The sequence below is a fragment of the Hibiscus syriacus genome, unplaced genomic scaffold (genome assembly GCF_006381635.1).
Source record: "Hibiscus syriacus cultivar Baekdansim isolate YM2019G1 unplaced genomic scaffold, ASM638163v2 tig00117048_pilon, whole genome shotgun sequence".
NCBI classification, from domain to species: domain Eukaryota; kingdom Viridiplantae; phylum Streptophyta; class Magnoliopsida; order Malvales; family Malvaceae; genus Hibiscus; species Hibiscus syriacus.
Genome location: NW_024063538.1, coordinates 1,733,220 through 1,805,308, shown reverse-complemented (window position 1 = coordinate 1,805,308; position 72,089 = coordinate 1,733,220). Strand labels below are relative to the sequence as shown.

Sequence of the window (72,089 nt, the reverse complement as noted above, 5' to 3'; positions counted from 1 at the left end):
ATATAAAAACCAACAGAATGTATGCAAGCGAACAAAAGACCAATCATTGGAAAAGTAAGCAATCATAAAATCCTGATGAACTATAGACCAAAAAATAGACCAATGGAGAAATTTGTACCGAGAGTTCAAAAGCACCGGTAGTCATGATATCCTTTATTAGAAAAGGAAAAAATAAAACAATATTTAAATACGTTAAAATATACTGAAAATTAATAAAATCAAACAACAATCAATTAAAGAAAAAAAATGACATGGAACGGGTCGGAGGAGACCACCATCGCTGCCCTTGATGAAAGCTTGTTATAACCGTCAAGTAATTTTGTAACTGAAACAAAGGTTTGAATATAGATAAAATTATTAAACTTGAATATGAATATATGAAATTGGATGCTTAAAAATTTTAAATATGAATAATTGTATTTAAAAAAATAGTTAATTATACCAAAAATAAAAGTTGGATGCTTAAATACACTAAAAGGGTTAATACCTAATGACATCACTAAAAGATTATCAATTTTTTTTAAAAAAAAGTTACACATAAATACTAAGATCTAAATACGAAAAAATTTACTTATCTTGTTGTGGGCACATGAAAAGAAATAAAGGGCATCAGCATTACTTGGTGTTGTAAGCAACAAATTAAGAAGAAACCAAGAAACCTGTGCTTATATTAATAATCAACTAGTAAACAAACAAGGGCCATTCGGCCTTTGATTCAATGAGACAATCCTTCCTAATTAACTAGTAAACAAACAAAGAGGCATCCATCCATTTTTAATTCCATTCCAGAACATGGAATCATCTTAAGATTCTCAGGATCAAAATAAAAAGTCTTGGTTTTCATGGTATACAAGGAATATGCTTTGGACAATAATGACATTTCAAATTGTATTGGAACATTATAAACGACAACGTATACATCAACAACCAGAATATTCCCCAATTCTACTCCCACCCTATACCCTTTGTTTGCCTCGACTCGACCGTGGGATAGAATATTAGCCAGGAAGCACCCCTTTCCAAACCAAGACTCGATCTAAACCGTCCAATTTCTAGGATAAAAGGTAATTGTTGCCTGAATATGTATATAATATATTAGCCAACATGGATTTTTGTTAGATAGATCCGTGAATGCAGCCGACAAAAGTATTAGCTGATAATTCCAATTTCCTTTTAACCATTCCTGTTTCCTGGAAACCAAATGCTGTACAAGTCCATGCTTTGCTTTTATTCACTAAGGGGCTGTTTGTTTACCTCTTAATGGAATCATTCAGTGCGTTTGTTTCGCAACTCTCAATGATTCAGTGCTGACTGATTCAGCAAAACAATGCTGAATGATTCAGCACATAAGTACATTCTGAATGATTCAGAGCCAGTAAACAAACAATATGTCACGTTCAGAGCTAATTCATTCAGAGCCTCTGAATCATTCAGCATTTGAATCATTCAGCACTTAATCATTCTGAAGTAAACAAACAACTCCTAAGACTGGTTTACATTCAGCAAAGTCAAAGCACGACAGGAAAAGTAAAAAGGGCCAAATAAGGGAAAATTTCATACACAACTTTATACTGATATTTTCTTACGGAAATGCAAAAGATGTAAACCAATACGAGAGCTAAACTAGAGGAGAATGATCTGTTGTGGTATGAGTAGAGGAAGATGTTGATGGTGAGCTTGAATGAACTCTCCCTTCACTATGCTCACCTCTTTCTTCAGATTGCGGTCTTTGAACTGACGGTTGAGCTAGTGTAGGCAACGAGACAGCCACCGGAGCGTAGACTCCATTGTTTGGACTTGGAGTCACACTTGCAGTTTCCCCCGATGCTGCAGTCACCGAGGCATAATCTTGTGGAGGCACCCATATGCCCCCAACCACCACAAATTGAGGGTTGCCATTGTTCACACTTGGGCTTGGTCTCCTTGTGTGCAATCTATATTTCTGAAACAGATAAAACAGCATTTAAGCTATGCTCTAATTATAATATTAAAAAAAATCATCTTTATCATCTCTCCGACTCTCCCTATATGAATCAGTTGGTACAGGGAAATATAATCATATTTTACTGTTAGACATGTTAAATTAATAATCTAACATAGCCTAATACCATACCACCAGAATCTTTAAGCAAAGACCAGTTAATGGTTTAAATCACTAGCACAAACCTGTAAATGACTTTTAACTTCATCGTTTGTAAGTCCATCAACCTTCATCAGCTCCCGAATTTGCTTTGGCGTTGCAACTGCAAACAGATTCAAATTCCAATTCCATGAACACCAAAGTTGACATAAATTGCACTATAATTACAAAACAATTTGACAGACATGCAACTCACCGTGTGAACCACCGAGTTGGTGAAGAGCATGCAAGAAGCGCCTATGCAACTCTGATGACCAACACCGCCTTTGCTTTCTCTGAGGCTGCCCTACTTCCTTTTCTTCTTTTTTATTACTATTTCCATTGTCGGCTCCTCCTCTGCTTCCACTTTCTGTTGTGGAAGTACTTGTAGCCGACGCATTGCCTTTTCCTACTGATTTCTTCTCTAAAGACTTTTCTCTATGGAACGGCTGAAATGCTCCACCATTTCTCTTCATTTCTACTGTACTAGCAGTTAATCTACCCACATCCTACAATTAAAGAAGAAACAAAATCCCAGAAATTGATAGTTTTTCCCCTCTTATTTTCTTTTCTTGTTCGGAGAATACAAGTAAAGCGCACAAGGTTACCTCTTTGGAGGAAGGATCTGGAGATTGATTATTATTCCACAACTGAACACATCTAAGCCAATCAGATTTCTTTTTATCATCAGCAGCATCAACAACAACATTCTCTTTTGAATTATGCGACTGTCGCATCATCTTCCTCAGAGATCCTTCTGATAGGAATAAATTCTTCCAGAACAGGACTATCATTCGATGTCTCCTCCGAACACTCTGATTGCCCTTGCATGTAATCCGTAGACGTGAAACCCCTGATATCTCTTTCTTGCATGCCTCGATAGCTATTTAACACACCAGCGTAAATTTTAGCATTATGAAAGATTACAGTGGAGAACACAAAAACCAGTAAAGGCAACCTTGGGTAACAAGCTCCAAACACAAAGGAAGTTCACGTTGAAAGACTTGAACTTTACGTCGTTCCTCTTCTAAAGCTTCCACATAATCATGGCATCTGTGCATTTTTTGAGCGTAGTCCATATTTATCATAGCCTTTTAAAAAAAATCAGGAATTTTTCTTCACTTAAATTCTTCTTCTTTTTCTTCCGCAACGAGATTACAGACACAGAGGAAGGTAATATATGGGGGAAAGGGTAGGTTTGAGACCAAAGAGCATAGTTAGATCCGAAGAAGATGAATGAAGCCAGGTCAAGGGAAGTTGTGCAGTTTCTTGTTTGATATAAACAGAATCAGGAGGAGAATAAACTTTTATGCCAAGTCAAAGACAATAATTTTTTTTTTGAGAGAGAAGATATACTAATATTCATGGATAAGGGAGAGAGGGTTGAAGAGGGAAATTGAGAGAGAAAATGGAAGAGGAAAAAAAAAATCAAAGCCGGACGTCGCATAGAAAACGAACATTCAATGGTTCTTTGGGATGTGCTTGGATTATTCTTGAGGTTGGTTTTGAAGTTAACTAACGGCTAACAAGGTTAATAATAACCCACTTTACTTTCTACTAATTACATGGATTAACTTGCATGACAAAATCGATTTAAGTAAACCACTGCTACAACTCAATTATTGTACTTTTTAGACTACTTTAACACTTAACATGTAACAGTAACAATAGTATTTTCTAGACATCTTTTTTCTCTATCAAAGATTGTCCTAGGCTTCTGGTACTCAAAAGATCAACGTACATAAATATATATGGTAAGCTTAAATTTTTTAAAATGAAAAAAAGTACAGGTTAGCTTAAGGTTCACAGGATATTATCTCCTCTACAATTTCAACCTTTTTGCACTCATTCATTATCATGGTAATGTATAGTTATATTATACAGGGATTTAGATATCATTTTTTCAAGTAGTAAATATGATTTTTTTTAAATGATTAAAGTTTCGGTGTCTAGCTTGGTTTATATTTGTGTTAATACATACGTACGACACATAATGTGTACGACATTTCTTTTACCCTAAAATAATTATATATTTTGAGACGATTTTCATCTATGGAGAGATTTATAGAAACAATCCTCATTTATTTATGATTCAACATGGCATAATAATTATTTTAAATTATTCTTATTATATTTATTTAATTATCACTTTGGGGTGTTCCAAAAGAGTCGGTCATATTCAGCGTGTTGTGATAGAACGGCCGAATTCTTTTAAGCTAAACGTTAATCTACTGCCTGAAATATGATAAAATCATATTTATTGAAGTATACTAGTATCATCATTACTTTCAACTATTAACTCGATGATATATATTTGGAGTACTAACTCGACATCATGTACAAACATAACAATATAATTATGCTGCTAAACAAATAAATCCATGTTCGAATTTGTCTCTAAATTCAATGATCGTTTAATAATAACATTTCAAACACTATGGTTAATATATATATTTTTAATATTTTAGTAATTTAAATTATATTTTTAGTATTTCTGTATAGTTTAAATTTAAAATTTTAAATATTTTTTCTGAAAAATTAAATAAGCCATTGAACTTTTTTAAAAAAATCAAATAAACTCTTGAACTTAAAAAAAAATTTGGCCTACGAATTCGATCAAAAAACCAATTTAGTCCATCAACATCATCACTAATCATTATGAACTGTCACATCAACACCGTAGACTGTCACATTGATATCGTAACGTAACGGTCAACGGCAAAAATTGTTGGTCAAAATATCACAATAAATTTGTTTTCTAAATTTAAGAGTCGCATTGAGTACAAAAATATTTCAAGAATCATTGAAATTATTTTTTAATATTACAAAAAGTCTCATATGCCTTTTTGCCTTTATATTTTGCTGATGGATGAAGTTACCGGCAATAGAAAACTGATATGATGGACCTACACAAGAGTTATGTGCTAACTGAATCCAAATTTGTATGGTTCACAATCATTAATGTCCAAGATCTGAAGTTTACGAGGTTCATGAATTTTATTAAAAGTTCCATTGAACAAGATGAGTTGACGAGGTTCTGAAGTTATGGGTGAGTGCAAGTTTAAAAAGACAGATTCAATAGGAGATAAGATGAGTCAATTGAACAAGTTTTCAAAGCCAAGATGTCTTTGAAAAACTCTTTGAAAAACATCGAGAAGAAAATAACCAAAAAGGTCGATGACATGGATGAGATCGAAGCTATAACCAATGAAGATGTGAAAGAAGTGATAGTAAAGATCATACAAACAATGATGTAAGCTCATCACCAAGAAATCGAGGAAGATCAAGCGGCAGAGGTAGATTGATTCACTTGAAAGTACAATGCTTTGCTTCATCATTACGATCCTTTATAGAGATTGTAAGTGACTACTGACTATTAAAATAGTCATAACCATTCATTATATCTTTTCAACTAAATGATTATATTTATTCATTATAAATAGGTTTGTCCATTAATCATAATGAATAGTCAAATACTTTCATCTTAGTACTAGATGAAAAGTTGCAATTCTTCATAAAAAATTAAGTTTAAATTAATTATTCAAAAATTGAGTCTTTACACTGCATAGAGTTTATGGCTGTTAACCTTTGTTTATTGTTTGTGTTAATATAATTTTCAGTTATGTATGTTTGTCTTGTCCATAGATTCTGGAAATCCTGTAGGTGTTTCTACAGGTAAAAAAGCCATCAACTGTTGCTATGCTGTTTTGGTTTCAGTTCAATCAGTATTGGTACCTGATATTCGATAATAAATTGAATATTGTTTTATACAATATCAATTTTGACCATAGCATTAACAGCTAACCGATTGTGGAAATGTTTACGCGGAATCCAGTGAAGGCTTACATGAGAGACTCAGTTTGCCTAGCGTTGGTCCTACATGTAAATATAATTCAGTCATCTCGTTCAAATACAGAAGCATTCTACATCTAATGTTGAATTTTCATTGGTGACATTCAACACTCGTGGATCATGTTTTTGCTCCTTTTATTTTCAACTCAAGTGGGTTAATAGTAGCGAAACTTAATTTTGGAAAATGTGTGCTATATGCAGCCTTCCTATAGCATAGTATTAAATTATGTCGCAACGCAGTGTAACGGCTGTATCGTAAGGTTTTCAAGGTCACCTTTTTCTGGTGGTGGCTCAATTGCCGAAAGGCTTTCTGAGCACTGATGGTATAGAGTCATGTGATTTTAAAAATTCTGAGTACATTTGCGCTTTGATCTCCTAAAATCAGATGCTTCTTCTAACAAGTTAAGCACTTTACTTCATTGGTTTTCTCAGGATTTAAATTGACCCGAAAGTCGTTTTGCATGAAGATATTATTTTATGATACGAAGCTCTATAACTCTGCATACTGTCAAGAATACCATCAAATATTTAGGAGATAAACGCCTCCATTTATTACTGTCTCCATTTCAACAGAAAAGAGGAAGAAAATGCATGGTCTGTCTCCAGTAGGAACTTCTATCGACCACAAATTCAAAACTCAGAGCTAATTGAAAATACTGAAGCGCAGACAGAATGATCTGTCTGATGCTGAAACAGTAGCTAGATCGTTGCTCAGGTAGGCCACCAGTATTTTGCTTCTTTGCCTCCTAATTCTGGCTACCTTTTTTATGATGTTAACTCATCTTGAGTTGTCATTGCAGTAACTCACCTTGAGTTGTCATTGCAGTGTTCTGTTTCTTTATCTGATATGTCCAAAGCTAATTAAAAGCAATCTACAGTGCTGCAAGAATTAGAATAACATCTACAGTATTACCATTGACAACTACAAATGGTAAAGAAAAAAAATTGTGTAAACGGTTGGGTCAGGAATCCCAACCTTGCAGCTCTCCCAACTGCAGCAAGAGAAGCAGCAACAACAACAAATGGTTGGATCAGGAATTGGTTCTGCTTACGTTCAAGGTCCAGGCAGGTCACAATAGTTTCTCAGGGCAGTTTCATCACAGACCCCACCTAGTAAGCCTGGATGGGATTTAAGTTCATCAGCAACATTAGAATCCGGCGGGCTTAGTCAGAAACCACCAGTTTTTATCAGTGACTTTAGTGGCTAAGCATGAGCAAAGTTATGTACTAATATCTAGGACCAAGTATTTGATGTACTGATGACAACAAATGACATGGTATCTCATGTTTCATTCAGAATGTGCCATCATTCATTTTCCAAAGTAGGTTATGTTACATGATTCAACTTCATGCAGTAACTAAGCCATAAATTGTTTTGGTGATTGATTTGGGATACTAGCTTTCATGGATGGTAGTAGAGTGCTTAGCGTTGGTACACCTCAAGTCTCAAAGACTGAGTGATTTTAGTGCTCAAGTAAAGCTTTAACCTCTTCGCACACCTTGAACATAAAAAGTGGTAAAAGAAAATCAAACAAAGCACCCAATAATATATGAAAAAGCAATTCTGAGTTATCAACACCCAGATTATTTTCCCTGTGGATTGAACCATTAGAAGAGAATTAGTCTAGATTCATTTGGATCACTATGATGTAAAAGTGACGATAACGTTAATGAAGATTAGTGAAGATCTGTGCTATCATTGTAATTTTGTTCGCAGCCTCCAATGGGGCCTCAAAATAAAGATCATGACCCCACCAACTTTTGCATAAGCAAGCAGCTTCCTCACTTTAATCATTATGACAGAAACTATGCACTTAATTTCAACTATAAAGAAACAGAGAAAGATGTATAATGATTTTGGGGGTGATGAAAAGCACCAACCAACTAAACTTCCCTTCATTGGCTTAGGGTCCAAATCTCGTAAAAAGCAGAGATGCCAGCAATGTCCTTTTGCTCAACTAAGGAAGTTTCTAGTAGAGCTTCGTGTTGCCTGCCATTAAAACCAGTTGATTCCTTAACTGCATCATGGAGGAGTAGAACATTTCAAAGTCTATGTCGTCATCTCTCCTTTATTTATTTATTTATTTATTTATTTATTTCCATGGTATGCTACTTTGTTAAGCTAACCAACTATCCTTTACCCCCTTAATCGTTGGAGGGGTTTGTGGAGCATGTAGGAGTGTCTTGGGAGATGGAAAAAGAATTATTTTCAAAAAAGGAAGGGTTAAACAAAGTAAACAAGTGCCTTTTTTTGTTGCCTGTTGAAATATTTTCCTAGTTGATTAAAATGATGTATGTACATTAGGGATAAAGGGTCATTGGGAGATGTGCAAAAGGCAGAAGAAATATCGAAAATGAGAAAACTAACCAAAGTAAATGGGATGTCATTTCTACCTTCATTCCACCAAACAAAGTAATCAACCACTAGGTGTGCCCTACTTAAACTCATGAGATGACCCAACTCCATATATTCAGGGATATCTCAATCTTCCCTTCATCCTTGTAAAAATGGTTTCAACTTCTCCAAAGGTGAGTTAGCTAGTTTCTCCTGCCCACTGGCTAATACTATCTTTTATTGACATTTGAATCTAACAGGAAGTTCAATCCACGGAAATGGGCCCAAGGATCCTATTCGGCAAGCCAAATGGTGGTACTCAACTTTCACACTGTTACGGCCATGATAGGTGCAGGTGTCCTCAGCTTGCCCTATGCCATGGCCTACTAGGATGGTATGCAAAGCCGAACTCAAACTCAGTCTACAATAAATCCCAGCTTATCTGTTTTAGAAAGTTGGAAAACTCTGTCTGATTTTGTGTTTTCTGATGTTAGGGGTCCAGGAACAATGGTTCTGGTGTTATCCTGGTGCATGACCTGAATACAATGTGGCATGATACAACTGCATGAGTGTCCCTGGAACTCGATTGATCGATACATTGACCTCGGGCGATATGCTTTGGACCAAAACTCGGAGGATGGTAGTATTGCCTCAGCAGCTGATTGTTCAAGTTGGATGTGACATTGTGTACATGGTTACCGGAGGGAAGTGCCTTAGGAAGTTCATGGAGATTGCTTGTACCAGCTGCACACAGCTCAGGCAGTCCTACTGGATCGTGATATTTGGTGCATCCATTTTTCCTCTCTCAGCTACCCAATTTCATTCAGTTGCTTCTGTTCATTAGCTGCGGCGGTCATGTCTCTGAGTTATTCAACCATAGCCTGGGCAGGTCCTTGAGTCATGGCCGATCAAAGATGTGAACTATGGATACAAGAACAGTCAACTGACTTGATGTTTCGAGTGTTCAACGCACTGGTCAATCTCGTTTGCATTTGCGGGCCATGCAGTTGCCCTTGAATTCAGGCCACAATGCCGTCAACTCTGGAAGGCCTTCGAAAATACCAATGTGGAAAGGTGCAGTTGGAGCGTATTTCATAAATGCTATATGCTACTTCCCCGTAGCCATGATAGGATACTGGGCATTCGGTCAAGATGTTGATGATAATGTACTTATGGCACTCAAGAGACCTGCATGCTCATCGCCTCGGCAAACTTGATGGTGGTTGTTCATGTCATTGGAAGCTACCAGGTGTTTGCTATGCCCGTGTTTGACTTGCTGGAGAATATGATGGTCAAAAGGCTCAACTTCCCACCAGGGATTGCTCTCAGGCTCATACTCGATGTTCGTAGGAGTCACTTTCCCTTTCTTTGGAGATCTTCTGGGTTTTTTTGGTGGATTTGGTTTCGCCCCCACTTCATATTTTGTAAGCAACAGACTGATTTCCCTTCAATTTGCTAAAACCGCCTTACTACTAATCTATCATCAATTACAGCTTCCCTGTATAATGTGGTTGGTGATCAAGAAACCAAAAAGATTCAGCTTCAATTGGTTCATCAATTGGGTAAGAGTGTTAAAACAGGAGCTTACGTATATTTCAGGGCTCATAATAATGTCTGTTTTCCCCTATATTTCAGAGCTGCATAGTCATAGGAGTGTTCATTATGTTGGCATCAACAATTGGTGGATTAAGGAATATCGTCGCAGATGCTTCAACATACAGTTTTTATACATGAAATTCACCGTGTTGTTTCACAGGTAATCCACGGCCAGATAATTACTTTTCCGTAGAGACTTACTCAGTTTCCTACCGATTAAAGTGGTTATAAATCTAAATGTCTATTCACCAATTTTTCATTTGAATGTGAACAAGGAAACTGGCTGAAGAAAATGTAACACCTAAGCCCGTCTAATAATTTTCTGATTTTCGATGATCGTAATTTACTTTTGGATACTCAAATTAGGTCTTTTAAGTTTAAAATAACTCTATAAATTAGATTTTTATCTTAATTTCTATGATTAAGTACTAAATTGTAAGAAATGTGAAATTTGTAGCTTGAAGTGTAAATAAAGGTTAAAAGTTCTTTTACGTGCATGTTAAACTCCAATGACCAAAGCCTTGATTTTTTTCAAAAATTCTTTTAGTTGATGAATCACCGGTTGGGTGTCATTATAGTAATTTCTAAGTTTTTTCTTAATTAAGGAAAATGTAAATTGATGCATTTTGGAGGGTGGGGTTCACGGCAAAACCAAATGTGAAGAAAGAGAAAAATTGGTGTCTCCACCTTGGTTGTATGCCATTGTTAAACTTTCTTCAACTATTCATGACCTTTCGAAGCACATATATGTTATGTTTGGATGACTTGATGTTATTCCGATTTAACGTTTATAACATTTATTATGGGTAAATACATTTGTTATACTTTGACTTCATAGAGCTTGATTGAAAAAGTAAGTGACATGGCAGACTTGGTAAGCACATGTATGTAGTGATGCTATGTTGTGATCAGTTGCATGTAGTTATGATATGTTATATTAAACAAGTATGAATAAAGATATCAAATTTAGTTCTAGTATAATTGGAATATCAATGGGTCCATTGAGCTCATGTCGGAGTTGGGTTACAATCCTCATTGACGACGACGAGAAAGTTGTCGGTCTTTGACGAACATGATGATGACCATTCTCAGTTATTCGACATATAGCAGAGATTCGTGTATCCATAGCTACTTATATTTCAATGGACTAAATTATGACTATGTATGTGTTTATGAGTCCTTATCATGAAAGTTACATGTTTTTACAAAGAGCATTTTGTGTTTATTGCCATCCAGAAATGATAAAAGACATGTTACTAAGTTATTTTGATAGCATTTTAGAAAAATAAGTTAGTAGCTTTTTGATATTATTTTGATCAAACTCCTAGATGATGGCATATGCATTTGATATGTATGTTCGTATATCATCCTATTATAATTATGCGTTTTTTTGTTTATACAAGCTTGGTGAGGTATAATATGTTGGTTAGTGATACGCATTATGTTTAGGTTGAAGTATGAGTAGAATGCATGATTTAGTTAATTTTGGAAAGGGTATATAATGTTAATAAGCATGATCCTTATAACCTGTACGCTTAGTTAAATGGCAAGATTCATAGGCCCTTTGGTGTATTTGTAATGTTTTAAGTATGGTTTAGGTTGATTAGATGTTAAGGTAAGTTATTATGTTATATTTTTAGGTGAAAATGATCATTTGGTGCATTTGGTATTGTATTGTGCAATCAATACAATATTGAATTAATTTTTAGGACTTCAATGTATTTTTTATTGATACTAAACATTAGTACCGATATTGCACATGATAATATCAAATGTAACCCCCTCAGACCGATGCGGTAGCCCGATCCGATCTGGAGTGTCACATTAGGGCCACCGGAGCGACCCACCGTAAAAATAGCGAAAAATTTAAAACTTTTCTTAAAACTTGTAAACTCATAAATAATTTATGAGTACAAAATAAAGTTATCAGTATTCGAAATAAAACAGATTTTCAGACTCGTATATAAACAAAATACAATTACATGCCCCCTAATCACATGTACCATACTCTACAAGCAACGCGGGAAAAACTCCCTTATGATGTTGATAGTTGCACTGGTACAATTCTTTTAACCTGCAATGGTGAGTAATAGAGTAAGCTTCGGAAAGCTCAGTAATACAGAACTACCATGATCTATAGGATATGCAGATAAAATGAAAGCCATATAATTTTTTCCTTATTGAATCATATACCAGTTTTCGGAATAATCTGAGTTACAATGGTAGTTCATCAAGTAGAAGCTAAATATCTCAGTTCATAAGAAGCATTCATGGTATCACGGTTTCATAAGATCGAATAGGATGTCTAGTGTGTTCCAACAATACGATAAAATCATAATAGGTACACTAATCAAATGATAGTTAAGTAATTTCAGAAATCATACTGTAGTGAGCTTTTTAAACTCGTATTTTAAAACCTAATATAAAGAGTTAACCTAAGGGAACATCTTAGGGCCTCAGAGCCCATCCAAGAAAGTTTGGGGCCACGAGGCCTATCTAAGAACACATCTTAGGGCCGCAGGGCCTACCCGAGAATGATCTCAAGGCCGCAGAGCCTACTTAAGAGTCACATTAGGTCCATAAAAAATTACAGCTTGATCAGAGCTGTACTTTACAAATTTGTATCTCCAAGATACAATTTATACAGTGATACAATTCCATAAGCCATCACCAATAGTCGGTGCATCCATAAACAGTAATCATAGATTTCAGTGTACCTCATTAAAACAATAAAACAATTTATTAAAATATAAGGAACACACTAGAGAATCCCAATATTTATCAGAGGCATTTTGCAGTTATCAGCATAGATAACATGAAACTAATGTCTTTTGATCAGATCCCAGGAACGAGGTCCTATTAAAAAGGAGTCATTACTATTCATTCAAATCAGACATTTAAATTGATACTTTAGAATCCCACTATGATTCAATTGTATTAGGAAGGTGTTTCATGAACATTTATAGAGGTGAATTAGATTCATATTTATGGAGAGTAATTTCATTACTCAACAAATCTGGGATGCAGAATCCTTTGCATCCGAGTTACTTGTGTGAATAAGACATGATCAGAGTGATTTGAGCTGATAAGGAGAAACGAAGATTCAGAGCATTTACCATTTATATTGATCGATCGGATTATCAAACAACTCTAGAACTAATGCGGTTGACTGGTCAAATCCTTGCCCTTCAGGAGTACTCACTCTTTAATACCAAAATTTATTATCCAAAGATTCTCTTCAGAATCATCACTGATAAAACTTAAGGGAACGAACAGATATTCCACGGTCGTTATTTCATTTCCACGTTTCAATGATATTAGGAATGTCAACGTACTTGTTTGTGATTCATAATCCATAGAAATAGTACACTATGTAAACTCATCAGAGTTTCCAGACTTATCCAAATCACTTACTAATCCTTAGTCATTGAGGTTACTTAGTTCATTTAGCATCAAGTTTTATCTCGGTTTATTCAAAGTTTTCCAGAGTAATTCAGACGTTTCTAAATTTCAGATACATATTGTATTTTCGATCAGTTCAATTTAATCCTATAAAAGTCATTCTGGTATTCGAGGTTGATTTACCTCATGAATAACCATTTCATACTATCGAATGCGCTCTAGCGTTGAGCTGAATTGAGTACTTCCATAATTATCATCATCCAAACTTGAGGAGACGAACTAACATTCAAGTGTTACCTATGCCATTCAAGTATTGATAGCACTAGCATTGGTTGACCGGATTAAGTTGCATTCCATAACTTTAAGAACAGTACAACAACTATGCTTATTTTTGAATTCCTTAATTAACCCAAGACATTTACTTAGTCTAGGCCATAAGGGCATTTTGGTCATTTTACAGATCCAATGTATTTCAATCATTTCCTTTCGTCTGATCTTATTATTAATTTAGACTTATCACTATTATATTCCCTTCAAACAATTCTGACAGAAGAGCACCCTCAATAAATTTTTCTTCATGTATTTTCTCATAACTCGGAGATTTCCAGGTTAAAAGTCTTTTCAAATGTTACCAACGAATTTTCATGAATTTTCCACACAAAGGTAGGATCTCAACAATCAAATCAGTAATTTATCGGTTTAGATACAAATTCTCAGGTTACTCTCTCATTCAGAGTCAACTTGGATTATTTTTACCTCTCAGGGCATTTTCGTAATTTCACACCCATATACTTTTAGTATTAACTCTTAACGAAAAATAAATATAATTTAGAGATCCTATGCTTAATTGCTTACCCGAACATTCTCGGATCTTGAAATAATTCCTTAACAAACTTCTAATATCTTGCATAAACACTCTTGGGGTTAAAAACCGATTATCCAAAATTTCCAAGCAAAACTAGTATTTCTTATGCACATCTGTAGTTTTATCAGATCAATGACTTTTCGGAATTATTAATCATCTTCCAGGGACAATCCTTGTCATTTTCCAACATAAGGGTAATTTTACCTAATCGAAGTATTTTCATACCTTATCAAATGAGACAAATTATAAATTACACAAATGTTGATTCCTAATCACTTAATCTCATAACATGTAATTGAATTCAAACTGCCCTTCAATTTCTTATATTAGTCATCTGATCCATTCAGTTATCACATTTTTACCGTTCGAATTGAGTGTAGAACTTCATTAATTACACATATGAGACCAATCATTTCCATTTATGCATTTATCAATATCAACATGTTCCATAAAGCATAAAAGGTAGTAATGTATTACCTTAATTTTCGTGCCATATTGATCGACCATAAAAATTCCATTTGAATGCCCCAATCTTTAATTCAATTTCCAATAATTCATCAAATACATAACAATAGAAATTTCATAAAAAAAACGGAGCTTAATCTCCTAAAAACGGATCGAATGATAAATTAGTGAAAACCAGCTTACTAGGTTCGAATTTGGCGAAACAGACCTCAAAAAAATTTGACTGTAAAAGTCAACGGTTTTACACAAATATCACCCTAACAGAAATTAATTACAAATTAGGCACCATTTTAAAAATATTTACAAAACTAGCACTCGAGTTGTTTTACCTGAGACCATGGCTTTCCCAACGTGTAGGGGGCGGCACGTGCGACGCCGTGGAGGGTCCGAAAATTCCTGGAAAATTTCTAAAAATTATTTTATGACATTTTGAGACACTTACCAAGCTCGATTCAAAATTTTGAACGGTGGAGAGCTCGATTCCGAAACGTTAGAAACTTTGACTTTTTCACCCCTCCACGCGCCGGCGACTACGGAGAACGGAGAATACCGATGAACTCGGAACGATGCAAAGGAACTCAATGGTGGGAAGTGTCGAAAACAATGGTCAGATCGACGTGAATCGACGAAAAACCAACGGAAATCGAGTTAAAAACCGACGATACTTCCAACTAAAATTAACGATGATTCATGACGAAATTTGAGGGTTTTTGTTCATCGGTCGACAACGAATACGATGATGGTTTCGGTTCGTCGATTGGAGGCCGGCGATGAGTAGATCGAAGTTGAAAATAGGTTGACCGAAGGGGGAAAATGAGAAACATTTCTGGAAATTGAACACGACAAGGGGTTTATAATTCATCCTATAAAAAATGGGTAAACCATGAGTTTAGTCACTGATTTCCTACACTTCTTAAAATGGTATGCCAACTTTGAAATTTTACAATTTAATCCTCAATTTCTTCCAAATATACCAATTAATCAAATACTTTATAATTTCTAAAATTTAGCCCCTAAATTAGGTGTTACAATCAAAACTTAAAATAGATTCAAACTTGACAGAAATCACCATGATCGGGATATCAGTACCATGTGATCAATATTGCTACTCATGATTAGGTATCACAACTAAAGGGTTGAATAAATAATGGATTCAATTTGACCCTAATTTGTTTGAATATTAAGTTATAATTAAATTAGGTGTGCTAAATTTGATAATGAGGTTAGTGTAATCGTATTATGGTATTTAATGTATTATGATAAGTGAAATCAATAAGATATGATAATTACAATTAAACCATTAAATTATTGAAATAATTCAATTTAGTCCTTAAATGCTATTTCAAGATGTGAATGCTTTAAATGGTTAATAAGAGTATTTGAACATGTATTTTTTCATTAATCAAACAACACCAACATCACACTTTTAGATTGTTTTTGCATGGGAAAAAAAAAAAACTTCTGTGCCTGTTGGTCACACAAAAATAAAATAAAAAGCAAGAAACAGTGGTTGAAAAATATTTTTGGTGACAAAACAGAGAGACTGTTTTGTGCTGATATGGAGACTGCCATACGTGGGAGATTAAAAACTATTCTGGGTGTTGTAATCTCGCTTAACTGACGATCATCGTATCTACTTAATCTGTCCAAATAATTCATCAAAGGTGCCTTAGTTATTCATTAACGACTCAAATTAGAAAGGATGGAAGATCATTTGCCGGATAGGTTTTCTTTTCAAGACAGTTTTTTAATCTCCATTTTTTGTTTGAAGTCCAGCAATGTTGATGTCGCTACCAATAGCTTGCTTGTTAGACGGATTAAGCCAATGGCTTGATGTGTGGTTAGTAGATTAATTACACCAGCTTGAATGATAATTAGGTCGTTGTGTTTGTCAGCATGAGACCTATACACACTATAATCGGCTCATGCCCAATGTGTTTTAATAACCCCATTTACAAATCTCAAAGTTTCAAAATTCATATGTTGGAAACGTGTGTTATACTTTGTTATTACAAAATACTAAAATTTATTAAATTGAAAAGAGAACTATAAAGCTCTTAGAATATAAAAAATCTTGGACAGTATTTACTTTAAAAAATAGCTGACATTTTGGGACGTTTTAATACCCCATTTACAAATCTCAAAGTTCAAAATTCATATTTTGGAAACGTTGTTATACTTTGTTATTACAAATACTAAAATTTATTAAATTGAAAAGAGACTATAAAGCTCTTAGAATATAAAAAATCTTGGACGTATTTACTTTAAAGAAATAGCTGACATTTGGGACGTTTTTCTAAAAAATATATTTCTGACAGACTTATATAAAACAATAAGAACATTCACCTTTCAAAATGATAAATCCCTAAAAATTTATGAAATAAATCCTGAAATCTTCTTATATTTTGATATTTCTGACAGATTTAAAAGAACACGTTCAACCTTTCACAAAACATATAATTTCAAAAAGTAAATTCTGACATGTTACCATACTTACAGGAAAATTTAGCTTTTTATGATTTTATCTCATATTTTAGAATTTTTAATGATCTTATACTTGGCTGCAAGTAGATGTGCAACGTAGCAACATAGATAACATAGTAACGGAATACTAATAGACGTATAAAGACGCAGAAATTTCAAATACCAACCTGATAATTTAAAGATAGTACAGACTAACAAATGTTTAAAGCCAAAATAGAACATCCTGCCTGCTCGGTAACTTTAAACTTTACGATATTGCTTTTGGTGCATAACAATATCATACTCAATTGTACGGTCTAAAGGGTAATTCAGGTAAAAACTTTCTACTCAAATGCAATAGAAAACCTCTTCGGTCTACATTTTTTTTTTCATTATCAAGAACCAAGTACACCTATATCATGAAAAGATACAGATGTTTAACAAGGAAAACCCGAAGTTGAGATATCTTCCTTCTAACAAAATTCTGAATTTCAAGCAAAAACATAGAACGTAGACAAACTCCAGTAACTTCTTATTACCCTGATTGGTTGCTTAGATTTAAAGGCAAGGCACAGACGCACAAGATCCCTGGAATCCAGGCACAGACTCACACCTTTGGTAGGCAGGACACATTTTTATACTAAAAACCTAAATTAATTATACCACATATTTTATACACAAAACATATATTGTTCTTATTTATAATTCTGATTTTCTATATTTCTTATCAGATCTAAAGGGTTCGATGATCCGGTGAAAACTAACCCCGAATCCATTTTGACACAATTTAAAATAGATAAATAATTTAATAAATATAGATAAATTTTAATAATAAAAATAAAAAAAATCTTTTCAAAAGAATGCCGGATTGAGAAAATATGATGTCATGAATACCATCTACTGCCGCTGTATTGCATAATTTGGGATCATGTATCAAATTTTTTTTTGAAAAGGGCAAAGCCAGTCTAGTATTTATTGAACTTTAAAAAGAAGCAATTACATGCTGTCAACGTGCAATGCCTAACGGGCGGCAATCAAAGCTTCAATAAAGACTTTAGGGAACCAAAGCAAAAAGAAAGAAATACCCCAAAACAGCCCAAGAAATAAGCAAATCCAAAACTAGAGAATAGGTAACCTTTCTTCTTCCTTGCTCAAAAACTAAAGGTTTTTATCAGAGAAGACCCGATAGATTTTGAACAGAAAGAGAGAAGAAAAATGTTATAACCCTTGATAAAAGCTTAGAACAAAATTGAGCTCTTACAGAAAAGACTCTTCATCCTCGATTTCGAAATCCTAATTTAGCACATTAGCCTTAAATAACAGGCAAAGAAAACCCATTATTACATAGGAGAGAAAATGAGGGGGAGCAACAACAACGAACTATCTAATCAAATCTTATACATTATCAAACATCCAAGCAAAAAATATGAATTGTTCACAATCTACTACGAGAAAGGACACCGAATAGAAACAGAGGAAATTCACAGCAACCAATTAAATTTATAGAGAAACTAAACTGTTGCTTTATTTGAGATGAATCACCCATTAAAGATGGCATTCAATTCTCCTCCCCATATTGCTCGACACCACAAGGAACCACACCTTTGCTACTCGTGGGGGTAAACTACACATCTAAGTCTAATGCTTCGAGCCCAAATTTTAAGTTTATAAACATATAAATGGAAAGAGTAAGAAAAGGTAAGAAAATTGAAGGACAGAATACCAATCCATGCATCAAATCCTTTCAGGCCAATACTTTCTCACGATAGTGATTTTGAGCCAAAGAACAGGGAAGGTTCGAAGAAAACAAGCCCAGTTAAAGTAATGAAGCATTATAACAAGTATCTTACTATAAAATGAAGCTTAATTCTGTATCTTCTACTCAAATTTTCAAATGCAGATAGTACGGGACTATAGTTTGCATGGGAAAGGTCATTCCTTGTTTACTGAAAAAGTAAGCCACAAAAAGGGCTGAGAGACTCAGCACCATGATGATAGAAGTATAGGACACGTTTCATAACTCATTATGAACAAAAAACAAAACTAGTGTCGCCAAAGATTCAAAGCTCATGAGTCGTGCATAAGGCCATACAGTAGAGGAATTTGCAGCACTAATATTGTTGGTAAACCATAAATCTTGTAGCAGAAAATTTTCACCCATAATGCTTTTTTCCAAATATGTTTCCAAGAAGCACAATAAAGTACTAAGGAAGACATGTATGCACAAGATAACATTTATTTCTTCAGCAACTCAGTAATTCAGGAGTACCGAAGGTAGGTACAACAGAATTAAAGTTAAGAGAGAATAAGGCTTTAAGATTGATAATACAGATTTTAGAGCTCCAAAACAACTATGAAAAGCAGGGAAGAGTTCTCAAAACGCTAAAAAAGAAAATGCTGAAATGATATTGAAAATACTTACAAGAATTGGGAACACTGGTTTTACACCCTAAGAACAAGAGAGAACAACATTAACTTATTTTCAACAAGATAAAATCCAAATTATACAAAGGAACCAGAAATATAATTACTCACTGAGACGCACTTCCACTTCAAGCGACTCCTACACAACCGGCGGAACTGACTCCAGATGATTGAGCCATGGATCAGATATAATGCAATTACATTAGGAGATGCATATCTCTAGAATAGGTCAAAAGAACTTAATAGAAAGAAAACAATGAAAACTCAAAAGATGGCAAGCTAAGCCCGATCACAACACCAAAAAATTACCAAGGTGCCACATAAGCATATATAGAATGCAAAAGTTGGGTGAAATGAAGTATAGAAGAATAGTAGTAATCAATACATCTCTAACAAGCACAACCAAAAATAAACAAGATAATCAGCTTTTAGGGTGTCAAAAACAGCCCCTAAACTAACAAACCAAGGTACCTTCTCCTGGGTGCCTTTTAAGCAATTAAGCACTGGAGGGTTGCCTCAAAGCAGTAGCAGTTATCCTGATGAAAAATCAAATTAGACTTCCAAGAGCGCAAACCATTCTGATAAGATAGAAAAAAAAGTAACACATAACTAGAGAGGTAACAAATGAACCAGCAAAAGCAACAACTGGTAGAAACTAAAATAAAAGAAATAGGGAAGTCACCTTGCCTAGTTTAAAGAACAAATTTTGTTCTATAAACTTATAAGAAACTGAATACATTTTTCTCATTATTCACGAAGTTCATTCAGGTAAAAAAGACAACATTTCACAATGGCCATAGCAGAATGATTACAAGAGATAAAAACGCCTTTGGCTAGTTGTCTTACAATAGAAAAGTACATTCCACTGAAAGATCGCCAGTACAGAGTACTCCTGACCAAACATCACCCTTTTGACTTCAACCATGCAAAAAAAGTGCCCAAGCTTTGTCCCACACAGAGAAGATAAAGACAGAATTCCCAAAGATTAGATATCTAAATATGAGTTAGGTCATAATACAAATATCAAGAGCAACACATTTCTGGAGACATAATTTCAGCAAGATGTTTCACTGCCCGTGAATGGATGAGCCCAATGCCTGAGAAACTGTCATTCTCTTCTCCGGATCCAGCACAAAAATTTTCTCTAGTAGGTCTTGAAGTTGGCTACCATCTTTAGATCCTCACCAGGAGAGCTAACATAATTGAGCTGATATCTTTTGGCTTTATGTTAAGAATCATCCTCTTTATACTCTGAAAGGAAAATTAGATATTTGGTTAACACAAGGGAAACCAATACAAACACTTCTATCAATGTTTCTACATTAAACATTTCAGAAAAGGGAAAAGACCTTTTTAGTAACAGGATCCTCTTCTGCAGCATGAAATTAAGATCTTGGTCAAAGTGTTGTTCTGTAAATGCCCCCTGAAAGAAAAAATATATAGAATAAACGGTATCAGCACAAGCAAAGAAAACTGCATATTGCAGCAAATATTGTAAATTAAAAAAAACTACAAATTCCTCCAAAAATAATCATTCATACAATTGACAATGTACCTTACGCAACATCTTCTTTGGAAAAGGGCCTTTTAGTTCCATATGAAGGCGGAGCATGTCATTGTCGTTGGACCAGGGAAAAGAACTTTTCCAGTATATAGCTCATACAACAGCAACCAACAGACCACATATCCATTGGATGATCGTAAGGCAACCAAGAACTGCACCATGGAGAAATAAAAATTTTACCTTTACTCAAGATATAGTACATACAGATATCAGCCAACAGAAGTAAATAATCGTCACCCTAAATAGAAACAATTTCATATGAGAAACTTACTTATTTCTGGGGCACGATAAAAGCGGCTTACAAGGTATGGTGTAATTCATTTTTACCAGCAAACATGGCATTACCAAATCACAAGCTTCAGCACATTTTTTGCCTCATTACCTGAAAAAAAGAATCATGTCAAAGTGACCAATCAATTGACAAATTAACTGCAAAGAAGACTGCAAAAAAATAATACATACCAGCATGTTATCGGGCTTTATATCACATGAAGAACACCACAGTTTTTAGATGCTTAAGTGCAATAAAAGTGCTTAGCATATGCTCTGACAGCAGTTAGTTTAAGACCAATATGCGACCAAACTTCTTGAGAACTTCACGTAGATTCATGTGAAGCGACTCAAAAACTAAACATAGATGATTCCTGTACTTGAAACTTGATAAAAAACGAACACAATGACGCTTATCATCTGGATCTGCACCAGCTAATTTTTTCAATATTTGAACCTCCAGCTGACCAGCCTTGTGCCTGTATCACACCAGCATTAACACAGCACGAAACAGGAACAAGTCAGAGAACTTGATCTCTATACAATAAAAAATAAGCATCAATTAGGAAGTTTGATCACTGACATTGTTTCATTATTACGAATGATCTTTATAGCCACTTCTTCAGGAGCATTGGAACCAGCCTTAAGATCCTTTGCCCGTACAACAGTTGAGAAACACCTTTACCATGAGTAGCAGTACTTCATATCGAGAGTCAAGTAGTTCACCAAATCGCTAGCCTAGACAGGAAGAACAGCAGTAAAGTGAGTACAAACATATACCTGAGAGTTTTGATTGACAGTTATATCAATATGTATCTGTGTCGATGTACTTCTATAACAAAAGTTACAACTTACTATATCCTTCTGCATCATCCCAATTGTCATGAAGACCACTCCTAATAACCGGCAAACCATCACCTTTACCCTACAAATACACCATTTATATGCTTAAGCCTTATTATACCAGCTCTCAAGAATACAAAGTAAACAAACTTCAAACCATGTATGAGAGAGGAAAACAGTTAACTAATTCACGGAAAGCACTTCATTAGGAGTAGCCAACCAGCCCAACCCATCCAGAAAGTCAACATACAAAAGAATCTTCAAAGTAAACAAATAAAAACAATTCGGCCAACTTAGAAACTCATGTTACTGTAGTCCATACACAATAAAAAGGGGTGATTGGGGGGGAAAGAAGCAGTCAACAAGTCAAACCAAGCCTGAGATACCACCTTGTTCAACTCATAGTTAATGCAGATACCCAACAGGCAAAAGCAAATGGACAAATCAGATACATACCAATTTGCGAACTCCAGTAGGCGTTTCTCCAAATATATCATCACAGTAAATATCATCTGACCTCTCACTCTGCACAAATAAATAAATGGGGATTGTACACCTTAATAGCCTAAAAAAGCAAACGGCAACTTCGGCACATCCAAATTAAGATTATTTAGAGTGCAGATTCAGCCAAAAATAGAAAGTTGTGAATATATAAAATTCAAATGTACTAGAAAAGAAAACCACCACACCTTTGGGGTACCCTCACCAAGCCCAGCAGCACCAGATGTCCTCTTCACAGAAGCTTGTCCATTTTCTGAAGGTGACTTCTGAACAGACAACAATGGCTCAGCAGTATAGATATCTTCATGTCCACCAAGAACATCTGGACCACCACCAGCTATTGCTTGCCCATTATTCTCCTCCAGGCAATTATCTGGTTCAAATTAAAAATATATATATTAGCTATTTGTAACAGATCAAATGAACATAAGGTTACCTTAAATCAAAGCTCAATAAAGTTAAAAACAAGTCAGCAAAATAGAAGTTAAGAAGCAGAGAAAAACCTTTATTCAAATCCACTGCAACAGACTGTGTTTGTTGCTGCAATGGCTTACTCTTATATTTCTCTAAGATGGCTTGCCTTCGCTTCCTACTTTCCTCTTTAATCCTATTGAGTTCTTCATCTTCCTCTTCAGCAAGTTTTAGTGTAATTCTTTCTTCAAATTCATCTTGCTCCTCTTCACGTCTGAACAAAACAGAAATATACAAAATGATAAGATTGAGAAAAGAATACCATGAAACATCTTTTTCGGGTAACCCATACCTTCTTAGTTTATCTTCATTTCTTTCCAATGAATCAATGTTAGAACCATGAACTTTTACCATTTCATTTCCTTAATCTGTCCCGATTAATTTCTGTTTCATCCCCTTTTGAGTGTGTATTTCTTATACCTACCTCGATAACCAATGTCATCATCTTCAATTTCAATATTCGTATCTTTATCCCTACTTCTGTCACTCCTTTCCCTCTCGCGCTCTTGGTTCCATTCTTCAGTTTTTTCCTTTTTCCTATCTCTGTCATTACTGTTGTTATGGTCCCTGCTCCAATCTCTGTCCTTCTCTCTCTTCCTATCTCTATCTGCTTCCATATCCCAGATCCTATCATGCACCTTCTCCCTTCTCCTTTCACCATCTAGATTCTTGTCCCTGCTCCTGCCTCGCTCTTTTCCCTTCTCCTTTCCCTATCTAGTTCTCTCTCCCTACTCTCTCGATCCTTCTCCCTTCTCCTTTCACCACTCATATCTCTATCTCTACTCCTTGCTCGCTCCCTCCCCTTCTCCTCTCACAATAAAGCTGCCTGTCACTGCTCCATTCAACTTCCATCTCCTCTCTCTGACTCTTTCATTATCCCTTTCCCTGCTCCATTCCCAATTTCTCTCCCTTTCCCTGCTCCTCTCTCTACCTTGTGTGTCTGTATTGTGATGCCTTTCTTCACCCCCATATCTGCCAAGACTGACACTTTGTTCCCTTTCATATTTCCTAACTATGTTTCTACTACCATGTCGCCCATCCTGAACTGGATCACATTCATGGCGACTACTTCTTTTCAGAAGAGCCTCCTCATCTACTATGCTTTGGGATCGTGACCTTCCCCTTGTAATAAAATGTGACTCAGATCTACTCCTAGTATAATCATTATATCTTGAATCAAGTGGTGAGTTGCTGATGTCTTGTATTTCCCCCCAGAACTTTCAGAGGACAATGACTTTCTCATGTCACTCAACTTCCTGACATCAGCCTCTTTGACATCCTCGTGGTAATTCTTCTTCTTGCCACTTCTTAAAGGTGACCTATTGATATGACCGTCAGGGACAACTCTAGAGATCGGTTCTCCTTGGGACTCAACACTTAAATTTCCAGAGAGCCCAGCATGACTATGTTTCCTCTATCACTGTTTTCACCAACCTCTCTTACTTGCTCATCCATGGAATTACTATTTCCGCCAGCTCCCTTCAAAAAAGAAGATGCAAACAAAAGAACTGAGTGCACAAGCTTGCAACACTTCATTCTCAAAAATTGAAAGAACAGTAATTACAAGCATGTATATTCAACTGTAACCAACTCTTACAACTGAATAGTAAGCCATCAGTCTCCATAGAAACGCCTAGGAGCAAATTTCTTTTTGCAATTCACACATTTTCTTTGTGTAGTAGTGCATATGCATGGGATACTCACTCAGTAATCTAACAAACTCTCACAAAAACAAGATTCATTATCCCAATTTCATAAAGTACAAAATAATTCACGATCATATCCAATAAGGGTCCGTCAGGTCACCGAGAAAAAAGGGTTCAAATAATAAAAATAAAAAATTTCAAACTCAACAAACAAGCAACAAAAAGAAAACTTATTAGCTTCTTTCATTCAATATCCAGTATTCATATTTCAAAATTTTGCTTAATAATATTCAAAACCAAGTAAAGGGAGAAAATTGAAATTTTAATTCGTCTTTCCTTTGAAACTAAAAAAGAGCCCGAATATCGCCAATTTCTCAGTAACTAGACGGAAAAAGGAAATACAATAACAGTAACCAGTAAATAAAGCCGTGAGTAATTGAAAAAGCAAGGGTAAACCGAACACACCGGATCCGAAACATCTCGGACGTCGCGAGATTGACCAGACTTGATTTCGGCTGTCGGTTCCTCATCAAGAATCTCTCCTTCCTCGACGTCGTCATCAGGTCGAGGAACCGAGGGTGGAGGAGGGAAGGGATCTTCACCACTATCTCTGGCTTCGTCTTCGTGCTTCTTGCTACGGTGTCGGTGGTGACGGTGTTTGTGGTGGCGTTGCTTGTGGCGTTTAGAGGATTTATCGGTTTCTTCATCGTCGGATGGAGAACGATGGTGCTTCCTTCGATGAGAATCTGGCGTGTCGCTAGCCATGGGGAGTAAATTGCAGAAAATCTAGGGTTTGAGATCAGGATTCTTGATGTGTGAAAAAAAAATTAATATTGTTGGAGCGAGGGAAAAGAGTCTTACTCGTGAAATTTTATCTCCTTTTCGTCTTTATGGGCTGGGGATTTTGGGCTGCCTGATTTTGTTTTGTAGGGGCGTACGCGCCCGCTTAAATAGGGATGGTTAAAATATCTAGACCAGACGGGTCTTAACCCGACCCGATCTTATAGAAACGGATATTTTTTTGAAATTTTATATTCGGGATGGGTTATATAACATAGACAGTCGGGGTTGGAGCGAGGTCAAGTTTAAGGTAAAAATTATTGATCTATCCCGATCCAATTTAAATTACTAAACTACCCTTTATATAATATATATTTAAATTTTATCAAGTTGGGGCTTTTCCTTGAGAAAAGTATAGTAATAGTCACTAAACTTTTCTAAAGCTTTCATTTAGGTCCCTTTTTAAAACTTGCAATACAATCCCCAAATATTTAGTCCATTTACAATATGGTCCCCGACTGTTACACTGTCATTAGTATGTTTGCAATATGGTCACTGAACTTTTCAGGAACTTGTATTTAGGTCCCTCAACTTTTAAAACTTGCAACATAGTCCTCAATTTCATTTAAGCCTCAAATTCCTTTTCAATCTCGAATTTCCTTTTTCGCTTCTCTCATATCATTTCCAGCGTAACTTTTTAGTCGGAGATAAATGGAAAATTCTAATATAACTTTGAATTATGTGGAGGTGTTGACTTGAATAAGGGTCCATTGAGAGAAAACTCGACCAAGGGACTATCGGGACCATTAACGATTCAATGTGTTGTTGGTAATGCTCAATCCCACATAGTATTGGAAACACTATTGGGATGGGTATTTAAGGTTTGGATTTCCCACTTCCTTGTTGAGTGATAGAGAACAAGGGGGACTGTAACACCCCCAACCCGTATCCGATCCGGATACGAGTCCGAAGTGTCACATTGACTTTTCAAACATTTATTCGTATAAAATAGTGAGTAATTTAAAAACTTTGATAACATTTAACTTATTCAAAACGTTTACAAAATATATATCAGAGTTCATACAATTTATGTCTTTAGACTACATGCCAACTACACTCTATATACATTACATATATTTTATGATCTGACATTTGGTAAGGAAAACTGACCTGTCTTGCTCCGCATTACTCTTTACTCTTCTCGAAACCTACGTGTGAAACAATCACACGCTAAGTCGAAGACTTAGTGAGGCATAACGACTTATAATGCACTTCATAACATATATCAATACATGCATGTTCTGTTCTATCATGTTATACCAATTCCATGCATTTCGTATCATATAAAATCATATCAGATTAATTACAGTAAATACATACATACACATAATTCATCATTAACAGTTTATCATGTAATCACATACTTTTATTGTTAACCTTTTCAATCAAACACTGTACACACACAACATCATATGGTTCACGTAACACATTTCAAACCACTTATAAACCCATCGTATACATATCACATTCAGTATGCTTGTTTAATCACTTTATTAGCCCATGTACACTAGTGAGAACTTAAGGTATGTGAGTACATTGAGGTTGTGCACACATATGCTGTCACCACAGCTCGATCAATGTCCCGAAGGACCAGTCCATAGATTCGAAGAACCTAGGTAATCAGTCCATATGTCCCGAAGGACATAGGTAAACAGTCCATATGTCCCAGAACATAGGTAAACAGTACATATGTCCCGAAGAACATAGGTAAACCCTCGACTCTTGGCATGCCAACTATACCCCTAGCTCTCATATCATATAACATGGCATTATCATTTATAACAGTTCACATTACTTATTCATATGCTTTCTCTTATAAACACATCTTTTCTTTTCAGTCACGTATCACATGTACGTGTAATCATTGATCTCATAATCACATGTTCCTTATTTTCTGTCACATACCACATGTATGTGTAAACATATATCTAATATCATATGTTGAATGTAATCACATAGATCTTATCTCATAACATATACTTGTTTTCACATATATTTCATATCATTTCTTATACCATCACATAATCCATTTAACATACATAACATATCATGTAACATTATAATAGAAATACCTATAAGTCATATCACTTAGAGCACATAAAAGAACAGATCAATTCATATAATCAAGCATACATACATGCATATTCAACTCATGCCTTTAATCATGAATTCATGTGTAACACTTCAGGAAATAGACTCATCGCAAGTCTTATTTCCATCGCACATCATATACTATTGAATATGCACTCACCTGGCCTCACTAGTCAATTCCAATCTCTTATCTTTCCCCTTGATCGATCTTACTTGTCAATGATTCCGGAACTTGGTTAGGCTCTGAATCTACATAATTATACATTTTAAGACAATCATTAGATACCTACACCTTGTAATTGGATACTAGCAACTTAAACGAACTTATTAAACCAATATGCACATTTTTCCTTTAGGGGGAATCGGTTCCCTACTAAGGGGGTATCGATTCCCTAATGACATTCTGGAAATGTTGTTCGTTTGAAGGGGTATCGGTTCCCCTTGAATGGGTACCGATTCCCCTTGCCCAGAAATCATATTTTCAACCCGAAATTACTTCATTTCCACTCAAACACTTCATATATCATCCCCTTTTCATTATTAACTCTAGTACACATACTTAAACCAATCTATATTCATTTATTTCATCTTAAACCTCAAAATCCTATCTTCCATATGAGATTCAAAAATCATACCAAATTTTCAATGTGTTCTAATTCCAATTCTAACACTTCACTTCTTAATTAGATTGATGACAAGTCAAATTCATCCATAAAACTTCAACAACCATACCATATCAAAATTTCATCTTAAAACTCATATTGCAAATTCCTTCATAATTCCTTTATCTTATTGTTTAAATCACATAAGCTTTCCTTAAGCTTATTTAATACCCAAAGAATCAAAACCAAACTTAAAATTCAATAATAATCAACTAATAAAACTCTCACCTTTGCTTTGCTCTCCCACATATGAAGAAGAAGAAAGGAGAAGAGAACTCTGGATGTTTCTCCAAATTCCCACGTTTATATTACCTTAAAAAGAAATATAAAAATCTTTCTGGTCAAATGACCATTTAACCCTTAATTTCCTTTAATAATTACTAAATAACCTTCAATATATTCAAATAATCATTGAACTATTTCATTCTTCTACTTTAGTCATCAAATTCTGAAACTTTACAATTTGATCACTAACCCGGTATTGAGGATGTTACAAATCTCCCCTCCTTATAAGAAAATTCATCCTCGAATTTTCACTGCACATCTTAATAGGAACATATCTTCTAATGTTCTTATGTTGCTTCCCTGACTTATTCTTTCTTGTCATCATCAGAAACTTACTTTTTAATACTTTAGTTTTCCGACTATCTTTTTCGTTTATACCTTCATCTTCTGTTGTTTATCATAAACAATAACCAGTAATACCAATCCATTGTTGTGTTTTCTCTCATTCGATTATGCATTTTTCCTTTGACCTTTCTAAAATTCCATATAATGTCACTCATCACGTTGACAGTAACATTCATCTCATCACTCTATATCAAAATTGTCCTCTGTACTTCCATATTTATCGTATCTGATTCTTTTAAATCAATCCCTTTCATTTCTTTACTCCTTATTCCTTATACATAAATCATATATTTCCTTTCATATTCACATACTCTTGTCTTATCACTTATACTCATCTTTATGTACCAATCTTCATTGCATCCTCATTACTCTGATAACCCATTTCTTATACATAACTTCATTCTTTATCATTTCTTATACTTGTATTTTCCTTCCTGAAGGTTCCATGCAAATACTTATCTCTGTTTCTACATCATAGCTATCTGCTCAGAATATACAACTATATTCAAATTCACATCATAATCAATTAACTCCACTATATCTTTCCTCCAATCTTATAACTCTAGCACCTTTACTCTAACAGCTAGATAATAACTTTTGTTCAGTCTAGGGCACAAGCCCTCTTATACCAATCATATACATTCTTTCCAATCTAAATTATCTCAACATTCGCTTACTCAACTTATCAATTTCACCTCTATTCTCATACATCCTGAAATTTCTTTTACTCAAACTCAACATTCTGACTTCCTGTGTCCTATAATCTGATCATCGATATACATATTCTCAAACTCTTCTTATCAATCCTCAGCTTTACTTAAATATACAAATTCTTACTTCCTTTTCCTTTACTATACCACATTACTATGATCCAAATATGCAACTGTATCCAGATCCATTGCGGATTTGGTTATCATATCCTGACAATATCTTAAAATCTTATAATTCCAGTACATTTTTATCACATACTCTAGTTAGCCAATGCTAACTCTTTCCATCTTAACTACAAACCCTTATCATAAACATAATCTTGTTCATGCGCAATACTATCACTTCGTTTCAAACTCATAAGCTCTGACTTTATACATCTTATACACTTGTCACTGATGCACTTATCCTTGAGTTCTTCTATACGTACTCATCACGTCATTAGATCTTTTTAACATTCTTATGGTGACACCTGTTCACCATATTCTATCTTATCCACATAATAACAAAACTACTCTATATCGTGTTTCCGATTCCAAACGATGAAAACTTTCTATCATTATTCAGATATGATTTCAGCTTTCTGAAATCAACTTTTGATCTTACTAGGCATTTCCTGAGGTGTCCGCTCTTCATCCTGCCTGGCCAGGGCAGGTGAATAGTTATCACAATCAGGAATATCACCTTTCACTTACTTCGAAATTATCACGATCGAATTTTCTACTGTATTAAACTATTCTTATTCTATTAGCAAGACAACATATTCCTTACACTATCAGATCAAAATTTTTCAATCTATGTTGGCATGTACACCTTTTATGACACTTTAGACTTTGGTTTATGCCGAGAATCGGCTAAACCTGGCTCTGATACCATTAAATGTAACACCCCCAACCCGTATCCGATCCGGATACGAGTCCGAAGTGTCACATTGACTTTTCAAACATTTATTCGTATAAATAGTGAGTAATTTAAAACTTTGATACATTTAACTTATTCAAAACGTTTACAAAATATATATCAGAGTTCATACAATTTATGTCTTTAGACTACATGCCAACTACACTCTATATACATTACATATATTTTATGATCTGACATTTGGTAAGGAAAACTGACCTGTCTTGCTCCGCATTACTCTTTACTCTTCTCGAAACCTACGTGTGAAACAATCACACGCTAAGTCGAAGACTTAGTGAGGCATAACGACTTATAATGCACTTCATAACATATATCAATACATGCATGTTCTGTTCTATCATGTTATACCAATTCCATGCATTCTTCGTATCATATAAAATCATATCAGATTAATTACAGTAAATACATACATACACATAATTCATCATTAACAGTTTATCATGTAATCACATACTTTTATTGTTAACCTTTTCAATCAAACACTGTACACACAACATCATATGGTTCACGTAACACATTTCAAACCACTTATAAACCCATCGTATACATATCACATTCAGTATGCTTGTTTAATCACTTTATTAGCCCATGTACACTAGTGAGAACTTAAGGTATGTGAGTACATTGAGGTTGTGCACACATATGCTGTCACCACAGCTCGATCAATGTCCCGAAGGACCAGTCCATAGATTCCGAAGAACCTAGGTATCAGTCCATATGTCCCGAAGGACATAGGTAAACAGTCCATATGTCCCGAAGAACATAGGTAAACAGTCTATGTCCCGAAGAACATAGGTAAACCCCGACTCTTGGCATGCCAACTATACCCCTAGCTCTCATATCATATAACATGGGCATTATCATTTATAACAGTTCACATTACTTATTCATATGCTTTCTCTTATAAACACATCTTTTCTTTTCAGTCACGTATCACATGTACGTGTAATCATTGATCTCATAATCACATGTTCCTTATTTTCTGTCACATACCACATGTATGTGTAAACATATATCTAATATCATATGTTGCATGTAATCACATAGATCTTATCTCATAACATATACTTGTTTTCACATATATTTCATATCATTTCTTATACCATCACATAATCCATTTAACATACATAACATATCATGTAACATTATAATAGAAATACCTATAAGTCATATCACTTAGAGCACCTAAAAGAACAGATCAATTCATATAATCAAGCATACATACATGCATATTCAACTCATGCCTTTAATCATGAATTCATGTGTAACACTTCAGGAAATAGACTCATCGCAAGTCTTATTTCCATCGCACATCATATACTATTGAATATGCACTCACCTGGCCTCACTAGTCAATTCCAATCTCTTATCTTTCCCCTTGATCGATCTTACTTGTCAATGATTCCGGAACTTGGTTAGGCTCTGAATCTACATAATTATACATTTTAAGACAATCATTAGATACCTACACCTTGTAATTGGATACTAGCAACTTAAACGAACTTATTAAACCAATATGCACATTTTTCCTTTAGGGGGAATCGGTTCCCTACTAAGGGGTATCGATTCCCTAATGACATTCTGGAAATGTTGTTCGTTTGAAGGGGTATCGGTTCCCCTTGAATGGGTACCGATTCCCCTTGCCCAGAAATCATATTTTCAACCCGAAAATTACTTCATTTCCACTCAAACACTTCATATATCATCCCCTTTTCATTCTTAACTCTAGTACACATACTTAAACCAATCTATATTCATTTATTTCATCTTAAACCTCAAAATCCTATCTTCCATATGAGATTCAAAAATCATACCAAATTTTTCAATGTGTTCTAATTCCAATTCTAACACTTCATACTTCTTAATTAGATTGATGACAAGTCAAATTCATCCATAAAACTTCAACAACCATACCATATCAAAATTTCATCTTAAAACTCATATTGCAAATTCCTTCATAATTCCTTTATCTTATTGTTTAAATCACATATAAGCTTTCCTTAAGCTTATTTAATACCCAAAGAATCAAAACCAAACTTAAAATTCAAATAATAATCAACTAATAAAACTCTCACCTTTGCCTTGCTCTCCCACGTATGAAGAAGAAGAAAGGAGAAGAGAACTCTGGATGTTTCTCCAAATTCCCACGTTTATATTACCTTAAAAAGAAATATAAAAATCTTTCTGGTCAAATGACCATTTAACCCTTAATTTCCTTTAATAATTACTAAATAACCTTCAATATATATATTCAAATAATCATTGAACTATTTCATTCTTCTACTTTAGTCATCAAATTCTGAAACTTTACAATTTGATCACTAACCCGGTATTGAGGATGTTACAGGGACTCTCGTGCACCGCCGCCATCCGTCTCATCTCGACTCGGCTTGTGGTCGTGGTCGAGGTCAAGGTCGAGGTCATGGTCGTGGTCGTTGTAATACGTGTCTCCGACACGTCCACGCAAATACTATCTTTTTAGAGAAAATTCTTGAGGAATTTCTATTTGAAAGAAATAAATGGAAAATGTGAAATATTTCAACCGGTATTTATAGGCTGTGAGGACTGTTTAAATTCAAAATGAGAACAGCTCATTTATGAGTTATCAGAAATTAAACAGCTCTTTTCTAAATTAAATCAAAGAACGATTAAGATGTATCTGGACTGATTTCCAGCTTTGTACAGAGGAAACAAGATGTTAACATCAGGAGTTACAGGAGTTATTTGATTTAATTCCAGGGGTTACATGATATAATTTCGGGAGTTATAACAGTTGAATAATGATACAATGAACCTGGACTATTTCTGAGTCAGGTTCATCTAGACGTTTCAGCTGTTACAAAGAAGAGAATTAATCCTGAAATTTTATGGACGATTTTAACCCTATTTCTAGCCTATAAATAGAAAGATATATTCAGCTTCTCAACTCACTCTCAACATTCACAATTCACTCTCAAAGTGTTTTCTGCAATTGTTCTTTTTGTGCTTTCCGATCATAAGTGCAATACCACCAGTAGTCCACTCCAGTTTCAGGTGTACGAAATTCGGAGCGACCGTGATTGTAACCCTCCAGACCGATATGGGTAACCTGATCCGTCTAGGTTGTCACATTAGGGCCACCAGAGCGACCCACTGTAAAAATAGCAGAAAATTTAAAACTTTTTATCAGAACATGTAAACTTATAAAATCATTTATCAGTATGCAGAAATAAAACATATTTTCAGACTCATATATAAACCAAAATACAATTACATGCCCCCTAATCACAAGTACCATACTCTGCAACTAACGCCGGAAGGATTCCTTTACTGAAGTCGATAATTGCGCTGGTATGATTCTTTTTAACCTGAAAAAGTGAGTAACAGAGTGAGCTTCGGAAAGCTCGGTAATACAGAACTACCAGATGATGCTGAAGAACGTGCAGATACAGATAAACATATATTTCCTAATTGGTTCCGATATCTACAGATTTTTATTACTGAGCGAAGATCCTACTGATAATTCAGGTGGTAACGGACAATGAGCTTTCAGTTTAGAGAAATATTTCGGATGTCTAGGTTCAGGAGATTTGAATAGGTTATCTAGTGTGTTCCTATAAAACCAGTGAAGAGATACATATATTTTCTTTTTAAATAGTAGTAGTTTAAAAACATATTTTTATTCAAAAACCATATTAATCCCTCCAACCAAACGCTCCATAATGTGTAGGTTCCCCAGAACCATACACCCACCTACACACCAAGTAAGGACTTACCCTGAGCACAAAGCAGAGGAGCCTGCAGTAACGGTAACCTCTTCCAACAACACCTCCCCATAAAACGTTTATCAAAAATCATATTATTCCCTCCAACCAACACTCCATAATGCGTAGGTTCCCCAGAACCATACACCCACCTACACACACCAAGTAAATTCCATGATTTCATAAATCATGAACAAGTCATATTTTCCAGTGAAAACAGAAAACCATATAACACATTTCAGGTAACTATAATTCATAAACCAGTAAATTCCATTATTTCATAAATCATGTACAATTCATACTTTTCGATTAAAATCGAAATCGGAGATCACATACCATGTTGCCATGGTTCATAACCCAGTAAATCAATACTTTCGTTAAAACTCATTTGAAACATATAAAGCTGTCATGTAGTACATGTGGAACACACTAGATGATCAAATTATTTATAAGATATTCTTCAGAGATATTGGATAATCTTATTGGGCAGAGAAACAAAGATCTTTAGTTTACCGATAGAATGTCGAAATTTAGAATCACTATAGGAATAGTTCAATAACTAACGGAATCATCAGTTATTCAGAATATAACTTGAGCTGATAAGGAAGAAATAAAGATTCAGGACATTTACAATCGGCGTCGATTTATCGGATTATTGAAATAACTCAAGTTTAACAGCTTCCAAAACTAATGCATATTGACCAGTCCATTCGTTTTCTGACCAGGTATTCACTCTTTAATACCAACAATTATTATCCATAAATCAACTTTTGAGTCATCACAGAACATATCTCAGAACATATCTTAAAGAGACGAACATATATTCTAATAGTCTTTATTTCTTTTTCACGCTTCCACGATACCATAAAATGCTGACGTACTTGATTTATGGTTCATAATCCATAGGGATGATACATTATGTAAGTTCATCCGAATTTCCAGGCTTATCCTAATCACTTACTTAATCCTCAGTCATTGAGGTTACTTAGTTCATTTAGCATTCAAGTCCATTCCAGTTACTTTGGGATTTTCCAGAGTAATACAAAAGTTCCTGAATTTCAGATACATATTGTACTTCCAATCCATTCAATTTGGTCTTCGTGGTTGATTTGTCAAACAAACGTCTAATTCTTAGTACTGAATGCGATCTAGAGTTGAGCTGAGCTGAATACTTCCAAAATTATCATCGAGCTAAACTTGAGTAGACGAACACGCATTCAAGTAATATCTATGTCGTTCAGGTACTGACATATCATTAAGGTTGATCGGCTCACTTAAGTTGTGTTCCATAACTTTCTAAAGGTAGTCCAATACTATGCTTATTTGGATTCCTTAATTAATCCAAGGCATTTACTTAATATAAGATACAAGGGTATTTTGGTAATTTTGGTGTTCAATTTTATTCCATTTATTTTAGAGCTCGAAGATATCCAATCATTCTTGAGTTTGGTAGTATCTTGGGTCATTTCCATTATAGGGGTATTTTGGTCATTTTACAGATTCAGTGTATTTCAATCATTTCCTTCCGTCCGATCTTACTATTAAATTCAATCTTATCATTTATTTCAGTCCTTTTGAACAATTCTGACAACAGAACACCCCCAAAAAATTATTCTTCAGGTATTTATTCATAACTCAGATATTTCCGGGTCAAGTGTCTTCCCAGATTTTACGAACAGAATATCAAGAATTTTTCTTCACTAAGTCAGGGTCTTAACAATCAAATATGTACTTAATCGAGTTAAATACGAATCCTCAAAGTACTTTCTTATTCAGGGTTAACTCATATTATTTAACCTCTCAAGGGTATTTTCGTAATTTCTTAACCAAATAATTTCGATATTAGATCTTAACGAAAATAATTATAATTTAAAGATCCTATGGTTAATTTCTTTTCAGAACATTCTCAAATCTTGAAATGATTCCTTAACAGATTTCTAGTATCGTGCATAAACCCTCTTGGGGTTGAAAACCGATTATCCGAATTTCCTAAGCAAACTAGCATTTCTTATCCACATCTGTAGTTTTATCATATCAATATATCCTTTCATAGTTATAAATCAACCTTCAGGGACAATTCTTGACAAATTAAAACTTAAGGGTATTTTTGTAATTTTACCCTACCAGAGTATTCTCATAATTTCCCATCCAAGTACCTTTAACATTTGACCTTTGATGAAAAAAATTATAAGATACAGATCCAGGTTTATTTCTTTATTACCAAACACAGAACTTGAAATTTAATTCTAACAATCCCTCAATTTCTTATAAAAGTTCTCTGAACCATAATCAGTTACCAAATTTCTGCTGTATTCGGATCGAGTGTAGAAATTCATTAACTACCCAAATGAGACCAATATTATCTTATTCATGCATTTATCAATATTCACATGTTCCATAAAACATAAAAAGATAGTAAAGTATTACATCGATTTCCGTGCCATACTGATCTACCATATAAATTCCATTCGAACGCCCTCGATCTTTAATTCAACTTCAAATAATTCCTCAGATGCACATTAACATAAATTTTATCAAAAACGGAGCTTAATTCCGAAAAATGGATCAAATCGAGTGATTAATCTGTGAAAAACAACTTACTGAATTTGAATTTGACGAAACGGACCTCAAAAATAGAACATCAACAAAACCCAAAATATAGTCTTAAATTCCAGCTCACCAACTTGATTTCTAGCTTCCAATCTTTTTCTAACGAACACGGATAATTCATCGTACAAATACGACTTCCAATAATTTTCCTTGCCATAAAAAATAACTTATAAAAATCTAATTAATAATTTGGAAACCCAATTTGCATAACTAAAAACTTGAAGAGCCAGTAATATTTAATTACTAACATCATGGACTAAATTGATCTTCTAAAAACTATTATGTCATAACTATAACCACTTGGAAACTAAGAGACAAGGTAAAGATCTCACCAAAATTGGATGACATACCTTGCGGTTTACCCAATTAGTATAATAGAATACTTGTGGGGTTATTTTAATAATTAATCATTAAAATTAGGGACTGAACCAAATTAATTTGCACTATTGAGCCATAAATTAAAACTAAAGGAAACTATGAGACAAGACCAAGTTCTTACGAAGCCTTTAGGACCCATGATGATTTTCCACTTATTTTATTAACCACCCACGTGATTTTCCTTTTGGGAATCATAACCCCATTTTTCAACCAATTGATGTGTTTAGCATTGGCACATAACCCATGTGGAATGTCCCTTGAATGCACTACTCTCAATTATTAAATATGGTTGTAGCCATCTGGCAATGAACCAAAGACCAAAGCTATGGTCAAAACCCATTCCATTCATTAGTTTTGTCCTTGTACAAACAATCCAACAACCATTGTATCCCAAGCATCTTCTCTCGCATGATGGAGTGAATCGTCACGCTCGACAGCCACGAGAATCATAGCAGGTTTTGGCTCACGATGAACCGCTGATGGCATCTTCAATTCTTCATACTTTGAGAGAGTTTTCTGGATCTCATCATTCACATTCAAAGCTTCGAAAAGCAGGGCATCATTTTCTCCAGCAGTATCGATGATTCTGAGAACAGTGGATTGGGACTGTCGACATTGCTGGACAAGCGTGGTTGTCAAATAATCCTGTAACACCCCCAACCCGTACCCGACCCGAATACGAGTCTAAGGTGTCACATTAACTTTTCAAACTTTGACTCTGGACAAAATTCAAAGAAAATTTAAAACTTTCATTAAAATAAAAGCGGTTTATTTACATAAATTGACCAAAATAACCAAAATCGATCAGAGCATATTCAACTCAATCAATTAGTACATGCAACTATATTTAAATTAACCAAACACATTTAAATCATCTATTTCTGATTTGAAATCTTTGTAAGGGAGATGCTGACATGTTTTGCTATTCTTCGCTTTTCTTCTCGCTTCTGCAACCTACGTGTGAAACAATCACACGCTAAGTCTATGACTTAGTGAGGCATTAACGTATAAAAGTAACTCTAACTACTCAAACATGCATGTACATATCATCTCATGCTATCATACACAACAATATAATCAACTGTACACATATACCCATTATTTATCATTTATATCGTTAATCTTATTCTATAATCTGTATTATTATCATTTATATCCTTTAATCACACCTTCTTATACCTAATCTTTTTATTAATATATGACTCCTTTAAATCATATACACATCATAATATTAATCATATAATACAGTTCATATCACCAAGAATCACACATAACATCCCATAATCTTTGTAATCCATTTTTCATAACATATCACTCATACATATATCACGTACAATATATTTATATTATTGCTTTATTAGCCCATATATACTTTTGAGAACTTAAGGTATGTGAGTACATTGAGGTTGTGCATCACTACGTTGTCATCACAGCTCGTATAAATGTCCCGAATGACCTATCCAGAGGTCATAATGAACCTCAGCAACTGTCCATAGGTCCCGAAGAACCTAGGTAAACTATCCATATGTTCCTTAGAACATAGGTATACTGTCCATATGTCTCGAAAGGCATAGGTAATTATGTCCATATGTTCCGTAGAACATAGGTAAACCCTCGACTCTTGGCATACCAACTATACCTATCGCTCTCGTATCATATAACATGGGCATTTTCACTTATATCATTCCACATATACACTTTCATATCACATGTCATATAAGCTCATAGCTTCTTTCACATATACATGTAGGCACGTAGTTTCTTTTCACATAGTTCATGTCAATTCTCATATGATTTCATATTCATACTTCACATGGCTCATATCACTTTGCATGGTCTCACATATATTTTCCATATAACTCATATCATATGATTCATATCTTATTCTTCTTTCATCGTATATATCATCTATGTTCATTCACTTAATATCTTATATTAACTGTCCTAATCATTGCCGATCACTAGTCTCATATTTTATTTCCATGTGTTCACATCAACCATGTCACATAAAATGACATATCAAACATATCACACAACTAATGTCCTATTCTCATATATTCATGTACTATACTATTGGAAATAGACTTATCGCAAGTCACTTTCCATATAATCCTATGTAATAAGATGCACTCACCTTGGCCTCAATAAGTTTCAATCCACTTTTATGATTTCCTCTCTTTCGATCGAATCTTAACTTGATAATTGTTCCGGAACTTGTTCATGTTCGATATCTACATAAGCATACATTGATACATATCAGTATCCCATTGATATACACTAATCTATCATTTCTTAGACTAAAAGAAATGTCTATTTCAATTTCCCTTGAAGTGCATCGATGCATTCTACAGTGTACCGATGCATCCCTTAACATGTTCTCAACTCATATACATATATTCAAACTCATTTCTATTCATTAATCACCTCTTTAACATCAAAATCCTATTCTCTATATGTAATTCAAGAATTACATTAAATTTTCAACATGTTCCAAATCAATTATATTGCTTCTAACTTCTTAATTAGACCCTTGACAAGTCAAATTTAACTTCCAACTCTAGTTATGAACTCTATTTCAAGATTTCACCCTAAGAACCTCAAATATTTAATCCCTCCTAACTCCATCATACTTTGATTTTAAGATAACTTAAGCTTAGTTATCATCTAATAATCAAAACCCAACCTTAAAATCAACAATTAATCCATAAACAAAGAAACTCACCTTTGAGCTTGGAGATACGAGATGAGGAAGAAGAAGAAAGAAAACTCTGGATAATTCTCTCATTTCCCACGTGGTTCCTTATCTTATAAAAGGAATATAAAAATTTTACTTATCAATTGACCATTTTACCCTTTAATTCATTCAATAATTACTAAATAACCTTCATCATATTTCCAATAAATCATTGAACTATTCAATTATCCTACTTTAATCACCAATTTCTGAAACTTTACAATTTGGTCACTAACTCGGTATTGAGTATATTACAAATCCTCAAGAGTATCTTGTTGTGGTGATGTGGATAACATAGTTGAAAGAAGCTTGATGTTGTTTCTTGCTACATCAAATGCTTCCTTAGTCTGTTTGACGGTAAAGGATTGGAGAAGAGCATCATGCTGAAGCTGCATGTCACGTTGAAACTGATTTGCAAGACTATCATCTACTTCTGCTGCAGAAATTGAACGAGGAGGGGTAAAATTAGGTGCCAAACTCTCCTTACCATGACCAGGAAAGCGAACATCCCTTGATTTTAAGCTTCTGCTTTATTTGGTTCTAAATATTTGAAATAAATTATTAATAGAAAAATCTTTTATTTTCAATACCCCGTATTCAAATAATCACTCATCCATTATCTTGAAATATATATAAAAAACAAATAAATCCCTTGTATTCAATCAACCACTCATCCATTTCTTTCATAATTGAGGAGTGGTTGGCTTGGTGCCTACATATAATAATGGTACTAACAGGTGGCCATAATAATTGTTATGGGCCAATATACATGTGATCTTAATAATTACAATAATTGGGGTGTTACAATGTTAACCTCGAGGGATGGTCCGCCTTCTGTAGTGATTACACACATTGGGGTGAATTCGTTTCTAAGGCAGTGGTTCTACCACGACACGGTTTATGAACTGTTCCTTTTACATTATTGTTTATCTTTCCTATTAGTGCTAACGGTGTGGTTTTACAGTTTCTATTTTACTAACAATTTAGAAAAGAATTCGATATATTGCAATCATGCCAACACCTTTGAGCAAGCTTATTCCCGATATATCCAAGCTCGATACACTTGATGGAAAGAATTATAGAAGGTGGTCTCAGTGAATACTGATTTTCTTTGAGAAGCTTGATTTTGACTACGTGCTGCTCAAGCAACCACCTATCATACCGCCAAACCTTACTGCTGGTAATGATACAGATGTGGTCCTTAATGACGATGTCTTAGCAACTGTCGCCGCCGCTCTTGCTACCTACGAGAAGTACGAGAAAGACAATAAAATGGTGCGAGGACATCTGTTCAATCACATGTAAAATAAGTTATTTGATATGTTACTTAGAGAAAGGAGTGCCAAGGCAATATGGGACACTCTCAAGAAGAAGTATGGTGCGGACGATGCAGGCATCAAAAAGTACGTTATCGGCGAATGGCTCAAATTCCAAATGACAGACGACAAGTCGATAATAGATCAAGTCCATGACTATGAAAACCTAGTTGCCGACATCATCGCCGAAGGGATGCAAATGTGTGAGGTACTGCAAGAAAATGTTCTCATTGAGAAGCTGCCCAAGTCCTGGTCTGACTACCACAACTCTCTTAAGCATAAGAAGAGAGAAATTTCACTTGAAGAGCTCGTGGGCCATATGAAGATTGAAGAAGCCAACCATTTAAAAATAAGCTTACTAATTCTATGAGTAATTTATCTTTTAGAGATAACTTGGTTGAGTCTAAATTTAATAAGATCATGAAACGTGGGAATCAAGACAATAAGACGAAACCTCAAAAGGCTACCAACTTCAAGAAGTCAGGAAAGGCCAAACCTGAAGGAAAGACACTCAAGTGCTATGTCTGCGGTTTACCCGGCCACAAAGTTTACTAATGCCAACACCGCTCAGATCGCCAGAATGATAACAAGCCACAGATGTACATTGTAGAAGAAGATGATGAAATCATTGTTGCGATGGTCTCAGAAGTTAATCTGGTGGAAAACAATTCGGAATGGGTTATTGACACTGGCGCTTCAAAGCATTTTTGCGCAAGGAAAGAGTTTTTCTTCGAATTCGAGGATGAGAATGAAGGTGAACGTGTATACATGGGGAACTCTAACAGCTCTAAAGTGCTAGGCAAAGGCAAGGTTTTACTCAAGTTGACATCTGGTAAAACTCTGACTTTAAATAATGTTTTGTATGTACCTGCCTTACGTAGAAATTTGATAAGTGGTGGGCTTTTGAATAAGGCATGCATTAAGTTAGTTTTTCAGGCAGATAAACATGTACTTTCCCAAAATGGTGATTATGTTGGGAAAGGGTTTTTTAATAATGGTTTATTTGTCATTGAAACTCAATTTAATGAAAATAAAGCTATCACTTCTGCTTATATTGTTGAATCTATTGTTATATGGCATGCTAGATTAGGATACATGAATATTCTGCCTAAACTAGACACAACTAGCTTTAATAAATGTGAAATTTGTGTAGAAGCTAAACATACTGGACCTCACTTTAGGATTGTTTCTAATAGAAAGACTGAGCTGTTAGAACTCATTCATACTGATCTAGCAGATTTTAGAAACACTGAAAGTAAAAGAGGAAAACACTACTATATAACTTTTGTAGATGATTATTCAAGATATACAAAAGTTTATCTCCTAAGGACTAAAGATGAAGCTGAAAACTTCTTTCTTATTTAAAAGGCAGAAGTTAAAAATCAGTTAGATAGGAGAATCAAACGGGTTAGATCTGATAGAGGTGGTGAATATGGATCTAATTTCTTAAAAGATATTTGTGAAAAGAATGACATAATTCATGAAACTTCAGCCCCCTATTTTCCTCAAAAGAATGGTATAGCCGAAAGGAAAAATAGAACTTTAAAAGAGATGATGAATTCTTTACTAATAAGTTTTGGGTTATCTGATAACATGTGGGGGAAGCCATTCTATCGGCAACTCATATCTTAAACTGAGTTCCTCATAAGAACTTAGATTCTACCCCATATGAATTATGAAAAGGATACGCTCCTAATTTACAATACCTGAAAGTGTGGGGGTGTCTAACCAAAGCGGGTTTGCCAGACTTTAAGAAGTCCACCATCGGACCTAAAACCGTTGATGCAGTGTTTATAGGGTATGCTACGAATAGTGTTGCATACAGATTCATGTTTTTACAAGATTATTCTATTTGTGAGTCAAGAAATGTTATTTTATTTGAAAATACATTTCCTTTAAAGGAACCGAGATTAAATGTCGAAACACAAATAGAATATATTTCATCCACTTCTTCTAGTATTCCTGCTAGGTCTTCTCAAGAAAATGATTTCAAGCCTAGAAGAAGTAAAAGGCAAAGAGTTGAAACCTCTTTTGGACCAGACTTTATTACTTCCTTTATTTACGAGATAAATGATTTAGACTCTATTTCAGATCCTATAGCTCAAATTTTTCTGTTAGATGAGGATCCTAAAACTTTTGAAGAAGCTATAAGACCTATCGATGTTAGGCGCTATTAATGATGAACTAGAACCGATAATGTCTAATCATACTTGGGAATTAGTTGACTTGCCTAAGGGATTCAAACCAATCTGGAATAAATGGGTATTTCAGAAGAACCTGATGCCAGATGGTTCGATTCAATGGTACAAGGCAAGGTTAGTTGTCAAAGGGTTCACTCAAAGGTTTGGTTTAGATTACTTTGATACATACTCTCCCGTTACAAAAATCTCAATGATTCGTGCATTATTTGCACTAGCCTCTATTCATAAGTTGCAGGTACATCAAATGAATGTTAAGACTGCTTTCTTGAATGGAGATCTAGATGAGGAGATTTACATGGAGAAACCACTAGGTTTTGAAGCACCTGGTATGGAAGGAAAAGTCTTTAGACTCAAAAAGTCACTCTACGGACTTAAACAGACTCCTAAACAGTGGTGTGAGAAATTTCATAAAACTATTCTTAATTTTGGTTTTATTGTGAATGGATCGGATGCTTGTGTGTATTCGAAGATGTTTGACACTGAATGTGTTATCATAAGCCTGTATGTTGATGACATGTTGATTTTCAATTCTAACATTGAGTCCATTAACAAAGTTAAAAATTTCTTGTCCACTAAGTTTGAGATTACAGATTTGGGAGAAGTAGATGTAATATTAGGAGTCAAAGTTACCAAAACTGAAAAGGGATTTTCTTTAAGTAAAGCACATTATATAGAGAAAGTGCTAAAGAAATTTGACAGTTTTGATGTCGTCCCTGTTCGAACTCCTTATGACCCTAGCATACATCTAGTTAAGAATAAATGAAGTAGCGTTTCTCAAACTGAATATGCTAAATTAATGGGAAGCTTAATGTTCTTAATGAACTATACTCATCCTGATATTGCTTATGCTGTGAGTAGACTGAGTAGATATACTCATAATATGAGTGGTGAGCACTGGATTGCTCTTAAACGCTTACTGAAGTATCTTAAGGGTACTTTGGATTGGAAACTTGAGTTTGTTGGCTTTCCTACGGTACTGGAAGGATATTGTGATGCCAACTGGGTTTCTGATAATGATGAGGTAAGCTCTACGAGCGGGTATGTTTTTACTTTGGTGGACCAACAATCTCGTGGAAATCATCAAAGCAGACTTGTATTGCTCGTTCTACCATGGAGTCAGAGTTTATAGCTCTTGACCTAGCTGGGCAAGAAGCCAAGTGGCTCAAAAGCTTGTTAGTAGATATTTCGTTGTGTTGAAGACCGACTCCTCCAGTTTCTTTGTTGTGTGATTCACAAGTTGTAATATGTGTGGCTAAGAACCAAGCTTACAATGGTAAGAAAAGACACATTCGCATAAGACATGAATCAGTTAGACACTTAATAAAGAATGAAGTGCTCTCTTTAGAATATGTGAAGTCGGAAAGGAACCTAGCAGATCTGCTTACCAAAGTTTTAAGTCGGAAGTTGGTCATAGATTCGTCGAGGGTGATGGGTCTAAAGCGGTTGAGGAATTCATGGTGGATACCCAACTTAGTTATCTAAGTTCCATGTGGTCAAACAAAACCATAGAAAGACTCATAGTGCACATCCTACTGCCTATCCCTATGATGAATAATGTGCATGCCCAGGATGAGCTTAATTTCTCTTAATAAATTCATAGCCCAGTCTTTGGGTGGTCTTAGTGAGAAAGACTTGATGAATTTATCGATTTTGGCTGAATATATATTCTTAATAAGTTCATAACCCAGAGTGAGTGGGTAGGAAATTATGAACTTACCGACAAAAATGTTGAGTTTGTTAAACTCTTAATAAATTCAAATCCAAGTATTTGGATGGTTCTAGTGAGAATGACTTATTGAATTTACCGATAAATGAGGTTGAATATTTATTCTTAATGACTTCTTAACCCAGAGTTTGGGTGGTTCATTTCAATGAACTTGAAGAAAGTCACCATACCCTTTCTAAGGTTGAACTATTATAAAAGCTCTTAATTATTTCATATCCCTTTTAAGGGTGGTTTATGTCGAGATAGACTTGGTGAAATAACCTATGTAAGTGAGAAGGGTTAGCCGCCTTCTATGAAAAATGTTGGGCCATTTTTCTAGCACACTTACTAGAATCCTGAGGTAAGATGGCCAAATATATACTTTTTATATATATATCTTACACATCGATGACTCAAGTGGATGAAGGGGTTAGTTGTGTGTTATGAGTTTACCCCCATCTTAGAAAGTTCCAAACTAGTTTCACTTATCTAAGAGAAGGATTGCTCATCAGCACTATGTACTAGTTCCAGATACGTTCACTAGTGCTTAAGCAACTAATCTCGCTATTGCTCTTCTGGAAAGTTTGTTTTCGAATTTCAGAAGAATTATTTCGCATTAGTGGGGGAATGTTGGTAATGCTTAATCTCACATAGTATTGGAAACACTATTGGGAATGGGTATTTAAGGTTTGGATTTCCCACTTCCATGTTGAGTGATAGAGAGCAAGGGGGACTCTCGCGTACCGCCGACGCCACCGTCCGTCTCATCACAGCACGGCTCGGCTCGTGGTCGTGGTTGAGGTCGAGGTCGTGGTCGTGGTCATTGTAATACGTGTTTTCGACACGTCCGCGCGGATACTATCTTTTTAGAGAAAATTCTTGAGGAATTTCTCTTTGAAAGAAACAAATGGAAAATGTGAAAGATTTCAACTGATATTTATAGGCTTCTAAGGACTGTTTAAATTCAAAATGATAACAGCTGATTTATGAGTTATCAGAAATTAAACAGCTATTTTCTAAATTAAATCAAAGAACGATTAAGATGTATCTGGACTGATTTCCAGCTTTGTACAGAGGAGACAAGCTGTTAATATCAGGAGTTACAAGAGTTATTTGATTTAATTCCAGGGGTTATATGATATAATTTCGAGAGTTATAACAGTTGAATAATGATGCAATGAACCTAGACTATTTCTGAGTCAGGTTCATCTAGATGTTTCAGCTGTTACAAAGAAGAGATTTAATCATGAAATTTTATGGACGATTTTAACCCTATTTCTAGCCTATAAATAGAGAGTTATATTCAGCTTCTCAATTCAGTCTCAATATTCACAATTCACTCTCAAAGTGTTTTCTGCAATCCGATCAGAAGTGCAATACAACCAACAGTCCACTCCAGTTTCGGGTGTACGAAATTCAGAGCGACCGTGTTAACCTCGGGGGACGGTCTGCCTACTGTAGTGATTACACACATTGGGGCGAATTCATTTCTAAGGTAGTGGTTCTACCACGACACGGTTTATGAACTGTTTCTTATACATTATTGTTTATCTTTCCTGTCATTGCTAACAATGTGGTTTTGCAGTTTCTATTTTACTAACAGGTGTAATGTTAGATACAAGTCATCTCAGGTGAAGCATAAATGTTCGATGAAATGCTTGTGAGAAAAAAATGGGGTTAGAAATACAGAGTTGACAAATACTATTAAGATGAACTAAGTATCGTTGTTGAAAGTCACTAACAAAACTGGAATTATTTTGTATAAATGACATATAATAATTTCTTCGTTTAATCCTTGTGGTTAAATATTTTCCAACAGATGATCAAATATAATGAAATCCCAAACAGCGCATTCACCTCTCAGTCTCTTTCACAACTCGAAAGACATCATGACAGGGTCAACCTATGCAGAATTATCTTATAAAGATATAACTCAATATAATTCAACTGTATAATTTTCAAAATATGTAAAAAATTCCAATTCGTTATCAGTCTCGTAATCAACATGAACTTATTAAAAAGAATACGAGCTCACAGGACGTCGAAAACCACAGGTCGGATCAATACAATTCCAGTACACTAGTACCAGTAGTCTCTCGAATTGAGCCTGGAGATTTCACTATGTCGATACTCACAACCAATTCCCTGATTTAAAGAAAAACCAAACAAGAAGATCAAAAAAATTTAGCCTAGGACCCTACTTCACTTCTATTCTGATGGACTGAATATATTTCATAAGGAGTACTAAAAGTTTTGATTAAGAAGAAAGAAAGAAAATTAGATGGTTTTTGTTCAAAACTAACACTGAATATCCAGATCATTGACATGCAGTTCCAGAAACATAAAAAATTTAACAAAAAACACACAATGCGAGCTGAAAATGAGAAAGTGCGAAAGATGAAAAACTTACTACTGGATAGCCCAAAAGAGAAAATAAATACCTTATTGCAAGTAAGGGGAGAGGCTAAGAAATAAACACAATCAGTGTTGCATTCCAGTAATTCTTCCTCTATTTTTTTGTAAATAAAAAGCTGAAAGACAAAGCATTGCTTGGGTTTACAAATTTACATGGCGGAAAATTGAAGAGAAAAACCAAACGAGAGTGCATGTGAGCGAAAGAGACTGAGAGGTGAATGTGTTGTTTGGGATTTCATTATATTTGATCATTTGTTGGAAAATCTTTACCCACAAGGATTAAACGGAGAAATTATTATATGTCATTTATACAAAATAATTCCAGCTTTATTGGTGTTTTTCAACAATGATACTTAGTTCAACTTAGTAGTATTTGTCAACTCTGCATTTCTAACCTCATTTTTTCTCACAAGCATTTCATCGAACATCTATGATTCACCTGAGATGACCTATATCTAACATTACACCTAGAATCGTTGATGGTCCCGATAGTCCCTTAGTTCGGTATTCTCTCAATGGACCCTTATTCAAGTCAACACCTCCACATAATTCAAAGTTATATTAGAATTTCTCACGCATCCCCGACTGAAAAATTACGCTGAAAATGAAAGAGAGAAGCGAAAAAGAAAATTCGAGATCGAAAAGGAATTTAGGGTTTAAAATGAAATTGAGGACTGTGTTGCAAGTTTTAAAAGTTGGGGGACCTAAATGTAAGTGCCTGAAAAGTTCAGTGACCATATTACAAATGTACTAACGTCAGTGTAACGGTCGGGGACTATATTGCAAATGGATTAAATGTTTAGGGATTATCTTGCAACTTTCAAAAGTTGGGAGACCTAAATGAAAACTTTATAAAAGTTCAGTGACTATTACTATACTTTACCCTTTTTCCTTTTTTAATTTACCTCTTACCTCTCCTTCTTCTCGGTTAGTATTGGTAATGAAAAGGAGGCTGTAAAATTAAAGTTTACTTCTTCAATCTTCATTCTATTTTTATTTCAAATATTAGTTATCTTCTTTCACGAATTTTATAAGATTAATCATTATTAGATTTTGTTATTCTTCATAAGTTCTTCATTTGATTTTTTTTTCAATTATTTAAAGTTATTGCCATTGAGATCTGGTATTTGCATCTAACTTGTTTATTTTTCTGGTTCAACTTCAACCTTTTCTGCCATTCCTTCTTTAATTTGTTTTATATGGTAATGATTTGCAGGATAATCTGATTCTTGAAGTGTGAATGGAAGATGTGATTTTTTATTTGTTTTCCTTTCATAGTTAAAAAAATAATTTACAACAATTAATTTAAATGTTGCACACTGTTAAAGGTATTAAAAATTATGTGCTTAAAATGTGTAAATTTGAAATTATCGGGTCGGGCCGGAGTTTTATTCTAAAATTCGGGGTGGAGTCGAGATGAAAGAAAGGCTAATGATCATTAGGGCAAGACGAGATTGAGTTTAAATAATTTATTTTCAGATCAGGGTCGGGGCGATCAAATATTATTTTTATTTAGTTCTTCAATTACTTTCTAATTTCAATTTGGTGGAATTAATCATCGCCAAATAGAAAATCTACGCATCAAGTATTATTTTTCTCAAAACTATAATAGTAAGGAGTTAGAGAGAAAAAGTTAAAAAAGTTTGATCACATGCTATATTTGTATAATTATAAATTTTATTATAAATATTTTAATTTTTGAATAATTGATTGTAATATTACAAAATTTCTCAAATATACCAATTTAATTTTTTATAATTCTTTTACAAACAATTCAGAATATTACTACAAAATTATTCATCTTTCCTACAACATGCAACATATTGAGTAACCACTTAAAAAGTTATTAATACTTATTTATTATGATAATAACTAAATGATCTTAGTGGTTAAAGGGATGATTGTTTTATCCTTAAAGGTCTCGGATTCGAACACTGACGATTGTCAGGGTATTTAAGTGTTTATTATCATAGATTAATAAATTTTTTTGAAAAACTAAAACAATCAAGAACTCACCAAAAACTAAAAAAACACTTTCATATTCAAATGTTTGATACCTATTGATCTTGTTAGTCAATGAGCGACGAAAACTGTCACCCTTAACGTTAGGGACACCATGGATAAAGGTAACCCTAGAAGATCAGCATAGCATATGAGAAAGAACCCTGTGAGCTACAATGATTCACATTTTGGAGAAAGACAACTGTAAGGGTGGCTTGGAATAAAATGCACATCCATCACAATTACCCTTCAAACTGCTCCCGATGATCAATGAGCTCGCCAAACTCAAGAACACGAAAAAACCCTTTCCTAAAATAGTATGTAATATTTAAATAGTTATTATAACATTAAGGTGTCTTTACTGTGTTGCCATAGTAGAAACATCCATAATATTTGGTTAAAAGAGTATCAATCTATACATCTCTAAGTGTTAAGCTGTCTTATTTCACCGTAAGAGACGAGAAACCTCCAAACGTGATAGAAACCTCCACCCATTAATCGTAGAAACTTTGAGTTACATTTGTACCTGTTGATTGTGAGTTGCCTTCATAGAGTGTTGAGTTTCCTTTATCCTAGTTTAAGGCACATAATAGCCCAAGGGGTCAAAATGCATCCGATTTGATGTTGAGATGCCTTCACCTTGTAACAGCACAACAAATATGTCTCAATTTTACCTTAGGTGTTCGATACATGTTGAGAAGCCTCTGCTCCTACTATGGTGCACTACCACAAAGTGTGTAGTCTCCTCTAATGGTCGAACGTGTTGAAAAGTAAAACATGAAAAGTCAAGCAAGTAGGCCAAAACTTTCAACAATTTTGGTGGGTGATTTCGGTGGAAATCTTTCGGTGCATGTGCAACCAAAAATTGGTTGTTTTTTGCTGAAAAATGGTAAGGGGAAAATTGCAATTAGTTCCTGGACTTTAGGGTATTTACAATAATGGTCATTAAGCTTCAAATATAAATACCCTAACCCATTTAGCTTCAAAATCACCCCAAAATCATTCTAGCTCTCTAGTTGTGAGTTACAAGTATTTTTTGTAAACACCTATAAATTTTCTCTCTTTAGTAAAAGATCTGCAGCAGTCCAGAGACGTAGACATAATTGGCTGAATTCCGTTATCAATTTCGGGTATTATTTTTCCGCTTTTATTTCATATTCTCACTAATATGGTTATAGGGAAATTACTTGTTTATTTCCCAACAACTGGCATCAGAGCTTTTGGTGGTTAATTTTGTCAGTTTTTTACGAGGTTACTATTCATGTGAATAGTGAATTTCGTGAATAGTAAAATTTGGTCGGTGATACGAGTTTGTTGACGGAGGCGTTCTAATACACAGTGGTTCACATGAATTGTTAGAAATGATCTAAAAGAAGCTAGATTCGAGTGAGAGCGATGGCTTTGAGAAATGAAGTGGATAAGCTCAAGAGGGAGCTGCTCATATGCAAGGGAGCAATGAGTGAATGCGGTACGCTCAAGACCTTCTTGGAAGGACTTAGACCAGGGGTGATGCTCGGGGGAGAGTAAGGAGATGTCTAGAGACTTTTGGAGGCCAAAGCTGTAGCCGAAAAGCTGACTGAGCTTGCAGGAGTCAAGTCAAGTAGCAATGTGTCATCCAAGACCATGCCCAGGGATAGTGGCAATAGTGGGGGAGACTGGGAAAAGGTGCAGCAGAGAGATGGTAGAGAAAGCTCTTCGAATGGCCAATGTGAGTCATCGACTGTTCGTAGCCAAGAAAAACCATTGAGAAAAAATGGCAAGGTTAAGTCCGGTGTAAAGAAGAAGGGGAGCAAGGAAAAATTGAAGTGTTACTTCTGTGATAATCCTCATTTGATTAGAGGATGTCCCGAGAAGCGTCGCCTTACAACCATCATGAATAGGATGTAAGAAGGAGAAGTAGCGGGAATTGGCGCGGTCGCAAGTGTTAAAGCTACCAAGCCAGAAAAAAGACTTGGCTCGATTGATGGGATTAATGCGGCCAAGCAAGGATCGAGACGAGGCAAGGTTGTTGATGTTGAAGCAGTTTGAACAAATGTGAGAAGAAATGAAATTCTTACTTTATTGCTCTAAACGTAAATTATAATTTATAAAGAAGAACTACTCTAAGTTAGGAAATAATTCCTAAGATCAGGGAATTAGATTAGTTGACTATTTACATAAGGCAAACTCCTAGAATTAAGAAAAAGATATTGTTCTTTGATTCTAGGAATTCCAACACTCCCCCTCAAGCTGGTGTATAGATGTTCATCAAACCCAACTTGCTAGTGAGATCTTCAAACATGTTCTTGTTTAGGCTCTTGGTAAACAAGTCTACAATTTGTTGTTTAGTTAGTAGGTAGGTTATGCATACTTCTCCTGATTCGATCATTTCTTTGATAAAATGGCAATCTATTTCTACATGTTTGGTACGATCATAGTGAACCGGATTGTATGCTATGCTCACTGCTGTCTGATTGTCACAGTACAGTTTCATAGGTTTGGTGTGAGGCATTTTTAATTCCCTCATTAGTCGTTGTATCCAAATTCCCTCGCATATACCATGTGACACAGCTCGATATTCAGCTTCAGCACTAGTGCGGGCTATAACAGAATGTATTTTACTTCTCCACGTCACAAGGTTACCCCACACGTAACTGCAGTAACCGCTTGTAGACCTTCTATCATTCATTGAACCTGCCCAATCAGCATCTGTGTAGATGTCTACATATCGGTTATTTATTTTCTTGAAGTATATGCCCTTACCCGGGGTTCCCTTCAAGTATCTCAACACCCTATGGACAGCCTCTAGATGTTTCTCCCTTGGGTTTTGCATATATTGGTTGATAACACTCACACTGAAAGCAATGTCAGGACGAGTGTGGGATAGATAGATAAGTTTTCCCACAAGTCGTTGATATCTCCCATTGTATACTTCCTCTCCACCTTCATTATTTCTAAGTTTCAGATTGAATTCCATCGGGGTCTCTGTAGGTCTGCAACCTAACATGCCAGTATCCTTCAGTAAATCTAGAACATATTTTCGTTGAGAGATGGAGATACCTGTTCGAGACCTTGCTACTTCCATTCCAATGAAATATTTTAGATTTCCCAAGTCCTTAAGCTCAATTTCAGTGCTAAGAAACTCTTTTAGGCATATGATTTCATTCGAATCATCTCCTGTTAGAATGATATCATCAACATAGACTATAAGGATGGAGTATTTACATTCCTTTGAATATTTGTAGAACATGGTATGGTCAGCTTGTCCTTGGGTATATGCCATGCTGGTCATAGGCTTGGCAAATCGACTAAACCAAGCTCCTGGGGATTGTTTCAACCCATATAGTGATTTCTTTAACCTTCATACCCGACCTTTTTCTTTTTCGAATCCTGGTGGAAAGTCCATATACACTTTCTCGGCCAATTCACCATTTAGGAAGGCGTTTTTAACATCCAACTAAGTCGAAGGCCAATCAAGATTTGCAACAAGTGATAAAAGAACCCGAATAGTATTAAGTTTGGCAACAGGTGTAAATGTCTTATCATAGTCGAGCCCATATGTCTGAGTGAATCCCTTTACCATAAGTCGAGCCTTGTGCTTGTCAATAGTTCCATCAGTTTTGAATTTGGTAGTGAAAATCCATTTGCAGCCTACTGTTTTTTTTCCTTCAAGCAGATCCGAGATTTCCCATGTTCCATTGTTTTTTTAGAGCATTCATTTCTTCCATTACAACATGTTTCCATTCAGGTGATTCAAGAGCTTCTTTCACATCCCTTGGAGTTTTTACATGGTCAATATTTGTCACAAAGTTTTTGTATGACTTGGATAGATTTCCTTAAGACACAAACTGAGAGATAGGGTGTTGGGTGCAGGTCCTTACACCTTTTCAAATAGCAATTGGGAGATCACTAGATGGAGAATCAGGGGTTGCTGCTATTGTAGAACAGTCCACGGTTGTAGATGAATTTGGCACTGCTATGTCAGTTTTAGGAGAGTAATGACGCCTTGAATAAACCCGGAGTTCAGGAGCACAAAGTTGCTGAGTTTTAAGAGCAACCTTTTGTTGTTTCTGCAGACTAGGATCATCATTGTGCTGCTGGGAAGAGGGCTGCTGTGAGGGGATTATGAGGATGTCATTTGTATGAAAATTTTGTTGTAGATTAGGATTGGGTGGTGGATTAATAAGGAGGGTATTGAGGTTCTCATCTTCATTGAGAATCTCTCCTTGAAGATGAGTTGCTGAAAAATATGGTTATGTTTAAAGAATGTTACATCTCGGGAAACAAATATACGATGCAAAGTAGGTGGGTAACATTTGTACCCTTTTTGCGTTGGGGAGTAGCCAACAAAAACATAAATATGAGCATGAGAGTCAAGTTTAGATATGTTGGGTTGATGGTTATGGACAAAGGGTTTACACCCGAATAATTTAACCGGTAAGGTATGAACATGGAAAAGAGGGAAAGCTTTTTGAAGGGTATTTAGAGGTGTTTGAAATTTAAGGACTTTGGATGGCATTCGGTTAATTAGGTAGCATATGGTAAGAACAACCTCTCCCCATAGGTATTTTGGGGTATTTGTGGTAAACATTAGGGCTCAAGTAACGTTTAATAGGTGTCGATTTTTCCTTTCCGAAATTCCATTTTATTGTGGTGTGTCTGGACAGGAGCTTTGGTGTATGATGTCTTGTTCTGCAAGGTAAGGACTTAAAATCGAGTTGAAGTACTCTCTTCCATTATCGATGCGAAGCGTTTGTATGGTGGAATTGAATTGGGTTCTAATCATTGAATGACAATTTTGGAATACTTTGGGTGTTTCAGACTTTTCTTTGAGGAGATAAACCCATCAACTCTAGTATGGTCATCAATAAATGTTATAAACCATCTAGCCCCCATAATATTTTTTACTTGGCTAGCCCCCCATAGATCACTGTGTATTAAGGAGAAAGGTTTGGATTGGATGTAAGGTTTTAATGTATAAGAAACACGAGTATGTTTTGAGAGTTGATAGATTTTACACTTTAGGGAATTTGGATTTTTATTTCGAAATAACAGTGGAAATACATACTTCATGTACAAGAAGTTTGGGTGTCCTAGCCTTTGGTGCCACAGTATAATTGTGTCCTCATGTGAAGCAGATAACTCCAAACTTCTTTTCTTATTGTCTTTATTCAATATGTAGAGTCTATCATCAACCTTAGTAGTGCCAATCATCTTCCCCAATTTATGTTCCTATACAACACAACCATGAGCAGAAAATTCAACAAGTGCATCATTATCCTCAATTAGTTTACTAACTGATATTAAATTACAGGATAAACTTAGGACATGTAAGACTTTGTCAAGAGAGAGTTTTTCAGTGAGTTAAACTGCCCCAATCCCAACAACAGGTGAGTATGAACCATTAACTATTCGGATACGAGATTGATTGTGATAGGGGATATAGCTGTGGAACAGGGATGAGTTACATGCCATGTGGTCGGAGACACCTGAATCCAGGATCCAAGCAGATTAATTAGTTGAATCTGAAGTAATATTAAAAGCAGTACCTTGAATAGCCAAGGATCTATGAGCAGTAGGTGTTTCAAGTATCTTGTGTAGGGCTTCGAGTTGAGATTTGGTTAGGCAAACATCGAAGGTATTTTCTATAGAGGATGAAGTGTTGGATGATACAAGGGTTGAGGTTTTAAATTTGAAAAAGATTTTCTGGTTGTTCTGCCATAGAAAGAAAACAACGAAAGAACAATTTCTAAAGGAAGAACATAATAGGATCGAATGAGTCCTACAGCTCTGATACCATGAACAAATGTGAGAATAAATAAAATTCTTACTTTATTGCTCTAAACGTAAATTACAATTTATGAAGAAGAATTACTCTAAGTTAGGAAATAATTTCTAAGATCAGGGAATTAGATTAGTTGACTAGTTACATAAGGCAAACTCCTATAATTAAGAAAAAAGATATTGTTCCTTGATTCTAGGAATTCAAACATAGTCGAACCCGGAAGAAAGCCCGAGATTGTGAGTATCCAAGGAATCAAGACAAGGGAAAGACTTGGTGAGGCTATATGTTCCAAAGTAGGCGAATCAAAGAGCAAGAGTGGTACGACTATAAGTTATCAAGTAGTTAACCCAGGATCGAAACGTGACGAGACTGCGGGTGTCAAAGCAGTCGAGCACAAGAAGGGACTCGATGCGATAGCAAATGATAAAGCCGTCAAGCCGAGGGTGCAATCTAAGCGGGTCTGCGCACAGTATGCCAAGATGGAGGCGTGGTCCAAGTTGAGGCGTCTCAGGCATAAAGGGACACTTAAGGAGTATGTGAGTCGATTCATAAAACTCATGATCAAAGTCCCAAGTTTGACTGAAGAAGATGGATTCTTCACCTTCATGTCTGGATTGAAGCCACGGGCGAAGAGAGTGTTAGAGCGAAGGGAAGTCAAGGAGTTGTCTAAAGCCTTGACAACCGCTGAGTCCATCAAAGAATTTGGATTCAAGAAGAACAAGACTTCCAAAGCAAAGCCGAAAGCCGAGGGTAGCGGCAAGAGATTACGTGATGAAGGCAAGTCAGAGAATGATGAATGTTGTTCCTCGAGTGGCAAAGAAAATCCACTCAATGATGAACCAGATGGTGAGTCTGGGGAAGATGTGTGCACTCTTGGCACAAGTTCGAGTGTCAAAGATGCTAAGCCAAGGGTAAGAGTCGAGAAAACGAGGGGGCACAAACTTAAGATGCCAGAAATGTTACAAAATTACCCGAGGGGAGCCGAGTCATCCAAGGTGATGGATGAGCCCAATATCAAGTTATCCAGAGAAGAGGGTGAACCCAGGATCGAAGAGGCGTTGAGAGTTTACTCAATAAGGTTCATTTCTGCCAAGGCGAGTAAAAGCCAATTGCAAGAAGAGTTGTCCCTGTCCAAGGAGTTTGCCGAGCATATTCATGTAGAGAACATGGTTTTAGAGACCATCTTAAGAGAAGGGTCGAAGCATGGGCTTGTCGAGGATGTTCAAGTAAGGAACAATCATTCAAAGACTAATGGAGCTCAAAATCCGGCAGACATGTTAACAAAGATGGTGACTACGGACAAACTGAAGTTGTGTTTAGCTTCAGTTGGCATGCTAGACTAACAAGACTAGAAATGCTGCTGCATTAATCGAGGTGTGAAGACAGATTAAAATCAGTCTTCAAGTGGGAGATTGTTGAAAAGTCAAGCATGAAAAGTAAACAAGTAGGCCAAACTTTCAACAATTTTGGTTTGTGATTTCGGTGGAAATCGTTTGGTGCATGTGCAACTGAAAATTGGTTATTTTTTGTTGAAAAAATGGCAAGGGGAAAATTGCAATTAGTAATTGGACTTTAAGGTATTTACAATATTAGTCCTTAAGCTTCAACTATAAATACCCTAACCCATTTAGCTTCAAAATCATCCCAAATCATTTCTTTCTCCAACAATAAAGAGTTTAGAAAGTTTTCTCGTGAGTTGTGAGTGTTTTGTAAACACCTGTAATTTTTCTCTCTTTAGTAAAAGATCTGCAGCAGTCTAGAGACGTAGCCAAATTGGCTGAATTTCGTTATCAATTTCGGGTATTATTTTTCCGCTTTTATTTCGCATTCTCACTAATCTGGTTATAGGGAAATTACTCGTTTATTTCCCAACAGAACGGTGTTAAGATGCATCACACCATCTTTAAATAAACGAGATTACGTCCTAAAACTGATTGAAAGAGTTGGGATGTCTCTACACCTATCATAGTGTACTGTCGTAGACTGAGAAGTATTCTCTACCTGACTGAACAACATTGATGCGCCCAACGCTCTTTTCCAAATATGAGGTTACATCTCGAAACCGATTGAAAGAGTTTAAAGTCTCCATTTTGACAGAGTGTTGAGATGTCCTACCCATCAGAAGTCTAATTGAAGTAGGGGTGTCAAGTTAAGTCTTTCAACTCTACGTGATATATGTATCAAATAAAAAAAATACTCGTCAACTTGATTAAACTAGGATTATGAATATAAGGGAAAATTTATGTTCCAAAAACATAAAACAAAAGAAAATTAGATAGCTGAAAGAGTGAAAAGAAAATGACAACGTCCAATAAAATAATGGGTAAACTATATGAGAGACCAATAAACTATGGTCAAATAAACTATGGTCAAAAATCAATGTGACCACCGAACTTTCAATTGTATCAATCAGACCACCTAACTATTTAATTGATTCAATCAAACCACTGATCGTTAATTTTTAACATAGGTGGTGTCGTGTCCGTTAATAAAATTAGCATAATTATATATTTGGTCATTAATATTTACATATCCTATCAATTTAGTCACTATTTTAATTCAATTAAATAAATTTAACTATCAAATTAGAACGTGACATGTGTCAATATATGATTGGAAGATTTTATTTCTGAATTTTAAATTATTTAATTAAATAATTTTTCTATCTAATAAGGTGGTGACACGTGTCACCACCAATTGAAATGAAAATAAATGAATAATCTTGTACTCAAGGGGAATCAAATTAGAGTCTTGGGGGATGGATAGAGCAGGCGCCCAAATCATTAAGCCAAAGGTCTCCAATGATTTAAAGTTACAACAATTTGTATTTGTCTTTTAAATGTTTGTTAAGGATTAAAAAATTAAACTAAATATTTATTTAAATAAAATATTAAAAAATTAAATAAATTATTCACGGCTAATAATTTTCAAATAAATTTTGGTTCGATTAATAGTTAAAGAAAAAAATTAAGTTAATTCGGTTCAGTTAATCAAACCAAAATTTATTTGAAAATTATTAACCGAACCGAATTAACCTATTTTTTTTAAATTATCAAGTGAATTAATTGAATCAAAAATTCGATTAATTTGGTTCGGTTAATCGAACCAAAATTTATTTCAAAATTATTAACCAAACCGAATTAACCGATTTTTTTGAAAATTATTAACTGAATTAATTGAAACAAAAATTCGGTTAATTTGGTTCGGTTAACCGAACCAAAATTTATTTAAAAATTATTAACCGAACCGAATTAATTTAAAAATTATTAATCGAACCAAATTAACTAATTTTTTTAAAAATTATTAATCGAATTAATCGAAGCAAAAATTCGGTTAATTCGGTTCGGTTAATAGATCTAAAATTTATTTGAAAATTATTAACTGAACCAAATTAATTTGAAAATTATTAATCGAACCGAATTAACCGAATTTTTTTCTTTAACCATTAATCAAACCGAAATTTATTTTAAAATTATTAACTGAATCGAACAAATTTCAGTTAATTCGGTCAATTTTTGAATTAAAGATTTTTTTTTAATTTTCTAATTTATATAAAAATTGAACATTTTTAATTCAAAAAATTGTTTATAATTAATTTAAATAAAAATTTGTTTAAACAATTTTTTTTAATTTTTATCATTAACCAACTTTTACAAGTCAAATATAAATTGTTACAAGTTTAAATTATTGGGGACCTTTGGCTTAAAGGTTTGGGCGTCGGGTAGTTTTTCTCCTTGACACAAGTACAATTCTCTTTAAGCACAAAATTGTCCCTTTATTTTTATTTTAACGTGTCACCACCTGATTGGATAGAAAATTTATTTAATTAAATAATTTAAAACTCATAAATAAAACCTTCCAATCGTGTATTAACACTTGTCACGTTCTAATTGAATAGTTAAATTTATTTATTTGAATTAAAATAATAACTAAATTGATATAATATCTAAATATTAAGGAGGGACACATCACCACTTCTGGTAAAAATTAACGATCGGTGGTTTGATTGAATCAATTAAATAGTTGGGTGATCTGATTGATTCAATTAAAAGTTAGGTGGTCACATTAATTTTTAACCATATTTTAGTGGTCTCCCGTGTAGTTTACCCTAAAATAATAATGGGCGATGCAAACAGAGTTGGTAGCGCAGCAGTTCCTCGTATTCTCCGCCGCTCCCTCCCCCATCCCTCTTTTATATTCCCTCCATCCTGCAATTCTTCATTCTCCCCTTAAATCATTTGCTTTCTTTTGCTGTCCCCAATTCCTCACCTCGATCCCCCCTCCCTCAAAGAAAATGGATTCTCCGTTTCTCTCTAACACCACCCTCTCTTTCTCCTCTTCCTTCTCTTCTTCTCCTCTTCCTCATCTTTTCCCCTCCGTTTCTTTCTCCCCAGTTCGTTTCAAGTCAACCCAGAGACGAATTCTGACAGTTCGCTCCAAGATCCGGGAGATCTTCATGCCTGCCCTCAGTTCTACCATGACCGAGGGCAAGATCGTCTCTTGGGTTAAATCCGAAGGCGATGTACTCTCCAAAGGCGAGAGCGTTGTTGTCGTTGAATCCGACAAGGCTGACATGGATGTCGAGACCTTCTACGACGGCATTCTCGCTGCTATAGTTGTCGGGGAAGGCGAAACTGCCCCTGTTGGCGCTGCCATTGGTATCCTCGCGGAGACTGAAGATGAAATTGCCGAGGCTAAGGCCAAAGCTACCTCAAAACCAGGTGCTTCAACACCATCTGCTCCAGCTCCAACTGCTGCCTCAACTCCAGCTCATCCGAAGTCGACGCCAGCTAACGCGGCTCAAACAGTTGCGGAGGGGCGGAGGAAGACTGTTGTGACACCATATGCGAAGAAGTTAGCGAAGCAGCACAAGGTGGATATTGAGTCTGTGGTGGGAACCGGTCCATATGGGAGGATTACGCCAGAGGACATTGTGGCAGCTGCCGGTATTTCTCCTTCGAAGACAAATGAGGGACCTGCAGTGGTTGTGGAAGCCAGGCCTGCAGCACCAACAAAAGCTACAGTTGTTTCTTCCGCCCCTCCTATCCTTCCTCCTCCAGTTCCAGGCTCTACAACAGTGCCATTTACGACAATGCAGGCTGCCGTTTCGAAGAATATGGTGGAGAGTCTTTCAGTGCCCACATTTCGAGTGGGATACCCTGTTACTACGGACGCGCTTGATGCCTTGTATGAGAAGGTACGACGAGTTGGATTCTTCGATTTGATAAATTATTTGTATTTTGAATTGGAAAATTGGTTTTTAATACATCAGTTACTATTTTGGTTATAGGTGAAACCAAAGGGTGTAACAATGACTGCTTTGTTAGCGAAAGCAGCTGCAATGGCACTTGTGCAGCACCCTGTTGTGAATTCAAGCTGTAAGGATGGCAAGAGTTTTACTTATAACAGTAACGTCAACATCGCAGTAGCTGTTGCTATCAACGGTGGCTTGATTACCCCTGTTCTTCAAGATGCAGATAAGGTTATTGATCCTTTATTTTAATGTTTGATCAGTAGAATCAAATGTAAGGGTTATTTGTTATCAATAGTACATTGTAGTTGTAGATGGTTTTTCTATCATTTATAGCTTCTAAGAGAATGAATGAGGAATTGTTTTGGAATAGTTGGACTTGTATCTACTGTCTCAAAAATGGAAAGAACTGGTGGAGAAAGCCCGGGCAAAGCAGCTTCAGCCTCAAGAATATAACTCGGGTTTGAACTGCTTAATGATTTTATTCTGGTTCCACTTTGAGTAGTTGGTCAATTTTTGGTGTATGGAATATATAGTAAATAATAAATCAATTGCTTGCAGGGACATTCACTCTGTCCAATCTGGGAATGTTTGGAGTGGACAAGTTTGATGCCATTCTTCCCCCAGGCCAGGTGAGTGGTTATGGATGGACCATCTATTCCCACTGTTTGATTATATTTCTCTACATTTGTTAATTATTTGTTGGAATGATGACCAGGGAGGTATCATGGCTGTTGGAGCATCAAAGCCAACTGTTGTAGCTGATGCTGATGGTTTCTTCAGCGTCAAAAAGAAAATGCTGGTGAGCCCAGTTTCTATCAGGGAGCCAATTACAACCCCTTTTAGATAATTTTTTCTCTTGAACTTATACAAGATAGGATTAACTATTATATGTCTATCATGAAACAATACACTCATTTATTGTTAATGCTTTGAAGTTATCCTGTTGCAACCGGAATCATACTATATTTATGATTTTATTTCATGCAAATATAACAGTAAAATGATGCTGAGATCTGAGGCTATCTCAATAAAGTACAATTTAGGTACAAGTACTAATTTTGCTGAGTAACCATCATTCTGTTGAGGGGATCACATGTTATTCTTTCCGAGTTATATTTAGAAGGGAATTACTTTTAGGAGGAAATGATTCCATCCAAAAATGGCTGCCTCACTACCTTGACAGGTCTATTTACTTCTCATATTATTTTCACTGGTTTTAACCTTGCCCATATTTTCAAGTTCACTTTATTCCTTGTGAAAAACAATGGCCAGCTCTAGATGCCCTGTCCACATTACATCCTTAATCGTTGTCTGTATGCATGGACGGAGCTAAGATGAAACTTAAGGGGGGAATATAAATTGTAATAAAATGAGGGTCAAAGTCTAGTTGTTAAGCCATCAATTTAAAAACTAGTGAGTTAGGGTTTAGTTCACTTAATTTTGAAGTTGATAGGATCTAAGAAGTATTTAAACTGAAAAAATGGTGTGTCAGGGCTTAATTTGCCTAGTTTCAGAACTAAGGGGACCTAAAAACAATTAAACCCAAAACATTGGGAGGGGCCAAGGCTTAATTTATCTACCTTCAAAACTAAGAGGAACTAAAAAGGCAATTGGACTTAAAATATGGTTGGGGTGGGGGAGCCATCGCCCCTCCCACCATGTATGTTGCTCCATCCCTGGCTGCATGTGTACTCTATTCCATTTACTAGTAATGTAAAAATACTATCCTGTCTGAAAAATAATACTGAAATAAGCTAGTGGCTATAAGCATTTACATTATCCATTGCATTCTGAAGTTGATATTCAAGGAGAGTCAATTACACTTGATACATTTTTCTTGGATAGAGGAAGAAATTTGTACCATTGCTATGGTGTATATACAAACTCTTGTACACTCTGGTCTTCAATTTCAAATGCATATTGCAATCTTTTGCAACCCGCTTTTAGGTGCAGAATACTTTTATCGCTCTCCCTTGTCCTCTTTTCTGCAACTTAGCTTCCGATTTTGCTCTCTGCTATTGATGGAATTGCTTTTGCTTCTTTTCTTCTGGCTTCTAAGATGCATTCTCGGTTATGGGTACTATTGGGGTGTCTAATCCTATTTACAACCCTAACAATCCATGTTCACTGTGAGTGTCCTCATGTGAAGTAAGGAATCTCATACGAATCTTCAGTAAATAGACAATGTGTTGCTGATTCTATTGAGGAACCTACCTTGATTAGCTTCTAGTGGTAGAAGCTGGTTCATTTTATGTTGACTGAATCAATGGCTAAGTAAACTCCCTAATATGGCTGAGATTGTTCCAAGAGTCTGTTTTACAAAGGAGAAGAAGTTTTAGAGTAGCTGGAGATACAACAACAAATAAAACTTAACCCAGATAAGTAAGGTTTAGTTATAGCCTATATTCGATGATACCGTGCCACTTTGCCAAGTATAACATCCTCAGGTAACAACACTGAGGTTTTTGTTTGTTGTCTCTGTTCATCATCTGTATTCTTTCATTCTCTTGACAAACTTAAATCTTTTAAATATCATCTTTTCAAGGGGCATTTGTAGGTTTTTGGATTTTCACGACATCAGTTCAAAATTTAAATAGTTTATTTATTGATCATGTTTGGAGTAAATATTTTGTCCAAATCTGAATGTGCTCCTATCTTTTAAATATTATTCTTTGTTGCATTGTGGTGGTAAGAGGTTAGAGCTGATACAGTGGTAGTTGTCAGAGCTAAAGCAATCTTTGCCACCCTAATTGTATTGTTGTCTGAGGTATCTGCTCAGATGTTTTGATCAAGTTTTGAGAAATATTAATCTAAAGTAACTAGTTCAATTGATACACTAGGTTCATTCCAATAATTGGCGAATAAGGCATGGTTTTCATGCTTGTCAGCTAATATAGAGGAGTCATTTCTTTGGACAGGAGATAGCTGAACTTTTCATCATGGATAACTATTTCTATGCAAGTATGTAACAACTTGAACTGAGTTAGAATTTGATTCTTGTGTCAGGTGAATGTAACTGCTGACCACCGTATTATCTATGGCGCTGATTTGGCTGCCTTCCTTCAGACCTTCTCAAAGATTGTTGAGAACCCTGAAAGCCTCACTTTGTAGATGTTTATGCATTGAAGTCACACCGGGTCTTCTAATTTGGCTGCAAAGCTGAGCTGATTGTCTGTCTATTTAAACAGATGACCTACCTAAGGAACATGTTCTCTGTATCAGTACATCATATCGGATTTCATTTTTTGTTCTTTTTTTAAAAAGGTTTTCAGGTGCAATATCTGATGCAGTTGAAATAGATACTGGAAGAACGGAATTACTGGGATGTTTCTGATAGAATAAAATGAAAATTGTTTTATTAAGAATGGTGGTTTCAAACTTTGTTTTCAATGTGACTAAATTTTTCTTAAAAAAATGAGGGTTACTGTTCTTAGACTAGGCAGTGAACATATTAAGTCGGAACTCGGGGATTTGAATGATTAATCTGTGCCTTTTGTAACCGGTCCAGGGTGATCTTCCCTGAATTATAAAAGTTTATATGTGGCCTGAAGCTTTGTACCTTCTCAATTTCTTACTTGCAGCAATGCTCATAATAAGTATCAAAAGATAATGTCATCTGAAGTTCAAATATATGTTTTTTTTTGGTTGGGAGAAAAATTACAAGATATATTCTGGAAGATGTAAAAGTTATAATGTGCAGGAAATGCAATTGGTAGAGTCCATTGAGATTCATCTCAAGCGAAATGAAATCAAAAGCCTACTGGTCAGAATCGTTCATAACTGGACAATAGAAAATTTCTGTCTTCAGATGCAGCATGTAATGCTAATTTGTTCAGACGTTTCGAAAGCCAGCTTTACTTTCTCATTATCTTTTAAATCCGTTAGCTACATACGACATAAGCATCAATGAAAAAAGGCATCATAAATCATAATAATCCTAGATTTTTTTTTTCAGTAATAAGTGGATAGCATACCAATTTGTTCTAGCACTTTTCCAATCAACACTCCATCTTATAAGACATAGCTTTATTCTACATATATAAATAGAGTATACTTTTTTTAGTATAATTTTCTGAATAATTATTGTTCACTTCACAATTAAAAAAATAATCAAAAATTTCTTTTATACTATTAAAAGGAACTATGAAAACATAAAATATTCATTACATTTCTAAGCTTTTGGACGTAGAAAACCGGTTCAAATGTCAAAAAGGTTCTAGTTGCCCAAAAACCAAATCCCAAATTCTTTTTTTTTTCCTGTCGTTTGTTATTCCCCCCCCCCCCCAAATTTTCTTTTTCTTTCTGCTCGGGGATTCTCTGAAATCCCCGCCGTGTGCGATTCTCGTCCGTCTTCCGCCGCCGCATTTGTCGTTATAGATCTGGTAAGTTTCCGGCTTCTTCTTTTCTTCTTTCTGTTCCTTCTTTTTCTCTCTTATCTTTCTCGTCCAAAAACCGTTGATAACTCACCATTGAAACCGTTGTGAGGCCTATGCTCTCCTCGTCCTTTTGCGTCGACGCTGAACCCTGGAACCTAGCCATCGTCTGATTATAGTGTTTTTCTTTTATTCGTGTTTTAATTTGACTGCGGTTACAAGTGCATTTCACTTGAACGACAATCGCCTAATTTGACTGCGGTTCATCAAATCAGTAATCAGTGCTGGTATATGGTTTTCGTATGCTTTTTAAGCTCTTGCCTCTGCAATCCAATGTAGTAGTAGATTTGTTTATCAATTGAACAGCGGTCACTTAATATTACTATAAAGTGTAAAAGGTCTTTTACTTGGATTTGTTTACTGTATCTTGTTCCCTTCTACACATCGAATGCTTTTGTTTGGATCTTTAGGTCCTTATTGTCTCCGTTTTTTTTTCAATGCCAATTGTATGAACATAAAAGGTCAAACGATTCAATGTATGAGAGATGTGAAGTTTTGCTTAGAAAATGGTCGCTCTCTTTCTAAAGTGAATATATCAAAATCCCATTTCTCTGCTTGCCGTTGGCTTGATTTATCTGTTGAAAATATGAATTGACAATGGAGTTGTAGAAATTATGTTCGGAGCACATTCAGGTTTAATCATTAATATACTAATGCATTGCAGAAGGAAACACATCAAGGTTTGATGAACGGTGTATCTAGTAGCTTAAGGGCAGCTTTTTCCCACTGTGTACATCAAGTGAGGAGCTATGATTATCATCACTACCTTTGCCTCCTTGAGCTCCCCGCTAACATGCGAAAGGCTGCATTTGCACTTCGTGCCTTCAATGTTGAAACTGCCAGAGCCATGGATGTTGCTTCTGATCCCAAGATTGGTCTCATGCGACTTGTTTGGTGGCAAGAAGCCATTGACAAAATTTATGCTAACAAGTTGATTGAGCACCCGACAGCACTGGCCCTCTCTTCAGTTGTATCTGAAAGTAAAATTAGCAAGGTTTGGTTAAAACGGGTAGTTGATGCTCGGATCAATGATGCAAATAGAGAAGTTACTGACCTACCAGAGACTATTGAGGAGTTAGAGAAATATGCAGAGGATACTGCATCAACTCTTCTCTACATGACTCTTCAAGCCGGTGGTATCAGGTCTACTGGAGTTGACCATGCTGCATCACATGTTGGTAAGGCAAGTGGCCTCCTTTTGCTACTTAAGTCACTGCCATACCATGCTAGCCGCAACCGTCACTCTTCTTACATACCATCTAATGTGGCTGTTAAGCATGGGCTGTTAGTTAAGGAAGGAGGTCGATTGGAGATCAACCTGGATTCTCAGGAGCACTTATGTGATGCGGTCTTTGAAATGGCATCAGTAGCCAATGCCCATTTGGTGAAAGCTCGTGAATTAGCCAATGCTGTGCCATCTGAGGCACGAAAAGCACTTCTACCAGCTGTGCCTGCCCAAGATCTGTTGGATTCCCTCAGCAATGTGCAGTTTAATGTTTTTGATTCAAGGTTATCAAAAGGGATTTTGGGTAAACCTCCATTGTGGTTCCAGATGAAACTAAAGTGGTATTCATGGCGGGGGCTATACTGATGAATTTATTGTTACAATTTCTGTCAGCTGAATAGTTTCAGTTGACCAATGAAACCATAAACAAGTTCTCTGTTGTATTTTTTTCTTTCTTAATAAGGGGATTGAGTATCCTCATGATACACGTTTATTGACAAATGAACAGCGATCATTGCAAGCAACGGGTTTGTTGTTCTTTGTAATTTATAATAGTGTAATTTTGCAATTCTGTTATGATAAAGATGTTCCACTTAGGCTAAATTAAGTTTCTTTCTCTACTTTTGGCACTAATCAACAATTTCATGTCCGGGAACCTGGTTTGCCTCTTCTTGATGATTTTGGTCCCTCTCAGGTTTCAAAATTATTCATTATCCTATAATTTTATGTCACTAATTAGTCTAAATAGTTGACACTAATAACTATTTCTGTTAAAGTACTAAAGCAATTTTTTTTCTTAGAAAATCTCATTCCTGTTCATGATGTTGGACATTTTTTGTTATAAACATTTTAATATACTTACAAGGGGTTAATTAGTAAGATCGTTGAGATATTGTTTTTGGGAAATAAATTTCTTATATCATGATCACCCCAATTTATTTTCGCTATCGTGATGCATGAAGTTGCGTGAACCACTTGACGTCTTCACGAAGATGCATATATGTCCGTAAACTAATAACATTGTAGTTCGTACAATGTCTTTCCAAAAACGCCGTGTAATCCTGATATCTTCCCGAAACCATCAGATAATCCGAACATCTTCTATGGTATACTATAGCAATGATCCTAGATAAGAAAATAATTTTATGAGAAATTCTTTTTTCAACTACATTATGTAAGAAAATTAGCCGGGGTTAATTTTTTAAAATAACTAATGGCATATAAAATAAAATGAAAGATCAAATTAAAATACATGAAACGTCCAATAATAGAAAAACTAAAATAATAATTTGACCAAATGAACAAATGCTAAATATGATCTCTTCCGGGACAAGAGGGCCTAACTGGTTAGGCAAGTGCCAAGACTATCTATGAAAGAAAACTTGTGTCGACCGAGCAAAAACTATATGAATCAAACCACAAGTTGACAAAACAAAACACACCCTTCACTCAACTGTACTCTTATCATCCATTTGTTATGTTTTTGTTGCCTTGTTACTTATTAAATGCCCTCATTTCCCAGCCTTTCCTTGCGTATAAAAGAAAAACATCCTCTATTTTTTCGGATGCTAGTCTTTGCCATCATCATCATTATCACCAACCAGCCCCAACAACAACGGCAACTGCTTCTGCTTATCATTTTATTTGATTATAAAAACAGTTTGCCATCTTACTTTTTTTTAGTTGGGTTCTTATCTTTTTTGGCCCTACAACTATCATAATTATATAATGTAAAAAGAAGATGAATATTTTTGGTATTGGGAGAGGATGAGAGTGGGAGAATATTATGCGAACCCTTTTCGACGCTTGTGGAAGTTGCTCTTTGTCGGTGAGGTTGCTTGTGATGAAAAGGCTGGTTCCCATACATGATGAAAAGGCAGAGAGAAGAGGTTTGTCACTTGTTCTTTAAACGTAATCGTGTCATATATTCTCCTCGAGTTTAAATGTTCCCTGCGAATTTTATTGTTTTCGGAATTTTGCGGTTTCAGAGGATAAACCTGGTAATATAGGCGACCCGAGGCCAAAATCAGACTGATAGAGGGAGAAAACAAACAAAACGACATGTCAATGCTGTTCCAAGAATATGATCAACATATATTATCTTATACTTTAATAAAAAAAAAAAAGTTGATTTTATTCAAGACATTTTGAAAAGAGTGTTAAAGGTTGATTAAATTTATCTAAAAAATTTAAAAGAATTTTAATAAATAAACTTTCCTAAAAAAATATTTGTAAATTTGGATTATTTATTTATTTTTGGAAACATTAAAAAAATTAATTTTCTACGTGCAACAACTCTCTTTTTTTTTCAGATGAAGGACAATCCATGCAAAATATTTAAATATATTTCTAAATTAATATAATATGTTTTTTAAAATATTTTTTAGTATAGAATATCTAGACTTTTTTTTTTAAATAAAGCTATTATCTTGTTTTATTTAGATTAAATATTTTTATTATACTAAGATTTTACTAGATTACCCATTTGTATTCAACCCTTCCATTGTTTTCACTTTTGAGATGCGTAATTCTTTCATTTTGATTTAGTCACTAATCTTCTACAAACTAGATTCTAAAAATCAATTCTTCATCTTATAAAAGTGTAACGGAGAAAATGTTAGACACCTATTTTAAATGAAAATTTCTTTAGACAACTAAAGTTAACTTAGGTATAGTTTGGACACTTATTTTTGTATTAAGCCTTTTTATTTTGTATTTTTCCTAACTAAAGCTTAGAGTTGTGTCGTAAGCACCAAAAAAGTTGAAAGGCAGAAATCCATGTTGGTAAAATAGACTGCTGCAAAACGAGGCGTTAGTACTGACTGGAAAATATTAAATAAAATAATCAATCAAAATGATAACCGCGTCGTGGTAATCCATTGCCTTAAAAGCAAATTTGCCCCGATGTGTGTAATCGCTACAATGGACGAACAACCCCCTGAGGTTAACACGGCTCTCCAAGAATTCGTACACCCGAAAACTGGAGTGAACTTGGTGGTATTGCTCTTCTCTCAACTCAAACAACACTCAAAAGAGATGAGTGTTTCAAAGCAAATGTTTGCTTGGGATGTATATAATGAATGAAATTGCTCACTATTTATAGGCTAAATAGTGAGGGCAAAATAGTCATTTCAAAATCACAATTTAATTCTATTTAAACATAGAATTAATATTCAATAATAGTGGATTTAACACTTAATACTAGTGGATTTAACACTTAATACTAGTGGATTTAATACTTAATAATAGTGGATTTAACACTTAATACTAGTGGATTTAACACTCAATAGTAGTGGATTGAATCATGAGCATTATCAACATTCCCCCACTAATGCGAAAGAATTCTTTCGTAAAGATGAGAGCAATGGAGTTAAAACAAGAGAAGAGCAATAGTGAGATTAGTTGCTTAAGCACTAGTGAACGTATCAAGAACTAGTACATAGTGATGATGATCAATCCTTCTCTTAGATAAGTGAAACTAGTCTTGAACTTTCTAAGATGGCGTTAAACTCATAACACACAACTAATCCCTTCATCCACCAAAGTCTTCAATGTGTCTACAAAGAGTATATACAAAAGCGTATATATGTTTATCCCTCTTTCCTCAGGATTCTAGTAAGTGTGCTAGAAAAATGGCCCAATATTTTTCATAGAAGGTGGCTAATCCTTCTCACTTACGTAGGTTATTTCATCAAGTTTATCTCAACATAAACCACTCAAACTGAGCTATGAAATAATTAAGAGTTTTTATAATAGCTCATCCTCACAAAGGGTATGGTGACTTTCTTTAAGTTCATTAAAAATGAACCACCCAAACTCTGGATAAGAAGTCATTAAGAATAAATATTAAACCTCATAATTAGGCGAATTCAATATGTCATTCTCACTAGTAACTCCCAAACTCTTGGGTTTGAATTCATTAAGAGTTTAATAAAACTCATCCTCTCAAGCGGTAAGTTCATCTAGTCCTTCGCGATTAGAACTACCCACTCAACTCTGGGTTATGAACTTATTAAGAATAATATTCAGCCAAAATCGCTAAATTCATCAAGTCTTTCTCACTAAGGCCACCCAAATCTGGGTTATGAATTTATTAAGAGCAATTAAGCTCATCTTAGGCATGCGCATTATTCATCATAGGGATAGGCAATAGGAATGTGCACTATGAGTCTTTCCATGGTTTCGTTTGACCACATGGAACTTAGATAACTAAGTTGGGTATCCGCCATGAATTCATCAACCAATAGGCTTTAGACCCATCCCCCTCAACGAATCTAGGACCAAGGATCTGCTAGGTTCCTTTCCGACTTCACATACTCTAAAGAGAACACTCCGTTCTTTATTAACTGTCTAACTGATTCATGCCTTATACGAATGTGTATTTTCTTACCATTGTACACATATCGTATCTTGTGAATCACACAACAAAGAAATTGGAGGAATCGGTCTTCCCTACAACAGAATATCTGCTAACAAGCTTCTGAGCCACTCGGCTTCTTGCCCAGCTAGGTCAAGAGCTATAAACTCCGACTTCATGGTAGAACGAGCAATACAAGTCTGCTTTGATGATTTCCACGAGATTTCTGCTCCATCTAAAGTAAAATATACCCACTGTAAAGCTTACCTCATCATTATCAGAAACCCAGTTGGCATCACAATATCCTTCCAGTATCGCAAGAAAGCCAACAAACTCAAGTTTCCAATCCAAAGTACCCTTAAGATACTTCAGTAAGCGTTTAAGAGTAATCCAATGTTCACCACTTGGATTATGAGTATATCTACTTAGTCTGATCATAGCATAAGCAATATCGGGCCGAGTATAGTTCATTAAGAACATTAAGCTTCCGATTAATTTAGCATATTTTGTTTGGGAAACGCTACTTCCTTTATTTTTAAAGAGATATATGCTAGTGTCACAAGGGTTCGAACATGTATGACATCAAAACTGTCAAATTTCTTTAACACTTTCTCAAGATAGTGTGCTTGACATAAAGAAAATCCCTTTCCAGTAATTTTTGACTCCTCAGATTATATCAACTTCTCTCAGATCCGTCATCTCAAATTTAGTGGACAAGAAATTGTTTGTTTTGTTAATGGACTCAATGTTAGACCTGAAAATCAACATGTCATCAATATACAAAACTTATGATGATGTAATCAGTACCAAACATCCTCGAATACTCACAAGTATCCGAACCATTCACAACAAAACCAAAACTAAGTATAGTTTTTTAAAATTTCTTGTACAATTGTTCCCATATAGATCTCCTCATCTAGATATCCATTCAAAAATGAAGTCTTAACATCCATTTTATGTACTTGCAACTTATGAATAGAGGATAGTGCAAATAATGCACGGATCATTGAGATGTTCATAACGGGAGAGTAAGAATCAAAGTAGTCTAAAACAAATTTTTGAGTGAACCCTTTGACAACTAGTTTACCTTGTACCACTGGATCAAACCATCTGGTCTCATTTTATTCCGGAAGATTCATTTGCTACATATTGGTTTAAATCCTTTAGGCAAGTCAACTAATCCCAAGTATGATTAGACATTATCGATTCTAGTTCATCATTAATAGCGTTTTTCTAGAACTAGTATCGATAGATCTTATAGCCTTTTTAGGATCCTCATATAATA

At 35.2% G+C, this 72,089-nt stretch overlaps 2 protein-coding genes, 1 long non-coding RNA gene and 3 pseudogenes across 3 annotated transcripts; 3 read left to right on the top strand and 3 right to left on the bottom strand.

Annotated features, from left to right (window-relative positions):
* Positions 1–1,363: 1,363 nt before the first annotated feature.
* LOC120197680 lies at positions 1,364–3,350 on the bottom strand (annotated as a pseudogene).
* Positions 3,351–5,241: 1,891 nt separating this feature from the next.
* LOC120197350 lies at positions 5,242–10,123 on the top strand (annotated as a pseudogene).
* A 10,119-nt stretch (positions 10,124–20,242) lies between these two features.
* LOC120197681 lies at positions 20,243–25,694 on the bottom strand (annotated as a pseudogene).
* A 14,754-nt stretch (positions 25,695–40,448) lies between these two features.
* Positions 40,449–47,415, bottom strand: LOC120197682. The gene is made up of 3 exons (XR_005523288.1): positions 47,405–47,415; positions 41,343–41,347; positions 40,449–40,615 (listed from the first exon to the last, which is right to left on the bottom strand). It is a non-coding gene; the product is annotated as an uncharacterized LOC120197682 (long non-coding RNA).
* Positions 47,416–59,653: 12,238 nt separating this feature from the next.
* Positions 59,654–64,032, top strand: LOC120197685 (dihydrolipoyllysine-residue acetyltransferase component 4 of pyruvate dehydrogenase complex, chloroplastic-like). The gene is made up of 6 exons (XM_039199113.1): positions 59,654–60,732; positions 60,826–61,017; positions 61,160–61,247; positions 61,348–61,418; positions 61,505–61,588; positions 63,796–64,032. Exons 1-6 carry the CDS (start codon positions 59,662–59,664, stop codon positions 63,898–63,900), a joined length of 1,611 nt encoding a protein of 536 aa, XP_039055044.1. The 5' UTR covers positions 59,654–59,661; the 3' UTR covers positions 63,901–64,032.
* A 1,024-nt stretch (positions 64,033–65,056) lies between these two features.
* Positions 65,057–67,047, top strand: LOC120197429 (NADH dehydrogenase (ubiquinone) complex I, assembly factor 6-like). The gene is made up of 2 exons (XM_039198962.1): positions 65,057–65,171; positions 65,887–67,047. Exon 2 carries the CDS (start codon positions 65,908–65,910, stop codon positions 66,811–66,813), a length of 906 nt encoding a protein of 301 aa, XP_039054893.1. The 5' UTR covers positions 65,057–65,171; positions 65,887–65,907; the 3' UTR covers positions 66,814–67,047.
* Positions 67,048–72,089: the final 5,042 nt, after the last annotated feature.

What these genes read in the sequence shown, in the direction of transcription:
- LOC120197429 (XM_039198962.1), top strand. Translation starts at nt 65,908, where the DNA reads ATGAACGGTGTATCTAGTAGCTTAAGGGCAGCTTTTTCCCACTGTGTA.
- LOC120197685 (XM_039199113.1), top strand. Translation starts at nt 59,662, where the DNA reads ATGCAAACAGAGTTGGTAGCGCAGCAGTTCCTCGTATTCTCCGCCGCT. An exon ending in TTGATGCCTTGTATGAGAAG is followed by an intron (nt 60,733 to 60,825) that starts GTACGACGAGTT and finishes TTTTGGTTATAG; the next exon opens with GTGAAACCAAAGGGTGTAAC. An exon ending in GCGTCAAAAAGAAAATGCTG is followed by an intron (nt 61,589 to 63,795) that starts GTGAGCCCAGTT and finishes TTCTTGTGTCAG; the next exon opens with GTGAATGTAACTGCTGACCA.